This window comes from Oncorhynchus masou, chromosome 31, assembly GCF_036934945.1.
Source record: "Oncorhynchus masou masou isolate Uvic2021 chromosome 31, UVic_Omas_1.1, whole genome shotgun sequence".
Lineage (NCBI taxonomy): Eukaryota > Metazoa > Chordata > Actinopteri > Salmoniformes > Salmonidae > Oncorhynchus > Oncorhynchus masou.
This window is the reverse complement of record NC_088242.1, coordinates 40,322,397-40,394,485: the sequence shown is the minus strand read 5'-3', so window position 1 is coordinate 40,394,485 and position 72,089 is coordinate 40,322,397. Positions and strand designations below refer to the sequence as shown.

At 41.7% G+C, this 72,089-nt stretch overlaps 2 protein-coding genes across 2 annotated transcripts; one reads left to right on the top strand and one right to left on the bottom strand.

The window, feature by feature from the left end:
• The first annotated feature begins 16,736 nt into the window (after positions 1-16,736).
• On the top strand, positions 16,737-17,156 carry LOC135524948 (acid shock protein-like). Its single transcript, XM_064952778.1, has one exon. It carries the CDS (start codon positions 16,737-16,739, stop codon positions 17,154-17,156), a length of 420 nt encoding a protein of 139 aa, XP_064808850.1.
• Positions 17,157-18,795: 1,639 nt separating this feature from the next.
• cd37 (CD37 molecule) lies at positions 18,796-40,066 on the bottom strand. The gene is made up of 9 exons (XM_064952923.1): positions 40,028-40,066; positions 39,095-39,167; positions 38,812-38,875; positions 38,183-38,313; positions 29,127-29,201; positions 28,278-28,385; positions 27,138-27,302; positions 26,815-26,898; positions 18,796-20,328 (listed from the first exon to the last, which is right to left on the bottom strand). The coding sequence occupies exons 2-9, from the start codon at positions 39,158-39,160 to the stop codon at positions 20,251-20,253; spliced, it is 771 nt and encodes a 256-aa protein (XP_064808995.1). The 5' UTR covers positions 39,161-39,167; positions 40,028-40,066; the 3' UTR covers positions 18,796-20,250.
• Positions 40,067-72,089: the final 32,023 nt, after the last annotated feature.

Genomic DNA, 72,089 nt, shown 5'->3' with positions numbered 1-72,089 from the left:
GTGCTGAACATGCCGAGGGATGAGTTTGGATTGGTCTGCCATTCAGCACGCTTCTGTCTATAACATGAGCTGCTCAGTATGGGTAGATTATCCTTGCTACTGCAGCTTTTTTGTCAAATATAACATAAGCCCTAGAGAACTGCAAAAGTGTTGCTACGGCTCTCAACAACATTGCTCCCCTGAATTTAGCAGGCGCTATCGACAAAAATTGGTGGCAAAAAGTTGTGATTGACTACTTTCTGCACATGGTCAGTGTAAACTGGAGTGACTTGACACAACGGGCCAAACAAGCTGTAGCTATAATCAAAATGGAAAAGACACGCTGCCATAAAGCGTTCATCCATGTATACTGGTAAGAGTCTAGCTACATTTTCAGATAATATACGTTTCAAATATTGTCAGAAAGTTTTTTTCATTGTAAGTTAAAGCACACTGTTAGCTAGCTAGCTAACATTAGATTGCTGGCTCGCTAGATAACGTTACATGTATGATTTGTGTATTACAATTATTTGTATCTCAGAAAGCCATTTACATTGCTAGTTATAGCCTAATGTTAGCTAGCTAGCTAACATTGATCCTAGTTGGTTAGCTTCAGCTACCTGCCGATTCATACTACAGCATTAAATGCATGGTGGCTAGGTTTGACAATCTGTTTGTATTGTAGCTATGTGATTTTTTTATTTTGTGTTATTGACTGTACGTTTGTTTATTCCAAGCGTAACTCTGTGTTGTTGTTTGTGTTGCACTGCTTTATCTTGGCCAGGTCGCAGTTGTAAATGAGAACTTGTTCTTAACTGGTCTACCTTGTGAAATAAAAAATAAATTAAACAAATAATAGTTATAATCTTACAATGGTATGTACCCTATATCACTCCACTGAATCAATGCAGCCTCATCAGTCTCCTCTGGCCAACTTGGAGTAGGTTACACACTGAGAGCGTGCATAACTGTACACGCTGCACTGCTTTCAATATCTGGGAAATATCTACATCGGGCAGGAGGTGGGCAAATGTCGGCAAGGGGAGAAATGTCACCATGGACAATTTCTTAACCTAACTGTCATTAGCGCACAATTTGTTTGCAAAGACAAAAAGGAGGTCCCTCCTGTGCAAAATAAGGCACTTGCACAGTCATTACTGTACAATGTTGCCCAAGAATGACAAGACTACCCCATTTCCAACCTGTATTTCTACTGGTATACCTTACTGATAAGACCATGTCACTTTTTGTCTCCTTCCCATCTAGCATGCCTTGGATGAATGAGACCGAGAGAAAGCAACCCCCAGTACCACCTCATCTCACTGAAGAGTGATGCAGGCAAGACTGAGGAGTACAGCACCATGGTCTAAGAGAGAGGCAACATGAATGAGTAGTGTCCGGGGCAGGTGGGTCACGAGAGGAATCACATACATACACTTATACATGATCATATACAAACGTTTAATCCGGTTAAGAACTTGCTGTTTGCTCACTCCACAGCTAGCTTGAAATGTTGTGGATGGAGCCATCCAATTGGTACCTTTTGGGTGTTTCAGACTGTTGACATGTTGTCAATGAGGACAGTTGTTTGTTTGCAAGCAGAGGATCGCTGGTTTGTGCCCAGTGTGGGACGGGGACAGTGGAGGAAGATATACTGGTCTGTGCCCAGTGTGGGACAGTGGAGGAAGATATACTGGTTTGAGACCAGTGTGGGACAGGGACAGTGGAGGAAGAGATACTGGTTTGAGACCAGTGTGGGACAGTGGAGGAAGATATACTGGTTTGAGACCACTGTGGGACAGGGACAGTGGAGGAAGATATACTGGTTTGAGACCAGTGAGGTACAGGGACAGTGGAGGAAGATATACTGGTGTGAGAGCAGTGTGGGACAGTGGAGGAAGATATACTGGTTTGCATTAGCACTAGTTTAATCAGGTGTGTCAGCTGTGGCTGGGGAAAAAGTGTGACACCGATGAGGCCCCCGAGTACCACGATGGGGATGACCAAAAGTATGGAATCAACAGACTCGACTCAAGATCAAGCGTCATCTTATACAACATGTTTCCCAAACTCGATCCTGGCCAAAGAGTAACAAATACTGCGACAATCAAGGTAAGACATAGCCATAACGTTCTACTTATGCTTGATAAAACTGTCACGGCATTATACTGTTATGTCATTTCAGACAATTGTTTTAATTAGCTATTGTAGCTAACTAGCTAGCTATGTAAGGTGGAGAGGTTGGTTAGATTCAACAAATGTAATGTTTGTAGCTGATCTGAGCTCATGCCTGTTAGATAGTTCATTTGCCTTGAATGTAATTGTGACTATGGCTGAGATAATATAACAAAATAATTATGTCGAGGGTTAATGTTGTCAAGATACGATGAGTTAGCAAGCCAGCTAGTATACTTATGCCGTAAGTGGGCTATTCGGACGAGATGTGAACCTGGGAGCCTGGCTAGCAAGCTAGTTCGGTACCTAACCACTGACATTACAACATCAACTAACAAAACAGATGCAATTTCAATCATGCAAGCTATCTGGCTTGAATTCAATTTTGAATGTGGCTGAGAGCAAAAATATATTGAGCGTCAATGTTGTTGGGATATAAGTAAGTTTATCTAGATAAAAACTTGTGTAGCTAGCTACTGTTGCTCGGAGAGAGTGGCTAGGTGTCAGTTTTGCTTCACAGCTTGGTACATAGACCTTTTAGATTTCCAATGAAGGTACGCCTCATTTCTTAATTTGAATGAGACTGTATGATCTGTAATTCTAACTCTGTCTGTCTTTTTCTGTTTCTCCTTCAACAAAAATGAAGTATTAGCCTGTTAGCCCCAATGTAATTTAGTTAGCTTACCTTCATTCTTTGCTGTAAAAGATAACAGAAAAAAATATTGTTTTTAATTACATCAACAACACCTTTCTGAGATATTCAAAAGGAAGGCACTTCTGTTATGTAATCTTTTTCTGTCATTTGAGTGTCACTGTTGACAATTTAGTGGATTTTTAAAAATGTCATTGTAGAGATTTTCTACACATCCTTCAAGAAAGAAAATGAGAGAGTGGATCGCGGCACCATCAGCTTGCCGCGGAATTGAGCTCTCAACCGCTGTGCCACATTACGTTCCGTAATATGGAATATTGACTGAGAAATTATAAGGGCGAAAAACTCTTCAAAATGCATTGCTATAGTCACGTCTATAATAATACAATTGTTTAGCCAACATTTGATAAGACTTGCATCTTAAAAGAGATAAGGAGATGTCACATATTTTCCAATTGCAAATAGCCCTAAACATCATTTTTTGTGAAGATACATACATACATACATACATACATACATACATACATACATACATACATACATACATACATACAATACTTAACAGACATCAAAATTACAACATACATTTGATGGATTATGATAAGATAAAGTAGTATAACAAAGACATTCTTCAAAACATTTTAGCAATACTTAACAACATTTGATGGTATCAAACATTTTTCAAAAACATTTACTAAGTTTGAGAAAACTTTAAAGTACCTTCAATATTCTTAAATGTCAAGAAAAGTCCATAAAGGTTTTTATACAGAGGAAAGCCACATCTGACTACTTGAATGTATGGTTCAAAAGCAACCATCTCCTTCAAAATAGCAGGCATACTTAACAACACTCCATGGTGTTGTGCATGTGAAACAAGACTAAAAGTTCACATGCTGTATGTATAACATGTGTTATGTATGGGGCGGAAAAAACATTTACGGAATACGTGTATAAGTTTGAGAAAACTTTATAAGTATGTGTATATGTATCAATATTCTTAAATGTCAAGAAAAGTATGGGGCGGAATATGTGTATATGTATGAATATGTGTATATGTATGGGGGCGGAATAGTATATGTAAAGGGATGTACGGAATATGTGTATATGTATGGGGCTGAATATGTGTATATGTATGGGGCGGAATATGTGTATATGTATGGGGCGGAATACGTGTATATGTATCTGACTACTTGAATGTATGGTTCACGTGTAAAGCAACCGGAATACGTGTATATGTATGGGGCGGAATACGTGTATATGTATGGGGCGGAATATGTGTATATGTATCTCCTTGGGGCGGAATACGTGTATATGTATGGGGCATTTATATGTATGACATCTGGGGGCGGAGCCGGAATCACGTGTATATGTATGGGGCCCAGGCATCCGTTTCACGTGCCAATAGAATCGTATATGTATGGGGCTGAATATGTGTATAGATATTTGTATATTTGGGGCGGAATATGTGTATATGTATCCGTATATGTATCCATGGTGTTGTGCATGTGATTTAAAGCCACAATCTGGATTTTGTTTCAGCCTAATGACAATGTATGAGGTATGGTAGCGGAATATGTGTATATGTATGGGGGGCGGAATATGTGTATATGTATGGGGCGGAATATGTGTATATGTATGGGGCGGAATATGTGTATATGTATGGGGCGGACGTGTATACGCGGAATACGTGTATATGTATGGGGCTGAATACGTGTATATGTATGGGGCGGAATACGTGTATATGTATGGGGCGGAATACGTGTATATGTATGTGTATATGTATGGGGCGGAATACGTGTATATGTATATGTATATGTATGGGGCGGAATACGTGTATATGTATGGGGCGGAATACGTGTATATGGAATATATATGTGTATATGTATGTATGGGGCGGAATATGTGTATATGTATGGGGGGCGGAATATGTGTATATGTATGGGAATATGTGCGGAATATATGTGTATATGTATGGGGGGCGGAATACGTGTATATGTATGGGGGGCGTGATATGTATGGGGGAATACGTGTGTATATGTATGGTAAAGTATTTTTGGTATATGCTTTAGGAGACTATAAAACAGCTATTTTCTCACTCGAATTGTGTTAAACTCCCTCAAACAAACAAACCAAAACCCCCTCTCTCATCCAGTCAGTTTTTTCATGTGAAGTGGGACTTCTTGTTTGGTTTGACAGTAGTTTTTTTATTAATAGGTGCTTCTTTGCCACCTCACTATAAATATCATTTTTTTCAACAATTAACAATCAACAATGTTTATTAACAATCATTATCCATTTCTCTCAGCCCTGGGCTAATGGTACCATTCCTCAATCATTATCCATTTCTCTCAGACCTTGGCTAATGGTACCATTCCTCAATCATTATCCATTTCTCTCAGACCTGGGCTAATGGTACCATTCCTCAATCATTATCCATTTCTCTCAGACCTGGGCTAATGGTACCATTCCTCGAATATTGTGCATGTGATCCAACCTTCACATTATGTAGGGTCTTTGGCAGCCGGCTTTGTACACTTCTCATTTCTTGTTGGGTTGGTCACCTGTTGTTCTGCTTCTCCTGTTTACTTTCTCAATGTCGAAGAAGTGCTCCTGGCTAAAGTTGCATGACGTGGCTTCTTTGTCCTATTCTATTGTCTTAGTATTGTTACCAGATCTTTGAAGCTGTTGGCATCAGGGCCCCATCAGGGCGTTAGGTTCGGTGACCTACTTGTGATAAAAATAAATAAATAATAGTTCCTGTAAGTGACTCTCAAAGTACTAAACAGACTCCCCTCCAGTTTCTTACTTGTTGATAGCTTCTTCCCACACCAACATGTTTTGTGGTCCTGTTTGGACTGTGTTTTGGGGTGGCCTTGATTTCAATGTCTATAATTTAAAATATATATATATATACAGTACCAGTCAAAAGTTTGGACACACCTACTCATTACAGGGTTTTTCTTTATTTGTACTATTTTCTACATTGTACAATAATAGTGAAGACATCAAAACTATGAAATAACAGATATGGAATCATCTTGTAACCAGCAAAAGTGTTAAACAAATCAAAATATATGTTATATTTGAGATTCTTCAAAGTAGTCACCCTTTGCCTTGATGACAGCTTTGCACACTCTTGGAATTCTCTCAACCAGATTCATGAGGTAGTCACCAATGCATTTAAATTAACAGGTGTGCCTGGTTAAACGTTCATTTGTGGAATTTATTTCCTTCTTAATGCTTTTGAGCCAATCAGTTGTGTTGTGACAAGATAGGGGGTGGTATACAGTAGATAGCCCTATTTGGTAAAAGACCAAGTCCATATTATGGCAAGAACAGCTCAAATAAGCAAAGAGAAATGACAGTCCATCATTAGTTTAAGACATGAAGGTCAGGCAGTTGCAAAACCATCAAGTGCTATGATGAAACTGGCTCTCATGAGGACCGCCACAGGAAAGGAAGACCCAGAGTTACCTCTGCTGCAGAGGATAAGATCATTAGAGCTACCAGCCTCAGAAAGTGCAGCCCAAATAAATGCTTCACAAAGTTCAAGTGACAGACATCTCAAGATCAACTGTTCAGAGAAGAATGAATCAGGCCTTCATGGTTGAATTGTTGCAAAGAAACCACTACTAAAGGACACCAATAATGATAAGAGACTTTCATGGGCTAAGAAGCACAAGCAATGGACATTAGATTGGTGGAAACCTGTCCCTTAGTCTGATGAGTCCAAATTTGAGATTTTTGGTTCCAACCGCCATGCCTTTGTGAGACGCTGAGTAGGTGAACGGATGATCTCCGCATGTGTGGTTCCCACCGTGAAGCATGGAGGAGGAGGTGTGATGGTGAAACTATCATTTGTTTTTCAACAGGACAATAACAGGACAATGACCCAACACACCTCCAGACTGTGTAAGGGCTATTTGACCAAGAAGGAGAGTGATGGAGTGCTGCATCAGATTACCTGGCCTCCACAATCACCCAAACTCAACCCAATTGAGATGGTTTGTGATGAGTTGGACCACAGGATGAAGGAAACGAAGCCAACAATTGCTCATCATATGTGGAAACTACTTCAATACTGTTGGAAAAGCATTCCAGGTGGAACCGGTTGAGAGAGTGCAAGAGCGTGCAAAGCTGTCATCAAGGCAATAGGTGGCTACTTTGAAAAATATAATTTGATTTGTTTAACACTTTTTTGGTTACTACATGATGTGTTATTTCATTGTTTTATATATAGTGAGCACATCAAAACTATGTAGAAAATAATTGCTTTTAAAAAGAATGCTTTTTAAAATGTTTTAATTAATCTATATTTTAAATGCATTTATGAAATTAGTCTGCGTCAACCTATTTTATTTCCATGTCCCTATCTCCCTGTACGGTAATAGTGTTTGGCATGAGTCATACTGGGGCCAGTTGCACCAATTAAGCGTAACAAATGTTTAAATTAACCCATGTTTCTATAATCAGTTTATTGTTAGAAGGTGTGGCCTATTTTGGCCACTTGTTAGAGTAAATGTCATTCCTGTTCATCATGGTAAGTTTGTACACTGCAAATTAAAATGTTGGCATAGTATTTCTGTCGTGCTCCTTTCTTGACAATATGATTGTCTTGAAGACATATTTTCTGTAATAAGTTTTTTTTAGAAATGTAAAAAAAAATCCATGTCAAAGTCAGTTTGGCAAATTTCTACGCTGCTAGACCTGCCCCAGTTAACTGTAAGTGCTGTTATTGTGAAGTGGAAACCTCTAGGAGCAACAACGGCTCAGCCACAAAGTGGTAGACCACACAAGCTCACAGAACAGGACAGCCGAGGTATGAAGCGCGTAGCACATTAAAACCGTCTGTCATCGGTTGCAAGATCAGTGTGGAAGAACTTGACTCGCCTAGCCTGCACAGAGCCCTGACCTCAACTCCATCAAACATCTTTGGGATGAATTGGAACGCCGACTGTGAGCCAGGCCTAATCTCCCAACATCAGTGGCCGACCTCACTAATGCTCTTGTGGCTGAATGGAAGCAAGTCCATGCAGCAATGTTCCAACATCTAGTGGAAAGCCTTCCCAGACGACTGGAGGCTGTTAGGCCTACCACTGTTGTGTCGTCTGCAAACTTAATGGTGTTGGAGTCATGCCTGGCCTTGCAGTCGTGGGTGAACAGGGAGTACAGGCGGGGACTGGGGAGCTCCAGTGTTGAGGATTGCAACCCACCCTCACCACATGGGGGCGATCCGTCAGAAAGTCCAGGATCCAGTTACAGAGGGAGGTGTTTAGTCCCAGGATCCTTATCTTAGTGATGAGCTTTGAGGGTACTATGGTCTTGAATGCTGAGCTGTAGTCAATGAATAGCATTCTCACATAAGTGGAGAATGTGTCAGAAAGGAGGAATGCTTGGAGTTTGTTAAACAGGGCTGAATCTTTGCACGTTCTGAATTTTGACCAAAACTGTTCTTGCAACTGTGGGGTCTTGAAACTGGCTTCAAATGATTCCTGTGGCCCTGGGGCTTTCACCAGGAAGTTCAGGTCAGATGGCACAAAGCTCATACCTCTCTGGCGATTGGTGGCGCCGTCCTCTCCCCTTAAGGCCTGCAGTCCGTCGTCTCCTCCTTAGGCAGCTGGTACGTTGCTGGTTCTGGATGCTGGGGAGTTCCGAGGTGTCTGGGGGACTGAGGAGCCAGGTCGGGCAAGACAAGACACTGTTACCCTTGCATCTTTCCCAGTCCTTCAGGCCTTCTCTGCCCTTTTCACTGGACCAGAAAGGCACCGCCAGCATCTGTTAATTAAGTCACTGTTACTGTTGCTGCCTCCTGGTCCATTCAAAGAAAAGGATAGGAGAGAGAGAGAGTAGAGAAAAGGAAACAACCCTAGAAAATCTCCACCATACAGCTTTTAGGAAACTCACACTTCTGTAAGTGTCATTGAAGCTACCTAGACGTGATAACTATGCATCAGAACAGATGAATGGCTTAAAAGAACTAGCTGAATGCCACACCACAACTAAACCACACCTCCAGTCGTCTGGTCTGACCCGCTGGGTAATATCTCAATAACCCAGTACCAATAATCCAGCACCCAGCATCAATAACCCAGCAGTTTTTAAAGAAAACAACCCAACTAAGTGATCAAACACAGCAGTTGGGTCAACCAAACAACATAGCATTTTTTAGAGTGTATGAACACTGATCAGACCATTTTTCTAGAATGTTATGTAGCCTAAAACAACTGGATTATTTTGCTATTCACTCTAGCAATGGCAAGTTTGACTCTTTATACCGACTCAGATCTTTTTAACTTGTTCGGTCAAAATAATACATCTCTGTCATGCCTGCTCCCACTCCTCCTCCCTGGTGCTTGAGGGCACCAGGCTGCCCATCATTATGCACACCTGTCACTTTCGTTACGCGCATGACGCTACAAGCTTGGCACACCTGTATTTGGGGAGTTTCTCACATTCTTCTCCACAGATCCTCTGAAGCTCGGTCAGGTTGGATGGGGAGCGTCGCTGCATAGTTATTTTCAGGTCTCTCCAGAAATGTTCGTTTGGGTTCAAGTCCGGGCTCTATCTGGGCCACTCAAGGACATTGAGACTTGTCCCAAAACCACTCCTACGTTGTCTTGGCTGTGTGCTTAGGGTCGTTGTACTATTGGAAGGTGAACCTTCACCCCAGTCTGATGTCCTGAGCACTCTGGAGCAGGATTTCATCAAGGATCTCTCTGTACTTTGCTCCGTTCTTCTTTGCCTCGATCCTGACTAGTATCCCAGTCCTGAAAATAGCTGTGCAGCGATGCTCCCCATTCAACCTAACAGAGCTTGAGGGGATCTGCAGAGAAGAATGGGAGAAACTCCCCAAAATCATATGTGCCAAGCTTGTAGCATCATACCCAAGAAGACTCGAGGGTCTAACCGCTGCCAAAGGTGCTTCAACAAAGTACTGAGTAAAGGGTCTGAATACTGATGTAAATGTGATATTTCAGTGTTTTATTTTTAGTACATTTGCAACAATTCTAAAAAACTGTTTTTGCTTTGTCATTATAGGGTATGGTGTGTATATTGATGAGGGAAAAAAACGATTGAATCAATTTAAGAATAAGCCTGTAACGTAACAAAATTTGGAAAAAGTCAAGGGGTCTGAATACTTTCCGAATGCACTGTATACTTCCATAGATGTTTTCAACTGGTTGTGTGAGGCCTTGTGGGCATCCTAGAGCAGAACAACCGACATGTACGTGTTCGTGAGAGTCTCACCTGTGCACGGAGTGTATTAGTGTATTAGTGTGTACCCCAAACTATTCGGACGCTACAGACAGAAATTGGCAGATCGGCTGACTTTAGACGAGTCGGAGAGCAAAACGGAGAACTCCATCGTGTTCATGGGAGTCTCATCTTTCCATAGAGGGGTCATAACAGTTTGTAGGCCAAACCGTTTTGGACGCTACAGACAATTTTGTGATGTCTCATGGTCTGACAGGCACCTCTCTAGTTTGTCGCCATTCAACGCAGATGAGGAAGTGCGACGTAGGCAGATGCGCTGGATTGAGATGCATATCTCTAGCTTCATCTCACAGATTTTTATGGGGATTTTTGTGTTATGCTAAATAGATTTCCGTAGAGCCGCATACATCGACCTTAGGGGGTTAATATTATATAGTACATCAAGCATTACTGGCCGGTTGCCATACTAAAATGCGCTCGATGCTGGACCTAAGAATTTAACCCGTTGCACCACCTCGGCGAAAGCCTTCTATGAGCACACCTGGGTTTAAATTCTACGCCTAGTAGGGAGCAGGCGTAGGGTGTTAAATTTGGACTATCTTCATCATGATACCTGTAGAAAATAATAGCAATCTATATTTTCAAAAGCATGTGAGTCTGGTGATCATAATCAGCGGGCGTTTGGAGTTGCCTACGATGTGTTACAGATATCAAGCTGCTTGCTTAGCTCACACCGAGCCTCAAACCTGGGACCTCTGCCTTGCTAGCACACTTGACCGCCCTCTTTAACAACGTACCAACAGTTTGAGCTTTTGAAAAATCGAAAATTCGATAGCTCCATCGGCAACATTTCAAGCTAGCTGTGGAGTGAACTTTTGGTACATTCTTAACTCTTTTACATATCCGCGAGTCCATAGCAAAATAATAATCTTGATTTAGGCTACATTATGGCATGCTAAATGTTTCTGATCAGTGATAGATGAGCGGCCGACTAGATGAGCTACCACCTCCGCTTATTTGCCCATCCCGAGAAAAGTTAACCAACTATACAGATGGAGATTCAGTGAAACAAAATCACATGATCAGACAAGTCACAGGCTTTTGTTCAGGAATAGGCTACTATGTGAGTGAAGAAGTGATGTGCAGTTCCCTAACGATTCATTCTTTTTTAACTACTCTTTTTATTCTCGAGTTTCATGATTGTTTTTTCTGAGTGACTGCAATGAATTCTACAGCAGGATTAATACTCGCGCTCCTCCAGCTCAGTGGCTCTGGAGACGTGCTCAGTTCACCATCATGCTGCAGGCCAGTGGCAGTCGGTGAGGGAGGAAATGTTACATTTTTTATGAGCATAGTCTTATTTCTATGACAGCATATTGGATGATTGTCGTTCATATGCCCATTCACCCAGCTCAATGTAACATAGGTTTAGGCAACTACATGATACTCACATTTGCCCTATACCCCATCATGAGGTTGCTCCAACCTAGCCTATGAATGACAGTTTACAATGTAGGTGCACAGGTAGAGAGAAAATAATTGAGTAATCAAGGTGGCAGTGACACATTCAATACCACTTTGCACAGTCTTACCTGCATCCAGCCGATCTAGGTTGTAATCATTAGTCCAACAGTTGTAAACGAGAGTTTCTATTGGACAAATTCATGTATGTTTATCCCTGTTTCATTCCGTTTAGGATTTGTTTTTTAAACATAATGAATACACCCCTGATCACACGCAAACACAGTTCACTTTCATAGCAAGCACATAGAAACAGCATGATCACTTTGCTTGTTGTATAATTTTTCTAGAATCTACGCGTTCTCCCCCTTTCACTTTTTCCCTTCATGTGTGGACTTCAGCTGTCTGTGACCAGGTGAAAAAGCCTTTTCATATTATAACTGTTAAAAATAGTAGGCCAGGTTTATAAATCATTTTAGTGAATAATAGTTGCTTATGTTATATTTATTTTAGCATTATAGTTATACAGCACTGTTTAAGCTTAAACATGTGTTCCACATCTCCTGACAAAAGCTGTCCCACTTCTGAGAACTTGTTGCAACTAAAATGTCTGAGCTGGTAAATAGAATAGCTTGAGAAATACAAAGTAGAACAGTAAGATAAATGAAATAACAAGTCAGTATCGACACATCTTTGGAACAGATTCCAGGTCATGTATTGTCTGTCTAACAATAGTCTGCCCCTGGAGAGCCTCTTGACAGTCTTGACACAATAATGGACCTAGAAGGTTGAATAACGCTATTTCACTATTACATCGCCTTGTAAACCGAACGCTGAATGTCACTGTGAAGGAAGTAAATACTAGTCAACCGATCGTGATTTAGCATGTAGCCAGCAGCATGCAGCCAGCAGAAAGCAGCCAGCAGAAAGCAGCCAGCAGAAAGCAACATGCAGCCAGCAGAAAGCAGCCAGCAGAAAGCAGCCAGCAGAAAGCAGAATGCAGCAAACAGAAAGCTGCCAGCAGCATGCAGCCAGCAGAAAGCAGCATGCAGCCAGCAGCATGCAGCCAGCAGAAAGCAGCATGCAGCCAGCAGAGAGCAGCCAGCAGAAAGCTAAATGCAGCCAGCAGAAAGCAGCCAGCAGAAGGCAGCCATCATGCAGTCAGCAGAAAGCAGAAAGCAGCCAGCAGCCAGCAGAAAGCAGCATGCAGCCAGCAGAAAGAAGCCAGCAGCATGCAGCCAGCAGAAAGCAGCCAGCAGCATGCAGCCAGCAGAAAGCAGCCAGCAGAAAGCAGCCAGCAACATGCAGCCAGCAGAAAGCAGCCAGCAGCATGCAGCCAGCAGAAGCAGCCAGCAGCATGCAGCCCCAGAAAGCAGCCAGCAGAAAGCAGCCAGCAGCATGCAGCCAGCAGAAAGCAGCATTCAGCCAGCAGAAAGCAGCATTCAGCCAGCAGAAAGCAGCATGCAGCCAGCAGAAAGCAGCATGCAACATGCAGAAAGCAGCATGGAGCCAGCAGAATGCAGCATGCAGCCTGCAGAAAGCAGCATGCAGCATGCAGCCAGCAGGAAGCAGCTTGCAAAAAGCAGCATGCAGAAAGCAGCATGCAGCCAGCAGAAAGCAGCCAGCAGCATGCAGCCAGCAGAAAGCAGCATGCAGCCAGCAGGCAGCATGCAGCCAGCAGAAAGCAGCCAGCAGCATGCAGCCAGCAGAAAGCAGCATTCAGCCAGCAGAAAGCAGCATTCAGCCAGCAGAAAGCAGCATGCAGCCAGCAGAAAGCAGCATGCAGCATGCAGAAAGCAGCAGCCAGCAGCAAATGCAGCCTGCAGAAAAGCATGCAGCATGCCAGCAGAAAAGCAGCCCAGCAGCATGCAGCCAGCAGAAAGCAGCATGCAGCCAGCAGAAAAAGCCAGCAGCATGCAGCCAGCAGAAAGCAGCCAGCAGAAAGCAGCCAGCAGCATGCAGCATGCAGCCAGCAGAAAAGCCAGCAGCATCAGCAGCATGCAGCCCAGCAGCCAGCAGAAAGCAGCATGCAGCCAGCCAGCCAGCAGAACGCAGCATGCAGCCAGCAGAAAGCAGCCAGCAGATAGCAGCCAGCAGATGCAGCCAGCAGAGCAAGCAGCATGCAGCCAGCAGAAAGCAGCCAGCAGAAAGCAGCCAGCAGAAAGCAGAAAGCAGCATGCAGCCAGCAGAAAGCAGCATGCAGCCAGCAGAAAGCAGCCAGCAGCATGCAGCCAGCAGAAAGTGGCCAGCAGAAAGCAGCCAGCAGAAAACAGCATGCAGCCAGCAGAAAGCAGCCAGCAGCATGCAGCCAGCAGAAAGCAGCCAGCTGCATGCAGCCAGCAGAAAGCAGCCATCAGAAAGTAGACAGCAGCATGCAGCCAGCAGAAAGCAGCCAGCATGCAGCCAGCAGAAAAGCCAGCAGCATGCAGCCAGCAGAGGCAGCCAGCAGCATGAAGCCAACAGAAAGCAGCCAGCAGCATGCAGCCAGCATAAAGCAGCCAGCAGAAAGCAGCCAGCATGCAGTCAGCAGAAAGCAGCATGCAGCCAGCAGAAAGCAGCCAGCAGAAAGCAGACAGCAGCATGCAGCCAGCAGAAAGCAGCCATCAGAAAGCAGACAGCAGCATGCAGCCAGCAGAAAGCAGCCAGAAGAAAGCAGCCAGCAACATGCAGCCAGCAGAAAGCAACCAGCAGCATGCAGCCAGCAGACGCAGCCAGCAGCAGCCCCAGAAAGCAGACAGCAGCATGCAGCCAGCAGAAAGTAGCCAGCAGAAAGCAGCCAGAAGCATGCAGCCAGCAGAAAGCAGCCAGCAGAAAGCAGCCAGCAGAAAGCAGCATGCAGCCAGCAGAAAGCAGCCAGCAGAACGCAGCATGCAGCCAGCAGAAAGCAGCCAGCAGATAGCAGCCAGCAGATAGCAGCCAACGGTAAGCAGCCAGCAGACGGCAGCATGCAGCCAGCAGAAAGCAGCCAGCAGAAAGCAGCCAGCAGAAAGCAGTAAGCAGCATGCAGCCAGCAGAAAGCAGCATGCAGCCAGCAGAAAGCAGCCAGCAGCATGCAGCCAGCAGAAAGTGGCCAGCAGAAAGCAGCCAGCAGAAAACAGCATGCAGCCAGCAGAAAGCAGCCAGCAGCATGCAGCCAGCAGAAAGCAGCCAGCTGCATGCAGCCAGCAGAAAGCAGCCATCAGAAAGTAGACAGCAGCATGCAGCCAGCAGAAAGCAGCCAGCAGATAGCAGCCAGCAGATAGCAGCCAACGGTAAGCAGCCAGCAGACGGCAGCATGCAGCCAGCAGAAAGCAGCCAGCAGAAAGCAGCCAGCAGAAAGCAGCATGCAACATGCAGAAAGCAGCATGTAGCCAGCAGCATGCAGCATGCAGCCTGCAGAAAGCAGCATGCAGCATGCAGACAGCAGAAAGCAGCATGTAGCCAGCAGAAAGCAGCATGCAGCCAGCAGATAGCAGCCAGCAGAAAGCAGCATGCAGCCAGCAGAAAACAGCCAGCAGCATGCAGCCAGCAGAAAGCAGCCAGCAGAAAGCAGCCAGCAGCATGCAGACAGCAGAAAGCCAGCAGCATGCAGCCAGCAGAAAGCAGCCAGCAGAAAGCAGTCAGCAGCATGCAGCCAGCAGAAAGCAGCCAGCAGAAAGCAGCATGCAGCCAGCAGAAAGCAGCCAGCAGAACGCAGCATGCAGCCAGCAGAAAGCAGCCAGCAGATAGCAGCCAGCAGATAGCAGCCAACGGTAAGCAGCCAGCACGCAGCATGCAGCCAGCAGAAAGCAGCCAGCAGAAAGCAGCCAGCAGAAAGCAGTAAGCAGCATGCAGCCAGCAGAAAGCAGCATGCAGCCAGCAGAAAGCAGCCAGCAGCATGCAGCCAGCAGAAAGTGGCCAGCAGAAAGCAGCCAGCAGAAAACAGCATGCAGCCAGCAGAAAGCAGCCAGCAGCATGCAGCCAGCAGAAAGCAGCCAGCTGCATGCAGCCAGCAGAAAGCAGCCATCAGAAAGTAGACAGCAGCATGCAGCCAGCAGAAAGCAGCCAGCAACATGCAGCAGGCAGAAAGCAGCCAGCAGCATGCAGCCAGCAGAGGCAGCCAGCAGCATGAAGCCAACAGAAAGCAGCCAGCAGCATGCAGCCAGCATAAAGCAGCCAGCAGAAAGCAGCCAGCATGCAGTCAGCAGAAAGCAGCATGCAGCCAGCAGAAAGCAGCCAGCAGAAAGCAGACAGCAGCATGCAGCCAGCAGAAAGCAGCCATCAGAAAGCAGACAGCAGCATGCAGCCAGCAGAAAGCAGCCAGTAGAAAGCAGCCAGCAACATGCAGCCAGCAGAAAGCAACCAGCAGCATGCAGCCAGCAGACGCAGCCAGCAGCATGAAGCCCCAGAAAGCAGACAGCAGCATGCAGCCAGCAGAAAGTAGCCAGCAGAAAGCAGCCAGAAGCATGCAGCCAGCAGAAAGCAGCCAGCAGAAAGCAGCCAGCAGAAAGCAGCATGCAGCCAGCAGAAAGCAGCCAGCAGAAGCAGCATGCAGCCAGCAGAAAGCAGCCAGCAGATAGCAGCCAGCAGATAGCAGCCAACGGTAAGCAGCCAGCAGACGGCAGCATGCAGCCAGCAGAAAGCAGCCAGCAGAAAGCAGCCAGCAGAAAGCAGTAAGCAGCCAGCAGCCAGCAGAAAGCAGCATGCAGCCAGCAGAAAGCAGCCAGCAGCATGCAGCCAGCAGAAGCAGCCAGCAGAAAACAGCATGCAGCCAGCAGAAAGCAGCCAGCAGCATGCAGCCAGCAGAAAGCAGCCAGCTGCATGCAGCCAGCAGAAAGCAGACATCAGAAAGTAGACAGCAGCATGCAGCCAGCAGAAAGCAGCCAGCAGATAGCAGCCAGCAGCAGCCAAAAGCAGCCAGCAGAAGCATGCAGCCAGCAGAAAGCAGCCAGCAGAAAGCAGCCAGCAGAAAGCAGAGCAGCATGCAGCCAGCAGCAGCATGCAGCCAGCAGAAAGCAGCCAGCAGCATGCAGCCAGCAGAAAGTGGCCAGCAGAAAGCAGCCAGCAGAAAACAGCATGCAGCCAGCAGAAAGCAGCCAGCAGCATGCAGCCAGCAGAAAGCAGCCAGCTGCATGCAGCCAGCAGAAAGCAGCCAGCAGAAAGCAGTAAGCAGCATGCAGCCAGCAGAAAGCAGCATGCAGCCAGCAGAAAGCAGCCAGCAGCATGCAGCCAGCAGAAAGTGGCCAGCAGAAAGCAGCCAGCAGCAGCATGCAGCCAGCAGAAAGCAGCCAGCAGCATGCAGCCCAGCAGCCAGCTGCATGCAGCCAGCAGAAAGCAGCCATCAGAAAGTAGACAGCAGCATGCAGCCAGCAGAAAGCAGCCAGCAGAAAGCAGCCAGCAGAAAGCAGCCAGCAGCATGCAGCCAGCAGAGGCAGCCAGCAGCATGAAGCCAACAGAAAGCAGCCAGCAGCATGCAGCCAGCAGAAAGCAGCCAGCAGAAAGCAGCCAGCATGCAGTCAGCAGAAAGCAGCATGCAGCCAGCAGAAAGCAGCCAGCAGAAAGCAGCCAGCAGCATGCAGCCAGCAGAAAGCAGCCATCAGAAAGCAGACAGCAGCATGCAGCCAGCAGAAAGCAGCCAGCAGAAAGCAGCCAGCAACATGCAGCCAGCAGAAAGCAACCAGCAGCATGCAGCCAGCAGAAGCAGCCAGCAGCATGAAGCCCCAGAAAGCAGACAGCAGCATGCAGCCAGCAGAAAGCAGCCAGCAGAAAGCAGCCAGCAGCATGCAGCCAGCAGAAAGCAGCCAGCATGCATCAGCAGAACCAGCAGAAAGCAGCCAGCAGAAAGCAGCCAGCAGCAGCCAGCAGCCAGCAGAAGCATGCAGCCCAGAAGCCAGCAGCATGCAGCCAGCAAGCAGCCAGCAGAAAGCAGCAGCCATGCAGCCAGCAGAAAAGCCAGCCAGCCAGCAACATGCAGCCAGCCATGCAGCCAGCAGAGCCAAGAAAACAGCATGCAGCCAGCAGAAAGCAGCCCAGCAGCATGCAGCCAGCAGAAAGCAGCCAGCAGAAAGCAGCCAGCAGCATGCAGCCAGCAGAAGCAGCCAGCCAGCATCCAGAAAGCAGCCAGCAAGCATGCAGCCAGCAGAAAGCAACATGCAGCCAGCAGAAAGCAGCCAGCAGCATGCAGCCAGCAGAAGCAGCCAGCAGCATGCAGCCCCAGAAAGCAGCCAGCAGAAAGCAGCCAGCAGCATGCAGACAGCAGAAAGCAGCATGCAGCTAGCAGGAAGCAGCCAGCAGAAAGCAGCCAGCAGAAAGCAGCCAGCAGAAAGCAGCATGCAGCATGTGTGCAGTTTACAATCAGAGCAATAAAATTGGAACAATAGTTCAGCCACAGACGATTGGGGACAAAATGGTGGACTTTATTTATAGTGCATTTATCAGGCGTGCTTGCTGAACTTTGGAAATTGTTCATACTTTGTCTTCTTCTTATTCTCCTTCCACTGCTACCTGTAGCGCCAAAACCATAAAAGCTACCAACACCAAAACAACTTTAAAACACCAATACTGCCACTGATCAGGTTGATTGAATACAATTATTTGATACTACTTGTACTTTTCACACTACAACCATATTTGCATAAATCCCTATGCATTTCAATGACCATAGACATGAATGGTAAATATTCTGGTCATAACTAGTCTTCAATCATTTTATCTTTTACTGCAGTGGGTGTTAGAGGTTCACTGAGGGGTCAAATGTTTGATGTATTAGAATAATTGATTATGCTTATGTTGTATTAATAGAAGGGGAGGGGTTATAAGACCCTTCCCTCCTTACATTTATAGGGTCCTAGACAACAGATTAACAATATATATACATTATGAGGTTTAATATTGTTCCACAGTCCTTTTCTAGGCTCTCTGCCTCTTATAAAGAAACTGTCTGAGAAATGTGTGACTGTGAAGACAGAACTCTGCAGGGGAGTGTAAGAGATAGGAGACTAGTCAGACATTCCACTATAAATCAACTACTAAGATTTTAGATAACGCTAAAAGCCTTGTTTATATAGTTGTGAAGGCATGGTTTTGGTCTCATGAGTAGAAGGTAATGACGTAGGCAGTGACATCACTAGGGCTGGGCTTCGGGTTTAATAAAATAACATGGGACCTTTTCTTTGATACAGAACTTACTTGGAAACATGCGTAATGTTCCTGTTGTCAACTTGTGTCTGCAATTGCATTAATAAAGATTTTGAATGATTTCATGAAAGATATTGTCATAATGCTAATTTCACCAATGAGCCAATGATTGACAAGGAAACAAATCCCAACATGGGCTAAATCAGAGTCTTTCTTGGTAGTCTTAAACAACTTTACTTTGAAACAAAATTATACACCTCACAGGCATGGTTATTGGCTAAATAAAAAGAAGACACTTGTAACATGTCAGACAAAGTGTTGAAATGTTTTACATTTTTAGTTTGCATCCTAATATTAAACTTGATATACCTGACAGAACACTGAAATATAACAAAACGGTTTAACATAGAAACACCGGATTTTCTGCATCTTCAAAAAAACAATGTTTATTAATTATGAAATTATGAAAAATATAAATAACATTCCACCCATGAGGCCACTAGGTCATTTGACTGCATGAAAGGGCTTCACTAGAAACACCATTCAAACAGACCGGTTTATAATAGTGTGCTTGTATAAAGCTTTTTGATACCATTGATACTAGAACCATTTTAAATGTTCATGAAAGCTCCATAGGCTTGAATGGGAAGTATTTGGATTCGCTAATTCTCTTGAACAGTTACATCTACAAACACCAAACCAATGTTGGCATGTTCAAATTGACTCAACTTAGATTGCTTGTCAAAAGATTGTGATGCTATTTGTACTTTTGAAATATAACCATTTTAAACTAGCATAAACGCTCCATATACTTCTAAGGCAAAATGTGGATTCAACACTGCTCTTGATCCATTTCAGATACTAACACCAACCCAACGTTAACATGTGCAGACTAACTCAACTTACTATGTTTCTCAAACGATTTTTGATACGATTGTACTTTTTGAACGATAACCATATTAAATGTGTTTCAATCTCTATAGGCTTCAAAGCTACAAACACCAACCCAACGTTGAAATGTGGAGACTGATTAAACTAAAATTGATTCAACACAGCTTTTTGCTACCATTCATATTCCATAAACTATAAAGCTTGTTGTATCCCATACATTTTAATGGTGGAATGCAATCTTCAACATTCTAAACTGAAATCACTGCCACAAACATTCAGAATGTTCCAAATTTTGATAGCTTAAAAAACATTCTATGGCTTATGATGATTTAGTACTTACAAACCAGCCCAAAATAGGTCACTATAGCTAACACACAGCCTATGAAAACCCTATTAAATCCTATTTACTACTTCTACCATCACTACTGCCGTCAATACTACTACCACTGATGCATGATTTGAAGTTTCTATAATCTACGAAGAATTTAGCTATAAACTAGAAAAGGACATTTACCGAAGTAAATGTGCATACTTGCTTGTCTTGAAGCACTTATGGTTATGAAATAGTAGTAATAGACACAGCAATGTAATGTATCAATACAAAAAATAAAGTTATGAAGAAATGAGCAAGAATGAAGGAGTTATATCAAAGCAATCGATTAATTAAGTACACTCAATTTTTAACAATGAATAATGCAACTATCTATTTTTTATTTCGCTTTATAAACATAGAAACACAAATAATATCATTCACAGATGTTTATGTAGCACTCTGTCCTACTTTATGAGTGTTGCATCAGCATGCTGTAATCCAGGCTGGTCCATCTATACAGACACATCGAAAGGGTCATACCACATAGCTAGAGAGAGAGAGAGAGAGAGAGAGAGAATCATTAACATATACATGCATAACCTATTTGCACATGAGCATCATAGATGGGAGATCATTTGGGGGCCACTTTGGGGTTCAGAAATTCAACAGTGAGTCAAAACGTTTTCCCCCACCCCTGATCTATATACATATTTTTTGGTATTACAGTAGGTATTGTAAGTACTCATCCCCCTTGGATTTCTTCACATTTTATTGTGTTACAAAGTGGGATTTAAATAGATTTAATTGGACAGTTTATAAAATAATAATAATTAAACACTTCTAAAGTATATTCTAAAATATAATTTTCATTAGAAAGCAAATTACAGACTCCTCTTTCAATCTGTGTATTTCTCCAAAACTCAGTTGTCCTGAATATTGCAGAAGGACCTAAGATCAATGGAGACACTCAAGTTTTTTTAATTCTATATCTCCTTACACATTCACAAAAATAGTAATGGCCTCTGAACCTTCCAGCTGCCTACTGGACCCAATTCCAACTTAACTACCGAAAGAGCTACTTCCTGTGCTTGGCCCTCCTATGTTGAACATAATAAACAGCTCCCTATCCTCCGGATTTGTACCAGACCCACTAAAAGTGGCAGTAAAACGCCTCTCCTGAAAAAGTCAAACCTTGACCTGAAATTAAAAAAAAAACTAAAGACAACTGACATTTACTCCTGAGGTCCTGACCTGTTGCACCCTCTACAACCACTGTGATTATTATTTGACCCTGCTGGTCAGCTATGACCATTTGAACTTATTGAAGAACAATCTGGCCTAAATGGCCATGTACTCTTATAATCCCTACCTGGCCCAGCCAGAAGAGGACTGGCCACCCCTCAGAGCCTGGTTCCTCTCTAGGTTTCTTCCTAGGTTCCTGCCTTTCTAGTGAGTTTTCCCTAGCCACTGTGCTTCTACATCTGCATTGCTGTTGAGGCTGGGTTTCTGTACAAACACCTTGTGACATCTGCTGATTTAAAAAAGGGCTTTACAGTGCATTCGGAAAGTATTCAGAACAATTGACTTTTTCCACATTTTGTTAGGTTACAATCTAATTCTGAAATGGATTAAATAATGTTTTTCCATCATCGATCGACACACAATACCCCGTAATGACAAAAAACAGTTAAAAAAACAAAAACATTTTCAACTGAAATATCTTATTTACATAATTATTCAACCTCCTTGCTATGAGACTCGAAATTGAGCTCAGGTGCTTCATGTTTCCATTGATCATGCTTGAGATGTTTCTACAATGTTATTGGAGGCCACCTGTGGTAAATTCAATTGATTGGACATGATTTGGAAAGGCACACACCTCTCTATATAAGGTCTCACAATTGACAGTGTCAGAGCAAACACCAAGCCACGAGGTCGAAGGAATTGTCTGTAGATCTCCGAAACAAGATTTTGTTGAGGCACAGATCTGGGGAAGGGTACCAAAAAGTGTCTGCATCATTGAAGGTCCCCAAGAACACAGTGGCCTCCATCATTCCTAAATGGGAGAAGTTTGAAACCACCAAGACTCATCCTAGAGCTGGCAAACCGTCCAAACTGAACAATCGGAGGAGAAGGGCCTTGGTCAGGGAGGTGACAAAGAACCAGATAGTCACACCGACAGAGCTCCAGAGTTCCTCTGTGGAGATGGGAGAACCTTCCAGAAGGACAACCATCTCTGCAGCACTTAATCAGGCCTTTATGTTAGAGTGGTCAGACGGAAGCCTCTCCTCAGAAAAAAGCACATGACAGCCTGCTTGGAGTTTGCGAAAAAGGACCCTATAGGTCTCAGACCATGAGAAACAAGATTCTCTGATCTGATGAAACCAAGCTTGAACTCTTTGGCCTGAATGCCAAGCGTCACGTCTGAGGGAAACCTTGCACCATCCCTATCATCCACAGCATAATTGTTAACTTGGCCATGCTTAAAGAGATATGCAGTGTCTCATTTTTTCATTTTAACCATGTACCAATCACTGCCTTTCTTTGAGGCTTTCGAAAAGCTCCCTGGTCTTTGTAATTGAATCTGTAATTCAATACTTGACTGAATGACCTTACAGATGTTGTTCAATGGGGGACAGAGGAAGGAGTAGTCATTCAAAATTAATATCAACAATTATTTCACACAGATTGAGACCATGTAACTTATTATCTGTTACACCAAGTTTTATTTCTGAACTATTTTAGGCTTGCCTAAACAAAGGTGATGAATACTGATGCAACAACAATATTTTAGTCATTTAATTTGTGAAAATTAGTCATTTTCTTTTCACTTTGACATTATGGAGTATTATGTGTAGATCAATGACAAATCACAGTGAAATATTCTGTATTTCAATCCCACTTTGTAACTCAACTAAATGGGATGAGATCCAACGGGTGAATACGTACTTATGATACGCACTGAATATGTCTTACATTTTGTCACATATCATTCATTGGTCCAATGAATATCGAGACACTATTTTTTGTTGTTGAAGATACACATCTTTGCTCTGTCAGAAGAATATTGTAAATACCTGATCAAACATTTTTAATTAAAGGGCACTATTTTAACAAAACAGTTATTCAAAGCACACACTAAGATGACACTGCACCACGTTGAGGGACAAAGTGTTGTCATCATACCCTGCCATTTTGGACTCAGACATACTATCTAACTATTTGAAAATCAAATAAATGATTCTGTAAAACACAGGGCAGAAAAGGCCCTTGGGCAGGAACAATGCAATGCCACTTTGCTCTCAGTCTCTATAATGTAACATCAAACCATGAAAAATGAAAGCATTCAAAATATACCTTGCCAATATTCCATATAAATATCACTGGAGGGAGTTAAATGATTCAGAAAGATTATTAATTTTAAACATAATCTGAAATTCAACCATTACATACAGTGCCTAGTTTACACACCCTGGCACAATTTTCACATTTGGCTGCCTTAAATTTCAATCTTAAAAGGGATTCAACTGGGGTGTTCTTCCACTGATCTAAAAACTATAGAAATGTTCTGAAATGAATACAACAAAAAAGTGCTTTTTGAAAAGGTATTTCCCACCCATTGCTGTGGCACATCTAAATATGTTCAGGTGATAATATTTTCAGAAACAAAATGACACAATTTGTTGAATGAGGTCCATCTGTTTGCAGAAGTAGTAGTTGTCATGATTTAAGAATAACTCATACTGTACATACAACCTCAGAGCCACCAAAGAGCAATGCAAGTATGTATGGGATACATTTAGTTTGGAATAGATCAGGGGAGGTCAAATAAAATATCCCACTGAATATCCCTTTCATCTGTGGATGGTGTATCATATCACCCAGACACTGAAAAAATCTGGCCATCCTTCCTAACTGAGCTGCGGGAGAGAATGGAAACTGCACAGGGATATCACTATGATGCTCAAGATCATTTTACAACAGCCACAGAATGTAATGGCTGAGGTGAAAGAGCTGTGCATGGATCAACAACATTGCAATCACTCCACATTACTGGCCTATATGACAAAGTGAATCATCCATCCTGTTTGCAACAATGCCCATAATACTGCAAGACAACATGGCCAATAAATTCACTTTTTGGCCTAAATGGTAACTTCAGGTTGGGTCTAATCCATTACAACACATCAGAGTGAAACCCTCTGTGTTTTCAAGTATTGTGGTGGCAGCATCTTGTTATGGGTCTGCTTGTCACCAACAGGAAAAAATAAATATGGAAGGAACAAAGTCCAGGTAAAAACTTAGAGGGAAACTCCAGTCTTCTGAAGACCTGGGATAGAGTTTTGTGTAACAGCTGCACAGTTATGCAAATGTGACTGTACAACCTGCAGTATTAAAACAAGCTGTGTAAAACTACATGTGTTATTTCCTAACAGTAAAAAAGTGTGTCAGCGTCAACTCTAATAAAGTGTTAATTTAAGTCGGAATTTGCAACACCCATGGTGTTAGGGACCAACACTCTAGGGGTGTGAGTTTGTGAACACTGAAAGATTTTTGTTTAAAACTATTTCTGTGGGGCACTTAATTTCTAAGAAAGTGTTCAATTGAACAATGTGGGCGTTAAAATTCTGATCTCAAATTTGCTGTGTCAATCGAGTCATCTTTTACTTATTTTTAATTTTTTAATTTATAAAATGGTATTTAAGAATGTGGAGTAAGTTGTGTAGTTCAGTAGGATTTTGCTATACTTAATCCTTTTTTAAATTTTAATTTAAGGCAGCATTATGGGAGAACTGTGCAAAGTGTGTGTAAACTTTCATTAGGAATTATACAGCATATATAAATATGTACACTTCCATTCAAAGTGTGTGTAAACTTTCATTAGGAATTATACAGCATATATAAATATATACACCACCGTTCAAAGTGTGTGCAAACTTTCATTAGGAATTATACAGCATATATAAATATATACACTACCGTTCAAAGTGTGTGTAAACTTTCATTGCGAATTATACAGCATATATAAATATATATACACTACCGTTCAAAAGTTTGGGGTCACTTAGAAATGTTCTTGTTTTTGAAAGAAAGGCACATTCTTTGTCCATTAAAATAACATAAAATTGATCAGAAATACAGTGTAGACATTGTTAATTAATGTTGTAAATGACTATTGTAGCTGGAAACGGCTGATTTTTTTAATGGAATATCTACATAGGCATACAGAGGCCCATTATCAGCAACCATCACTCCTGTGTTCCAAGTTTATCTTTTTAAAAGGCGAATTGATCATTACAAAACCCTTTTGCAATTATGTTAGCACAGCTGGAAACTGTTGTGCTGATTAAAGAAACAATACAACTGGCCTTCTTTGGACTAGTTGAGTATCTGGAGCATCAGCATTTGTGGGTTCTCTTACAGGCTCAAAATGACAAACTTCTTCTGAAACTCGTCAATCTATTCTTGTTCTGAGAAATGAAGGCTAGATATTCCATTAAAAATAATCCGTTTCCAGCTACAACAGTCATTTACAATATTAACAGTGTCTGCACTGTACTTCTGATCCATTTTATGGTATTTTAATGGACAAAAAAAGTGCTTTTCTTTCAAATACAGTGACCTCAAACTTTTGAACGCTAGTCTATATATGTTGTTTTTTAAATGTTGTATTTTTTACTGCATCACCACTACACAAAAACATGACAGACCTGGAAAGTTGAAAGTGCCTGCCTTCAGTCTTTGAGGGATGACAACATGGACATGGAGTACAACTCAAACAACAAAGAACCAGGAGACACACCCATTGGAGACACTGGGAGGAGAACATGGAGACAAAGACACAAAGCGTGGACAACTCTTATTTATAAGGGTCACTACTGGTCTTCTCTTGGTGCATTTAAACAAAACTCTAACAATATGATTGCTCCGCCATAAGAGTGGTTACAGTACGTGGTGTGGTTGTTGAAGCTTCCCTAGTACACACTAAAAACAAATGGTTCTATAGAGTGCCAAATAAAGGTTAGTTTGCTTGTAACTACTGACTAAGTTAGTAAACCATTCACAACTGACCCAAAGCCATGCTTGGGTCTTTCACAATACACCTTCACTAGCGATAGTCATATATAACATGATTTAGCATAACACAACAGATTAACTCAACTGGAATGACTCTCACTCACGGTTGCACAAAAAAAAGTTGTGTCTAAACCATGCCACAAATGATTCTAATGAGCCACCACCACTACATTTAAATGATCACTAAAAGAGGAAAGAACCCTTTTCTGAACTGCAGAGAAGCATTGAAGGGCTCCAAGGGTTCTTTGGGTCAGCATGGTTCCACATAGAGCCATCACCCTTCCCAAACAACCCTTGTTTTGTGTGTACCTACTGTTTTGTGCAATACCACACAAGACATGCCACAAGTGGTCTCTTCACAGTCGCCAAGTCCAGAACAGACTATGGGAGGCACACAGTACTACATAGAGCCAAGACTACATGGAACTCTATTCCACATCAAGTAACTGAAGCAAGCCGTAAAAATAGATTTAAAAAACAAATAAAAATACACCTTATGGAACAGCGGGGACTGTGAAGCAACACAAACATAGGCACAGACACATGCATATACACACACATACGATAACATACACACTATACATACACATCGACTTAGTACTGTAGATATGTGGTAGTGGTGGAGTAGGGGCCTGAGGGCACACAGTGTGTTGTGAAATCTGTGAATGTATTGTAATGTTTTAAAATGGTATAAACTGCCTTAATTTTGCTGGACCCCAGGAAGAGTAGCTGCTGCTTTGGCAGCAGGTAGCGGGGATCCATAATAAATACAAATACTATGGGAACGAATATGTTGTGAGGATATACACATTCTCAGACCACCTATGGAGGGTCAATATGACCATTCACTGAAACAGAAAGATTACAACTAACTTTCCTGTGAGAATACTTTGGGTTTAGAATATTGTGATTTCTGACCCGGTTTGTCAAGTAGAGATGAGATTATCCAATTTACCTCCACCGCCATCACAGCAAGTAGCACGGCAAAAATAATGAGCATATTCTCGTCCAACCACTCTCTAATACTCTCTTTGCACCCCTGTAACAGAGAAGTTAAAGCAATCAGTAAAATACCAGGAAATATCAAACTTCTCAGTTAAGGTAGAGAATGTGCTTAACTCTAAATCATCTTCTTTAAACAAGTCAAAAGGGGTGCTTGGGACCAGAAATAGATCACATACAAATGAAAACAACATACAAGTTTGCTGGCCTTTAAAAAAATGTTGTTATATCAAATGTAACACATTTGAAGTAATGCCATGAGTCAGGACCACTTACTTTTTGATAGATGTCACACATTGTGTAATTTGTAAAAGGCCGGATGTCATTGCAGTCACACATTTCATAAGAATTGGAGGCATTCTGGGTGTTATTGATGGGGTGGTAACAGGAGCAGGGTGCCTCCACCCAGATCTTTGGTCCTGTCCATCCACAACAATGAATCTGCACGGTTGTAAGAGAAGGAGATAATGCTTAATCTAACACTCTTTCAAAGTCTAAGGCGGGATTCAAACCATGCAGACAACTGACCATCGTACTGCACTTGACACAATGCAATCCTGATTCGGACGTAACTTTCCATGGTGGAAATTGCCATTGGTTCGCGCATCAGCTAACCGTACCTGTTCTTAAATGATTTCTTAGATTACAAATGTGTTACATGCCAAATTCAAACATCGATGATCCAACTTCATTATATAAATCACTTCATTCACATGGGAATGAAATCATGCATCAAGTTAGAAGACACCTATGTTGAAGTGGGCTTTGTGGAGGTTTAATTACTGTTACTGTGGTTACACCACCTACACAGCATAAACATTCCACAAGTCAAGTGCAATAGCAATAATCTGTGTGGGTTTGAATCGCGGCCTACATTTAGTTGAACTAGATTCTATCATAGATGACCTCTCAAAATGAATACACACATATCAAGTGTCAGCAGCAACTCAGTTTAAAGTTAAGATTAGTTTGTTGTAGTTTTGATGATATTTAGAGCATGTATAAGGAACTATCCAAACAAACCATGACTCTTAAAGATTTAGGTTGATCCATTCCAATTGATAATCATAGTTAACTGACTGGATGTATTGAGTGTTATTCCAGATGCTCAAAGCACTTTACATTAACGTATGGTGGAAACTCATCTCATCCTTAACCAATGTTTAGCACCCACTACAGTGATGTCTCAGCAGCCATTTTAAGACAGAAAGTGTTAGCTTTCACAGTGGAGAGGTGATAAGGGATTTATGCCAATTAGGAATCAGGGGTTGATTTTGTGGCCATGACAATACGTGGTCAGGTTGGGAATTTAGCCAGGACATGGGGGTTAACACCCCTACTCTTCAATACCTCAGTTCAACATCTCATCCAAAGGACAAGTGACCAAGTGGCAGTGTATAGTACTGCATGTATTACCTCCTGCTGAACGTAGTTCAGAGTCTTCTCCAAGCTCAGATAGTTGGACTCATTCTTGCCAAATGATGCAATGAGATGAAGGACATGCTCTTCGACTTTGCTTTCAAACTAGAACAAAATGTGTGAGAAAGAAATGAGATGCCTTTCAAAAGTCACTCCAACTATTGTGTACTTAACATACCCACTGATATTGACTTACAAGGTCCCCTTTCAACCCATTCACCAGGTAACAAAAGAGGTTTTACTTTCGTGGCACACCCCGAGAAAAACTAGGCTATTGCATACACAGAATGTGACGCTGTGGAATTAGATATAATAGCAGTGTCCCTTTTAGGCAACAATATTATTTTCAAAATCTCCCTACATTGATGATTGTCACATCATTATGAAATGCATATGTATTTGACTTTCTCCTAGCAGTGGCTCAGTAGGTAGAGCAGGGCACTTCCATTGCCAGGGTTGTGGGTTCGTATTCCCACGGGGGATGTATGAGCTTCGGCTAAATTACTCAATTGCAAATGTAAAATGTGGCAAGCGGAGAAAACCGGAAACCTGGTCATAGGGAGACAAATGATTTACCATAGATATATAGCTAGTTCAGGAAGTCATCTTTATTGTCACACATCTTTGAATATCTTTGTAATTCATAAATAAGGGTGAACCAACACAATCTTGAGTGCCAGTCATGTTTTATTAGTTTAAATAGTGTCATTGTTGATTGTGATGTGTAACTATGGTCAAATAACACCAAGGATTGTGTGAATTTAAGCATTGCACATGGCTTGTGTGAAGATAAGTACATATAAGTAAGTGTAGTTACTCAGGTAATATCATAGGTAAATGTCTTACTGAAGTCCTCTGAGTGAAGAGCAGAACCGCTCCCACAATCTGAGCAGCAAGAAGGATGGAGAGCAGGAAGAAATACTGTAAAGATGAGCAATAGTTAGAGTAGATCAATCACTGCCATATTTGTATGTGCTGCTGAATGATTTATTTGTTTGTGTTTTAGGTGTGTGTAACCTACACAAGTTTGGACATACAGTGGGGCAAAAAAAGTATTTAATCAGCCACCAATTGTGCAAGTTCACTTAAAAAGATGAGAGAGGCCTGTCATTTTCATCATAGGTACACGTCAACTAAGACAAAATGAGTGAATAAAATCCAGAAAATCACATTGTAGGATTATTAATGAATTTATTTGCAAATGATGGTGGAAAATAAGTATTTGGTCACCTACAAACAAGCACGATTTCTGGCTCTCACAGACCTGTAACTTCTTATTTAAGAGGTTCCTCTGTTCTCCACTTGTTACCTGTATTAATGGCATCTGTTTGAACTTGTTATCAGTATAAAAGACACCTGCCCACAACCTCAAACAGTCACACTCCAAACTCCACTATGGCCAAGACAAAGAGCTGTCAAAGGACACCAGAAACAAAGTTGTAGACCTGCACCAGGCTGGGAAGACAATAGGTAAGCAGCTTGGTTTGAAGAAATCAACTGTGGGAGCAATTATTAGGAAATGGAAGACATACAAGATCATTGATAATCTCCCTCGATCTGGGGCTTGACGCAAGATCTCACCCCGTGGGGTCAAAATGATCACAAGAATGGTGAGCAAAAATCCCAGAACCACACGGGGGGACCTAGTGAATGACCTGCAGAGAGCTGGGACCAAAGTAACAAAGCCTACCATCAGTAACACACTACGCTGCCAGGGACTCAAATCCTGCAGTGCCAGACGTGTCCCCCTGCTTAAGCCAGTACATGTCCAGGCCCGTCTGAAGTTTGCTAGAGAGCATTTGGATGATCCAGAAGAAGATTGGGAGAATGTCATATGGTCAGATGAAACCAAAATATAACTTTTTGGTAAAAACTCAACTCGTCGTGTTTGGAGGACAAAGAATGCTGAGTTGTATCCAAAGAACACCATACCTACTGTGAAGCATGGGGGTGGAAACATCATGCTTTGGGGCTGTCTTTCTGCAAAGGGACCAGGACGACTGATCCGTGTAAATGAAAGAATGAATGGGGCCATGTATCATGAGATTTTGAGTGAAAACCTCCTTCCATCAGCAAGGGCATTGAAGATGAAATGTGGCTGGGTCTTTCAGTATGACAATGATCCCAAACACACCGCCCAGGCAATGAAGGAGTGGCTTCGTAAGAAGCATTTCAAGGTCCTGGAGTGGCCTAGCCAGTCTCCAGATCTCAACCCCATAGAAAATCTTTGGAGGGATTGAAAGTCTGTGTTGCCCAGCAACAGCCCCAAAACATCACTGCTCTAGAGGAGATCTGCATGGAGGAATGGGCCAAAATACCAGCAACAGTGTGTGAAAACCTTGTGAAGACTTACAGAAACGTTTGACCGCTGTCATTGCCAACAAAGGGTATATAACAAAGTACTGAGATAAACTTTTGTTATTGACCAAATACTTATTTTTCAACCATAATTTGCAAATAAATAAATAAAAAATCCTACAATGTGATTTTCTGGATATTTCTTCTCATTTTGTCTGTCATAGTTGAAGTGTACCTATGATGAAAATTACAGGCCTCTCTCATCTTTTTAAGTGGGAGAACTTGCACAATTGGTGGCTGACTAAATACTTATTTGCCCCACTGTATGTCTGTAAAAGCCCAGTGTATATTTTCTTAAATCACTGACCACAATGGGCGCTTATTGGAGCCAGGCGTCTATTTGAGCCAGCTGTTTATTTCCTTAATCCACACAGCTTTTGCTTATTTGTATAGTTTGTTTAATTCCAGCATTCACTTCCTGCATCTTAGTACATTTCTTCATTTCCTGCACTAATGTGTTATCCTTTACTCACAATGTTTTGTTTATTTTGTCTTAGTATGCCTCTATTTTGGATTAAAATTTACTTTTACTTCGCAGAATAATTATTCTCCTCTTTGACTGTCCAATTTTTTTCCAATTTCTGGGTGCATGTACTCCCAAACTTTTTTTGTGCTTCCCAGTTAGCTAGCATTTCTCTCCTGATTACAGCCAATGGCTAGCAGTTTCTTACTGGCAATAAAAACATATTTTTTTAGGCATTACTGAATTATTTAATATAACAAATCAAGAATTAACCATCATAAACAATTGATGGTAATTCATGGTAACCTCCTAAATAATTAATTTAGACCTGGTGTTTCTTTGAAACAGGCATTTTATTTGCTGAAATGTGTGCTATTACCCGGCTATTAAATGGGACAGGTGATACTTGAGACTCAGCGTTTAAGTTTTACATTAGCAGAACAATAAACCAGGTTCCAACCAACCTTTTTATGTGAGTAAAGTACATTTCGGATAAAAAATGTCACGACAGGCCTGATGGAAACAGACAATTTGTCAGTAAATTTCCAAATGTCTACAAAACGCTTTTATGGGCAAATATTGATATATCACATCATATGGAAGTAAACTTGGAGTCACATGATATGTTGTGTGGTCTTCCCACTACGACTCGGGAAACCATGAACATTATTAGGCTACAGATGAAATACGTTATGATGAACTTCACAGCGTGGTGAAGTACACGGTGATGAGCTTGATGCTCCTTTGCAATAAATATTGACAGTCTTATTCTGGTGACATGATAATCGATTCCGTTCTGTTTGACAAATACAAATAATTGTACTTTTTCGTCCATAAAAAAAGTGGGTTCCTCAAGGTTTCTCTAGGTAGGGCGGTGGTTCTATGTGGAACCATAACAACTCAAAGCACTCTTTGGGCTATTGAATGGTTCTTTACAGTTCAGAAAAAGGTTCTTTGCTCTTTTGGTAATGTTAAAAATTTAGGGGAGGTAGCTCATTAGAATATTTTGGAGCCTGGCTTGTGCACAGCTCTTTTGTGCAACCGTGAGTGAGTCATTTCAGTTTATCAAATGTGTTGTTTATGCCATTACATATTATATATGAATATTGCCAGTGACAATGTTTTGTAAAAGATTCCAGTAGGGCCTTGTATCCATTGACTAAATTAGTCAGTGGTTCTCCATTCTGTCCTTGGGGACCCCCAGCTGTTCCAGATGTAGCTCACTTGATTCAACTTGACAATTAACACAGATGACATTTCAACAATATAATAAGGTTGACCAGAAAAAAACCCTGTATGGTTTTTAAAGATGATCTACAAAGAACCTTTCAGATTGAGAACGGTTCTCTATAGAACCTTTATGATCCTGAGTGGGCACATTTCAAATCAAATTTGATTAGTTACATGCGCTGAATACAACAGGTGTAGCCCTTACATCAAAATGCTTACTTACGAGCCCCTAACCAACAGTGCAATCCCCCCTCACTCAAAAATATGGATAAGAATAAGAGATAAAAGTAACAAGTAATAAAAGAGCAGCAGTAAAAAATAACAATATATACATGGGGGTGCCGGTACAGAGTCAATGTGGGGGATTATGTTAGTGTGTTGGTGATGTGGATACCAAGGAACTTAAAGCTCTCAACCTGCTCCACTGCAGCCCAGTCGATGAGAATGGGGGCGTGCTCGGTCCTCTTTTTCCTGTAGTCCACAATCATCTGTTTTGTCTTGATCACGTTGAGGGAGAGGTTGTTGTCCTGGCACCACACAGCCAGTTCTCTGATCTCCTCCCTATAGACCGTCTCGTTGTTGTCGGTGATCAGGCCTAAAACTGTTGTGTCATCAGCAAATTTAACGATAGTGTTGGGGTCGTGCCTGCCAGGGATGAGCACGCACCCCTGAGGGGCCTCTGGGTTGAGGATCAGCTGGGCGAATGTGTGGTTACTTACCCTTACCTCCTGGGAACGGCCCGTCAGGAAGTCCAGGATCCAGTTGCAGAGGAAGGTGTTTAGTCCCAGGGTCCTTAGCCTATTGATGAGCTTTCAGGGCACTATGGTGTTGAACGCTGAGCAGTAGTCAATGAACATAATTCTCACATAGGTGTTCCTTTTGTCCAGGTGGGAAAGGGCAGAGTGGAGTGCAATAGAGATTGCATCCTCAGTGGATCTGTTGGGGCGGTATGCAAATTGGAGTGGGTCTTGCGTTTCTGGGATGATGGTGTTGATGTGAGCCATGGCCAGACTTTCAAAGCACTTCATGGCTACAGACGTGAGTGCTACGGGTCGGTAGTCATTTAGGCAGGTTACCTTAGTGTTGTTGGTTACATGCACTATGGTGGTCTGCTTAAAACATGTTGGTATTACAGACTCGGACAGGGAGAGTTTGAAAATGTCAGTGAAGACACTTGTCAGTTGGTCAGCGCATGCTCACAGTACACGTCCTGTTAATCGTCTGGCCCTGTGGCCTTGTGAACGTTGACCTGTCTAATGGTCTCACTCACATCGGCTGCAGAGAGCGTGATCACACTGTCTTCCGGTTCAGATGGTGTCTCATGCATGTTTCAGTGTTATTTGCCTCGAAGTGAGCTTAGTTTAGCTCATCTGGTAGGCTTGTGTCACTGGGTAGCTCTTGGCTGTGCTTCCCTTTGTGGTCTGTAATGGTTTGCAAGCCCTGCTACATCTGACGAGCGTCAGAGCCGGTGTAGTGCGACTTGATCTTAGTCCTGTATTGATGCTTTGCCTGTTTGATGGTTCATCGAAGGGCATAGCGGGATTTCTTATCAGCCTCTGGGTTAGAGTCCAGCTCCTTGAAAGCGGCAGTTCTAGCCTTTAGCTCAGTGCGGATGCTGCCTGTAATCCATGGCTTCTGGTTGGGGTACGTAAGTACGGTCACTGTGAGGACGACGTCATCGATGCACTTATTGATGAAGCCAATGACAGACGTGGTGTACTCCTCAATGCCATTGGAGGAATCCCAGAACATATTCCAGTCTGTGCTCGCAAAACAGTCCTGTAGCTTAGCATCTGCTTCATCTGACCACTTTTTAATTGATCTAATTACTGGTGCTTCCTGCTTTAATTTTTGCTTGTAAGCAGGAATCAGGAGGATGGAGTTATGGTCAGATTCTCCAAATGGAGAGTGAGGGAGAGCTTTGTATGCTTCTCTGTGTGTGGAGTATAGGTGGTCCAGAGTTTTTGGTTGCACATTTAACATGTTGATAGAAATTTTCTAAAACTGATTTAAGTGACCCTGCATTAAAGTCCCCGGCTACTAGGAGCGCCGCCTCTGGGTGAACGTTTTCTTGTTTTCTTATGGCGGAATTCAATGCTATCTTAGTGCCAACCTCTGACTGAGGTTTTATGTAAACACCTACGAAAAATACAGATGAGAACTCTCTCAGTAGGAAGTGTGGTTTACAGCTTATCATGATATACTCAACCTCAGGCAAGCAATAGCTAGAGACTTCCTTAGATATAATGCACCAGCTGTTATTTACAAAAATACTAGTCTGTCTCCCCTTGTCTTACCAGACACCACTGTTCTATCCTGGCGGTACATCGTATAACCAGCCAGCTGTGTGTTGATATTGTCGTTGTTCAGCCACAACTCCGTAAAGCATAAGATGTTACAGTTTTTAATGTCCCGTTGGTAGTTTAAGCTTCCCCGTAACTCGTTGATTTTATTGCCCAAAGATTGCATGTTTGTTAGCAGAATTGAGGGAAGTGGGGGTTTATTCGATCGCCTCCGACTTCTCAGAAGGCAGCCTGCTCTCCGGCCTCTCTTTCTCCACCTCCTCTTCACGCAGATTACGGGGGTTGGGGTCTGTTCCCTAGGGAGCCGTATATTCTCTGCCTCGGGCTCGTCAGAGTCGTGAAAGAAGAAAAAGGATTCTGATAGTCCGTGGTGAGGAATTGCAGTCCTGATGTCTAGAAATTATTTTCGGTCATAAGAGACGATAGCAGCAACATTATGTACAAAATTAGTAAATAAATAAGTTACAAACAACGCAAATAAACAAACAAAAAAATACAATCGATTGGGGGCATGTAAAAAGTCTGCCTTCTGCTCCGATGCCATCTTACATTTGCTATATAACGTTAAATGTTTTGTGACAAAACCATTAGTACAGTTGAAAATGCGAAGCAAACCCATATTTAACTTGCATTTTTTAGTTAAATTTAACCACAAAAGTTATTTTTACGTGCAAAACGTCCTCACGCACAGCCGTTTACCCACAACAAGTCAATTTGATGGAAACATCTCATAACACAACAAAAACTGGAAAAAGTCAAGGGATGTGAATCATTTCCGACGGTAGGAGTGAATGGATAGGGTTTATAAAAATCATTAGGGCAAGTGTTTCATCAGCATTCTGTAAAATGTCAATTCTACAAATGTCACGACAGGCCTGATGATAACAGCAAATATTGATGTACAGTGCTTTAAGAAATTATTCAGACCCCTTCCCTTTTCCACATTTTGTTACGTTACAGCCTTATTCTAGAATGGATTAAATACATTTTGCCTTCTCAATCTACCCACAATACCCGTAATTGTCACGAATCCTGACGAAGATGGTGCCTCTTCCTGTTCGGGTGGCGCTCGTCGTCGTCGGCCTACTAGCTGCCATCGATTCCCTTTCCTTTTGTTTCTGTTAGTTGAGTCTAATTGGTTACACCTGTTTTGAGTTTAGTTTTGTTTGTAGGCTATTTAAAGGCACTAGGCCCGCTGGGTATTGTGCGGGCTTGTTCTCTGTTTATTGGTGTTGGTTGATTAGTGTGATCTCTATTTTCCCGGGACAGTTTTAATCCTGTTTATTTGGACGGGTTGTTTCATGCGCCCTTGTGTTTTTGCATGTCTGTTTTTCTGCTGTCATTGGAAAAAAAGATCCACGTACGGAATTACCTGCTCTCTACCCTCGACTCCTCCACCCACCATTCATAGAAGTCATAACAGTAATGACAAAGTGGAAACAGGTTTTCAGATTTTTTTGTGTGCAAATGTATATATAAAAACAGAAATACCTAATTACATAAATATTCAGACTCTTTGCTATGAAATTGAGCTCAAGTGCATCCTGTTTCCATTGATCGTCCTTGAGATGTTTCTACAACTAGATTATAGTCCACCTGTGGTAAATTCAATTGATTGGAAATGATTTGGAAAGGCACACACCTGTCTATATAAGTTTCCACAGATGACAGTGCATGTCAGAACAACCAGCAAGCTATGAAGTCAAAGGAATTATCCATAAAGCACCAAGATATGATTGGGTTGAGGCTCAGATCTGGGGAAGTATACCAAAACATGTATGGAAAGTCCCCAAGAACAGTGGCCTCCATCATTCTTAAATGGAAGAAGTCTGGAACCACCAAGAGGAATCGGGGAAGAAGGGCCTCGATCAGGGAGGTGACCAAGAATCTGATGGTCACTCTGACAGTTCCTCTGTGGAGATGGGAGAACCTTCCAGAAGGACAAACATCTCTGCAGCCCTCCACCAATCAGGCCTTCATGGTAGAGTGGCCAAACAGAAGCCACTTTTCAGTAAAAGGCACATGACAACCTGCTTGGAGTTTTCAAAAAGTCTCCTAAAGGACTCAGACCATGAGACAGGATTCTCTGATCTAATGAAACCAAGATTGAACTCTTTGGCCTGAAACGTGGCACCATTCCTACGCATGGTGGGGGCAGCATAATGCTGTGGGTATATTTTTCAACAGAAGGGACTGGGAGACTAGTCAGGATCGAATGAAAGCTGAACAGAGAAAAGTACAGAGAGTTCCTGTTATGTACTTGAGTGAAGACCCAAAAGCGGTTTTAACAGAAAACAGAGTTCTTTAATGAAAAACAGGAATGGCATAAATCCTCTTCCAACGTTGACAATGGAACAAAAGAACGTAGTATAGTGCAGGATGCACCTGCCAGGCAGACTCCGACAGGATAGGACAAGGTGGAAGCAAACGAGACGACAGCTTGCTTCTGGCATCAAAAACACAAACAAGAATCAGACACTGAAAGTAGCAGGAACAGAGAGAGAAATAGAGACCTAATCAGAGGGGGAAGAGAGAACAGGTGTGAAAGAGTGAATGAGCTAGTTAGGGGAGATGTAGAACAGCTGAAGAATGAGAGACAGAGAAGGTAACCTAAAAAGACCAGCAGAGAGAGACAGAGTGAAGAGAAAGGACAGGAACAGACATAACAAGACATGACAGTTCCTTGATGAAAACATACTTCAGAGTGCTCAGGACTTTAGACTGGGTCAACGGTTCACCTTCCAACAAGACAACGAGCCTAAGCACACAGCCAAGATAAAACAGGAGTAACTTTGAGTCTTTGAATGTCCTTGAGTGGCCCAGCCAGAGCCCAGACTTGAACCCGATCAAACGTTTCTGGATAGACCTGAAAATAGCTGTGCAGCGACGCTCCCCATCCAACCTGACAGAGCTAAGGAGGATCTGCAGAGAAGAATGGGAGAAACTCCCCAAATACAGGTGTACCAAGCTTGTAGCGTCATACCCAAGAAGACTTGAGGCTGTAATCGCTGCCAAAGGTGCTTCAACAAAATACTGAGTAAAGGGTCTGAATACTTATGATATTTAAGTTTTTTATTTTTAGAGTTTTGCAAATATTTCTAAAAACCAGCTTTTGCTTGTCATTATGTGTAAGTTGATGCGGGGAAAACCAATTAAATCAATTTTAGAATAAGGTAACGTAACAAAAAGTGGAAAAAGTCAAGGGGTCTGAATACTTTCCAAATGCACTATAATAACCATCATATCGAAGTATGTTGTGTTGTCCTCGCACTACGACTCGGGAAAGCGTACAGTTTATTAGGCTACAAATGAAATAATTTATGATGAACTTCACAGGGTGGTGAAAGTACACGGTGATGATATTGATGCTCCTTTACAATAATTATTGATGGTTTTAGTTTGGTGACATGATAATCGATACTTGGCTGCCCTTTGACAAATGTAAAAAAATCTCACTCTTTCGTCCATAATAATCTTGTCATGTATACACAAAATTATTTTTTACAAATGAAATCAGAGCTTGTCAGCTGTTTTGAATGATTTCTTACCATTCCTAACATGCATTTCACCTCCTTCAATGCACCCAGACACCCAATGAAGCCCAACGACATCGTAGCACTTCCACCAATGACCAGAAAATAGGAGAAGACAGGAAAAGACATATAGGGAGGGGCAGGCACTGTAAAAAGAGGAAATAACATAATTTGAGATACTTGTTGCTCATACTGGTATGGGTTGCCAGCAGTAATAGCTGTACGGTGCACTCAACTTTGAAATAAGAATTGGACCAGTGTCGAACCAATGCATAATCATGTCTCAATTTGAAAACAAATCTGGAGTTAAAGTAGACCTATTATTTTACTAGTTTGTGAATATAATGTGTAGCAGGCTGTCTGTTTTGAATGAATAAACTCATCTTTCTTAATATAAATACCAAAAAAGCATGTTTTGGAGGGACATCAGGAATGAAACACTGTGATTTTGTTCATGAGATCCAAAAGTGAATCAGAAAGACAATTCCTAGTGTATGAAAAAGGACTATCTCAGGGAATGTTATTCCTATATTACTACAAATACATCATTGTATTTAAGGATATTTGTGTGTGGAAATATTACATTATGTAATATTCATATTGTCATTCATTGTAAGGAGTGGTTGATGAAAACAGAAACTCACTGAAGAAGCTTGTCTCAGCAAGGACTATCCATATCCCAAGTGACAGAAGGAGGGCGCCCACACACTGGTGGGAGGGTGATATCTTATTGCATTGCACAATAAATACATCTCTCAACTAAGAATTCATTTCACCTATCAATAGATATTTCGACAGACTTCAAGCAAGTTCAATCAACCTGCAAATATACAGAGTGTACTTTTATCAAGTGAATTTGGGCAACAGTTAGCACCATTCTTATGTCTAGCAGGAGAAACATTTAAATAAGTGAATGATCAAACTTACAGCAAAAAGGAGATTGAAAAGGAATAGGAAATATTTGATGAGATCAATACAGCCTTGGGATGCCATTCTGTTTCTGAAAAATAAGAAACACAATCACAGTCATTATGGAGTTGTTCACTGCTTTGTTATTTGAATGGTCGTTTGGACTGCGTTTCTGCTTCCGACACAGCCTTAACATTCTACAAGTCGAGTGCAGTGTAATGTTGGTCCTCTACGTTTGTTTGAATCCTTGCCAGTGTGGTTTCAAAGGTTGGTGGTCAATGGGTGGAAAATCAATGCTCTCTGTTATTAGTAATAGACCAGCGCGGGTGTGTGGCTGAGGGTTAACACCAACACCTCTGGACCACATGTTGTACTCGCTTCAGAGAGACATGGGTTTGCTTCTCGAGCCAACATTTCCATTCTGCCTCCATCTTTCTACCCCTCTCCTTCCTTCTGTCTAGATAAAATACGAAAGGGATTTTTTTTTTAAACCAGGGGTGTCATATACCCTTCTCCTAGGTGATACAACCCAACATATTATATTACCCTCAAAGGTGATTAATTATTTAGTCACCTTCATACAGCTCTCCAACACTAACTTAATGTCAATGTAGACAAGACGTTATTACTTTCATAATACGTTTATAAATAGCTGTTTTTAGCAATTGTTGTTTTCCTAAATATTTTCCAGCTTGCAATATTACACAACAATTAACCACATCTTTCTGTTTGAAGCTGAATACAAGTCCCATCTTCAGTGTGAAGCCTTTGTTGGTTTTGTCATTTGTCATTTGTAAGCTTCCATGATTAGTTTACCAAAGAATGTCTGCATATAAAGCATTTAAAATCCTACAGTATCACATATATCTTGATTTGCCCTCAAGATATCCATCTCTTTGATATTAAATTAACTGCTCATTTCTAAACTTGAAATACACATTCTTTTCTTACCTGTAATGAGAAGTAACAATGAACCGATAAAAGCAGAAATGGGTTTTGAGCGAGACGGTACAGGAAAAAATAGGGTGGTTACACAGATACAAATAGAACATGCAAATGAACTGTCACAGCTGAGCAAATATTACAAACCATATATTTTCACTTTCCTCCAAGATGTTTTTTCAGTTGGTTTTTAATATCCCATATTCAATAGGTTAAATTTGCCTTGAATTTTTGTTTGACCAGCGTAAGTACACTCGCTGTAACCAATCTACCTGCTTAATTAAAAATGAATGAAACCAGGAAGAGGAAAAAGGGTAGCTTATATTTTTTTGTCAACCACAATCTAAACTACTTCATATGACTTAACTAATTAGATATAATTAGTTATGACATTTCCCAGAGCACCGGTTTGGTCCTGTTGTAGCAACCTTTGAGAAAGTCCTTGTGGTAATTGTAGGCTTGATTTTCCTTAAATTCCTGAATCATTACTATTTAGAAGACTTTACAATGTGGTTAAAAACATTTCTGAGTATGAACAGTGTGCTGAAACAAACAATTAGGAACATTTTGCATTTTATTTGGGTACATTTAGTTAACAATAGTGTTCATGGTGAAAAATGTCTGAAGTGAATGTGCAGTCATTTTTACTAACAACTGATATGAGATGGTGTGGCTAACCAGGCAGTCAAAGCATTAATAACTCAAAATAACTTTGTATTCAGATCCAATCTGTTTTTACCACTCTCAGCATCAACCACTCTCAATGTTGAGAGCTATCAAATGAACTATGTTCAGGTTTAGCCTACACTACCGGTCCAAAGTTTCAGAAGTTTCACCTACTCATTCAAGGGGTTTTCTTTATTTGTACTATTGCCTATATTGTAGAATAATTGTGAAGACATCCAAACTATGAAATAACACATATGGAATCATGTAGTAACCACAAATGTGTTAAACAAATCCAAATATATTTTATATTTGAGATTCTTCAAATAGCCACCCTTTGCCTTGATGAAAGCTTTGCAGACTTTTGGGATTCTCTCAACCAGCTTCATGAGGTAGTCACCTGGAATGCATTTAAATTAACAGGTGTGCCTTCTTAAAAGTTAATTTGTGGAATTTATTTCCTTCTTAATGTGTATGAGCCAATCAGTTGTGTTGTGACAAGGTGTGTGTGTGTGTGGGGGGGGGCAAGAACAGGCAAGAACAGCTCAAATAAACAAAGAGAAACGACAGTCCATCATCATGTTAAGACATGAAGGTCAGTCAATCTGTAAAATTTCAAGAACTTATAAAGTTTCTACAAGTGCAGTCACAAAATCCATCAAGCGTTTATGATCAAACTGGCTCTCATGAGGACCGCCACAGAAATGGAAGACCCAGAGTTACCTCTGCTGAAGAGGATAACTTCATTAGAGTTATCAGCCTCAGAAATTGCAGCCCAAATAAATGCTTCAGAGTTCAAGTAACAGACACATCTCAACATCAACTGTTCAGGGGAGACTATGTGAATCAGGCCTTCATGGTTAAATTGCTGCAAAGAAACCACTACTAAAGGACACCAATAAAAAGAAGAGACTTGTTTGGGCTAAAAAACACAAGCAATGGACATTAGATTGTCTGTGATTTATTTAGAATTTAAGAGACACTTAACCAGCATGGCTACCACAGAATTCTGCAACATTCTGCAGCCATCCCATCTGGTTTGGGCTTAGTGGGACTATAATTTGTTTTTTAACAGGACAATAACCCAACACACCTCCAGGCTGTGTAAGGGCTATTTGACCAAAAAGGAGAGTGATGGAGTGCTGCATCAGATGACCTGGCTTCCACAATCCCCTGACCTCAACCAAATTGAAATGGTTTTGCATGAGTCGGACCGCAGAGTGAAGGAAAAGCAGCCAACAAGTGCTCAGTGTAAGTGGGAACTCCTTCAAGACTGTTGGAAAAGTATTCCAGGTGAAGCTGGTTGAGAGAATGCCAAGAGTGTGCAAAGCTGTCATCAAGGCAAAGGGTGGCTATTTAAAGAATCTCAAATGTAAAATATATTTTGATTTGTGTAACACTTTTTTGGTTACTACATGATTCCATATGTGTTATTTCATAGTTTTGATGTCTTCACTATTATTCTAGAATGTAGAAAATAGTACAAATAAAGAACCCCTTGAATGACTAGGTGTTCTAAAACGTTTAACCGGTAGTGTAAGTGAATAATTATCAATCTTAAACATTCACATGATTTTCCATTTGTGCCCTGGACTGTGTGCCTGAGACGGTTAAGTACAAATAGAGCAACACAGAACATTTTAGTGTCTCACTTACCCAGGTCAACTCCAAAGGCATAAGAGTGGGAGGAAGAGATTGGCTAAAGAAATACAATGCATTTAGTGTGGGCACAACTGGTGGCTTGGGTAAACCCTTTCTCTTAATCAAAGTTATGAATTCACTTCAGTCATTCACCTCTATCCGGTTTCAATCCGTTTTCAGTAGCAGGTCAAACTTGAAGCCCTTCAGCTTTGTTCTATTTCTGTGCAAGGTTTTTTTGTGTTTAGTTATTAGCCTAACTGATCTTAGTGGTCTGACGCTAATGGCTAGCAGGAGGTGGATGAAATTACACCATAATTATATCTAGGCCATTAGATACATCAACGGAGCAATGCTAATGGATTTTGTCCTGTTATGGAATATGTGGTGTTTAACAGAGTGGGGGCTTGCTTGTACAAGCTCTCAATTGCAAACGTAATAAACAGGGCTCTCTTCTAAAACGACTCCAGCTAGCCCTTGTTATTGCCTTATTGGCCAGTTTTGGTTCTCAAGACATTTTTTGAACGTTGATGCAGATGTTCGATTTCTGAAGAACATACACCTGAAAGTTATAGGTGTCCATAAAAATATAAACATATAAAGAGACATATAAAGAAACCTCAAGTTGGACAATTTTTGTGTGTTCTGAGAACGTGTTAATTAGGGTTTAATATTTCCCGGGGCCCAAATCCACAAAGCGTCTCAGAAAAGGTCCTAGGAATCCTGTTAAACTTTGTTTTCAGAGAAGAAGAAAAACTCAGCTGAGAGTAGGCTTTAGGATGATGTGAAGACACTGCTCAGTCAAACTGAGCCAGGACAAAAATCTTTATCTCAGCTGGTAATCAAGAGGTACCGCAAAGGAAAGATAGTGATGACGCTCATTACCGTTGTTTAAAATCTTGGAGAATAACTAGGGATGTGCCGAGAAGTCGGACAAAACCAGTAGGTAACGGATATGGTCTATTTTCCTGATACGATTATGCCTGTCTGTAAAGAGAAGGGTGGGCTGTACGTTGGTCCTGTTACTTTGACTGTTTAGAGCGAAGCCGTATTTCTCTGTCACCCTGGCTCTTTTTTTCTTCGCTTCGGCTTCGCTCTACTAGACCACTTCTCCTCCAATATTTGGGTCTGATCATTTAGATATGAAATATGCTTCTTCATTTTTTTTACACCAGTTCAATTTAAAGAGTACTCAGATCGGTTCTTTTAAAGAGGACTAAATGTGAGAACACCCGAAGTGACAAAAACACATGCCTCCGCACGCTGCTCATAATCTGCAGTTTTGTTTGGTCTATAAAAGTGCAGGGAGGTAGGTATTTCTCCAACTTCTACTTACTTATATAAAAACACTTCCGTGTTTTCCGATCATGAGTATTATCCGATCCGACTATCAACTGTCAATTTACGGATACAATAATGAATACGAGTATTGACAGGTCGGCATACCCCTAGGATTAACCAATCGTGATGCGACATCGCCTGCTGTGAAATCTGTAGCAGCTTCAGACCTCCACGGTGAATGCGACTGTACATCAAATGTTGCGATTGTAAAACATTTCATATCACTTTTCCCTGATACGGTCACTTTGCCTACTCTTAATTCTTGCCTAATGGCATTAATAACATTAGATTTTTTACCAATTCAGTAGCCTAGAGGTTTTATAATAGTACTCTTTTCTCAACACGTACACTACCGGTCATAAGTTTTAAAACACCTACTCATTCAAGGGTTTTCTTTATTTTTACTATTTTCTACATTGTAGAATAATAGTGAAGACATCAAAACTATGAAATAACACACATGGAATCATGTAGTAACCAGGAAAGTGTTACACAAATCGAAATATATTTTCGAAACTATGAAATAACACATATTTTGATTTGTCTAAAACTTTTGACCGGTAAAGTATGTCACTCCCGTTCAACAACTCTAAATCGCTTTGGCATGGTAGGCATCAGGTCACTTGCCAATAATGTTGCATAAAGCGTTTGAAAGGTCTATAATTTTCGTCGAACACAATCAAAGGACCTAAAGCAGGCCACATTCAGTCTTCCCCAAGGCCACACAACATTTGTATTATATTTCCCAGACACGGGGGGAGCAGAGGATAATATACACGTAGAGTAATGAGGGGATGTAAACCAGGTGTGCGGAAAAACAAGACAAAACAAATGGAAAATGAAAGGTGGAAAGGCGATGGCTAGATATCCGGTGACCGTCGACGCCGCCCGAACTAGGAGAGGGACCGACTTCGGCGGGAGCTGTGACACTAATGATCATCGAAACGAATGCTAGACAGTCAGGGAGCATCGGATATTCCAAAGCCATGGATATGGGACAATTGTTTTGCAATTTTGATGCTAGGAAATATAATACAAATGTTGTGTGGCCTTCCAGACCTTGGAGAAGACTGAATGTGGCCTTCCACTTCAGGAGGCTGAAGAAATTTTGCATGGCCCCTAAGATGCCCACACACTTTTATAGATACACAATTGAGAGCATCCTGTCAGGCTGTATCACCGCATGATATGGCAACTGCACCTCCTACAACCACAGGGCTCTCAAGTGGGTGGTGCGGTCTGCCCAACGGATCACCGGGGGCATACTGCCTGCACTCCAGGACACCTACAGCACTTGATGTCACAGGAAGGCCAAAAAGATAATCAAGGACATCAACCACCCGAGCCACGACCTGTTCATCCATCATCCAAGACTCTTCCTAGAGCTGGCCGCCCAGCTAAACTGAGCAATCGGGGGAGAAGGGCCTTGGTTAGGGGGTTGACCAAGAACCCGATGGTCACTCTGACAGAGCTTCAGAGTTCCTCTGTGGAGATGGAGAACCTTCCAGAAGGACAATTAGGCCTTAATAGTAGAGTGGCCAGACGGAAGCTACTCCTCAGTAAAAGGCACATGACAGCCTGCTTGGAGTTTTTTCTCTCCAAAAAGCACCTACAGGACAGTCAGACCATGGGAAACAAGATTATCTGGTCTGATGAAACCAAGATTGAACTCTTTGACCTGAATGCGAAGTGTCACGTCTGGAGGAAACCTGGCACCATCCCTATGGTGAAGCATTGTGGTGGCAGCATCATGCTGTAGGGATGTTTTTCAGCGGCAGGGACAGGGAGACTATCAGGATCTAGGGAAAGATAAACTGAGAAAAGTATAGAGAAATCCTTGATGAAAATCTGCTCTAGAACACTCATGACCTCAGAATGTGTTAAAGGTTCACCTTCGAAAAGGACAACAACCCTAAGAACACAAACAAGACTATGCAGGATTGGCTTCGGGACAAGTCTCTGAACGTCATTGAGTGGCCCAGCCAGAGCCCGGACTTCAACCTGAATGAACATCTCTGGAGAGTCCTGGGAATAGCTGTGCAGCGAGACTCCCCATCCAACCTGATAGAGGCTGTAGTTGCTGCCAAAGGTGCCTCAACAGAGTACTGTGTAAAGGGTATGAATATGAATTTTAGATGTAATATTTCAGTTTTTTAAATTTATTTGCAAAATGTATTTGTGTGTAGATTGATGAGAAGAAAAAAACAATTTAATCCATTTTAGAATAAGGCTGTAACGTAACAAAATGTGGAAAACTCAAAAGGTCTGAATACTTTCCGAAAGCACTGTATAAATACATTGAACAAATATATAAGATGCATCATACAACAATTTCTAAGATTTTACTGAGTTACAGTTCATATAAGGAAATCAGTCAATTGAAATGAATTCATCAGGCCCTAATCTATGGATTTCAAATGACTGTGAATATAGATATGCATCTGTCGATCACAGATACCTTAAAAATAAAGGTAGCGGTGTGGATCAGAAAACCAGTTAGTATCTGTTGTGACCACCATATCCCTCTGTCACGACTTGCGCAGAAGTCGGCTCCTCTCCTTGTTCGGGCAGCGTTCTGCGATCGTCTAGCCATCGCCGCTCCATTTCTCATATGTCCATTTGTTTTGTCTTGTTCCATACACACCTGGTTTTCATTCCATAATCACACTGCATGTATTTAGTCCTCTGTTCCCCTCCATGTCTTTGTGTGTAATTGTTTATTGTTATGTGGATATTCCGTGTTTTTGGCACGTTTATGTTTTTATTTGCTGTCGTGTTTGGACAGGAATTAAAGTGAGCCTGTTTACTACACTCTGATCTCCTGCACCCGACTTCGCCTCCGTACACACCCCTAACAGCCTCATGCAGCGTGACACATCGCCTACACATAGAGTTGGTCAGGCTTCTGATTTTGGCCTGTGAAATGCTATTCCACTGCTCTTCAATGGCTGTGCGAAGTTGCTGGATATTGGCAGGAACTGGAACACGCTGTCGAACATGTCAATCCAGAGTATCCCAAACATGCTCAATTGGTGACATGTCTTGTGAGTATGCAGGCCAGGGAAGAACTGGGATTTTTTCAGCTTCCTGGAATTGTGTACAGATCCTTGTGACATGGGTCCGTGCATTATCATGCTGAAATATGAGGTGAAGGCGGCAGATGAATGGCAGAACAATGGGCTTCAGAATCTCGTCACGGTATGTCTGTACATTCAAAATGCCATCGATAAAATGCAATTGTGTTCATTGTCTGCAAATTATGCATACCCATACCCTTATCCCACCTCCATTAAGGGGCACTTTGTTCACAGCGTTGACATCAGCAAACCACTCGCTCACACGACGGCAGACATGCTGTCTGCCATCTGCCTGGTACAGTTGAAACCAAGATTCATCTATTAAGAGCACACTTCTGCAGCGTGCCAGTGGCCATCGAATGTGAGCATTTGCACACTGAAGTCGATTACGACATCCAACTGCAGTCAGGTCAAGGCCCTGGTGAGGACGACGAGCAAGCAGATGAGCTTCCCTGAGACAGTTTCTGACAGTTTGTGCAGAAATTCTTTGGTTGTGCGAACCCACAGTTTCATCAGCTGTCTGGGTGGCTGGTCTCAGACCATCCCGCAGGTGAATAAGCCGGATGTGGAGGTCCTGGGCTGGCATGTTTACACGTGTTCTGTGGTTGTGAGGCCAGTTGGACGTGCTGCAAGATTCTCTAAAACAACGTTGTATGCTGCTTAAGGTAAAGGAAGGAACATTCAATTGTCTGGCAACAGCTCTGGTGGACATTTCTGCAGTCAGCATGCCAATTGCATGCTTCTTCAAAACTTGAGACATCTGTGGCATTGTGTTGTGTGACAAAAATGCATATTTTAGAGTGACCTTTTATTGTCCTCAGCACAAGGTGCACTTGTGTAATTATCAATCTATTTAATCAGCTTATTGATATGCCACACCTGTCAGATGACTTGGCAAATCTGTGCAGACAATTTGAGAGAAATAAGCTTTTTGTGCACATGGAACATTTTTGGGATCTTTTATTTCAGCTTATGAAACATACGACCAACACTTTACATGTTGCGTTTATATTTCACTGCACTTGCGATAAAATCTACAAAACGTGTATGTGACCACAATTGTATTTTATTTTATTTTTTATTTTATTTAATTTTGAATTCCAAAGGGATAACATGAAATAACATGATGTATGTTAATTAAATAATCAAATGAAAAATGTGTGATTATTTCATCTTCCAGAATTTTTGGGAGCATCTGAAGCGCACTTCCTGCATTTCTACACAATCCAACATGACTCATGGCTCTTCTAGCCGTCTCTATTTAGAACATAAAAAAAGTAAGCGAAAATGCTCCCCGTCATCAAGCTAGGTAAGAGATCACTGTTAAATATGTTTAACTGATTGATAAAACTGAACTAGATGAAAAGTAATTCAATAATCAACATTAGTTTGCACCTTTACCAATAGCCTAACAAATGAACAACTCTTAAAAAATAAAGTACAAAGACATTTGATTGTCTTTGTTGAGACATCCTCTATATCAAACCCGTCTGTATCCATTCATCATCATCAGCAGCAGCTTCTACCAGGTCTTCCTCACACTAGTTTAGTTTTGTTCTGTTAAGTTAAACAGCCATTATCTTGCCAGTGACATCAGTCAACTAAAGAGCGCAAGACATACACACTGACCACAGCTGCCTCTGTCCAACTCTCCCATAATGGTCCAGCCAGCCTTTCAGAAGATTTGCCTTTCACACAGCCAGTCCGCCTGCTCTGTGGTGTGTGAGCGGTCCTAAATCCAGTTGGGTGAAACATCCAAATAGCCTACCCAACCACTCTGAGTTGTCTGCAATGGTCTTCTTAGGGATAGGGGGCAGTATTCTGAAGTTTGAATGACTGAGGTGCCCAAAGTAAACTGCTTGTTACTCAGGCCCAGAAGCTAGGATATGCATATAATTGGTAGTATTGGATAGAAAACACTCTAGCATTTCCAAAACTGTTAAAGTAATGTAAGTAAGTAAAACAGAACTGATACAGCAGGCGAAGACCTGGAGGTGACTATTTAAAATGCCTGTCTATGGGAAAATCAATGTAATACCAACCAGATTGCAGTTCCTAGGTCTTCCAGTAGATGTCAGCAGTCTTTAGAAAGAGTTTCAGGCTTGTTATTTGAAAATGAGCTAGTATTTGTAGTTTTTCTAGGTGGCTCTCATTTTGACTATAGTCCTGTGGCGCGCGTGGATGATGCGGCGCACTTCCTTATTTATCTCCGGTAATGAACATACTATTCTCCGACTTAAATTTTGTTTATTTGTTTATTTACGTATTAGGGTTCCTGAGGATTGATTAGAAACTTTGTTTGACTTGTTTGGATGAGGTTTATTGGTAATTTTTAGGATTAATTTGTATGCATATTGAACGAGGGAAACCGGTGGATTACTGAGTCAAGCGGGCCAACTAAATATTATTGAACAAAATGACCATTTGTTATGTAGTTGGGACCCTTGGGATTGCAAACAGAGGAATATCTTCAAAGGTAAGTGATTCATTTTATCGCTCTTATTTTATCGCTATTGCTAGTTTGGAAAATGTTTGTAATGCTTTTGTATGCGGTGTGCTGTCCTCAGATAATCACATGGTGTGCTTTCGCCATAAAGCCGTTTTGACATTTGACAAAGTGGCTGGATTAACAAGAAGTTACCCTTTTAAACGATGTAAGACACTTTAATGTTCATCGTTTAATATTACAAATGTTGTATTTTGAATTTCATGCTCTGCAATTTCAATGTTGTTGAGGTGGGGTGCTGGCGGCACGCCTAGAGTCCGCTTTTGGTATCACAGTGAAAAGATAAAACTAGGAGGGGGTCAAAAATGCCATTTCAGAATGTGGGTGGGTAGGGGTGGGGGATCATGACCCCTCCATGCCCAGTGGTCATATAGAAATACCAAAACTTTAATTTAACAGCTCCAAAGCAATTGCCTGTCTATTGCGCAAGAACCACCGACTTTTTGACTTTTTTTTTTATTGTCAAGACACCTGCTGGTAACACTTAACTGGTTAGGACAGCTCATGAGGCCTACATTTCTGTCAACTAAGTGGGACTCACGACTAAAAAGGTGTTATGCATAATTTTAATTGTTATCTATAAGAGTAGTAGTGAAATGTTTCTATTCTCAGCACTTCCGACCAATTTTTCTACTCAAATCAAATCAAATGTTATTGGTCACATGGTTAGCAGATGTTATTGCGAGTGTAGCGAAATGCTTGTTGTTCTAGTTCCGACAGTGCAGCAATACCTAACAGGTAATCTAACAATTCCACAACAACTACCTAATACACACAAATCTAAGGAATGGAATAGGAAAATATACATATAATTATATGGTTGAACAATGACAGAGCGGCATAGGCGAGATTCAATAGATGGTATAAAATACAGTATATTCAGTTGAAGTCGGAGGTTTACATACACCTTAGCCAAATACATTTAAACTCACTTTTTCACAATTCCTGACATTTAATCCTAGTAATTCCCTGTCTTTGGTCAGTTAGGATCACCACTTTATTTTAAGAGTGTGAAATGTCAGAATAATAGTAGAGATAATTATTTATTTAAGCTTTTATTTCTTTCATCACATCCCCAATGGGTCATAACTTTACATACACCTAATTAGTATTTGCTAGCATTGGGTCAAACATTTTGGGTAGCCTTCCACAAGCTTCCCACAATAAATTGGGTGAATTTTGGCCCATTTCTCCTGACAGAGCTGGTGTAACTGAATCAGGTTTGTAGGCCTCCTTGCTTGCGCACACTTTCAGTTCTGGCCACAAATTTTCTATAGAATTAAGGTCAGGGATTTGTGATGGCCATTCCAATACCTTGACTTTGTTGTCCTTAAACCATTTTGCCACAACTTTGGAAGTATGCTTGGGGTCATTGTCCATTTGGAAGACCCATTTGTGACCAAGCTTGAACTTCCTGATTGATGTCTTGAGATGTTGCTTCAATATATCCACATAATTATCCACCCTCATGAAGCCATCTATTTTGTGAGGTGCACCAGTCCTCCTGCAGCAAAGCCCCCCCAGAACATGATGCTGCCACCCCCGTGCTTCACGGTTGGGATGATGTTCTTCAGCTTGCAATCATCCCCCCTTTTCCTCCAAACATAACGATGGTCATTATGGCCAAACAGTTCTATTTTTGTTTCATCAGACCAGAGGACATTTCTCCAAAAAGTACTATCTTTGTCCCCATGTGCAATTGCAAACCGTATTCTGGCTTTTATGACGGTTTTGTAGCAGTGGCTTCTTCCTTGCTGAGCGGCCTTTCAGGTTATGTCGATTATAGGACTCATTTTACTGTGGATATACATAACTTTGTACCTGTGTCCTCCAGCATCTTCACAAGGTCCTTTGCTGTTGTTCTGGGACTGATTTGCACTTTTCGCAACAAAGTAGGTTCTTCTCTAGGAGACAGAACGCGTCTCCTTCCTGAGTGGTATGATGCCTGCGTGGTCCCATGGTGTTTATACTTGGTACTACTGTTTGTACAGATGAACGTGGTACCTTCAGGTATTTGGAAATTGCTCCCAAGGATGAACCAGACTTGTGGAGGTCTACAATTGTTTTTCTGAGGTCTTGGCTGATTTCTTTTGATATTGCCATGATGTCAAGCAAAGAGGCACAGATTTTGAAGATAGGCCTTGAAATAGATCAACAGGTACACCTCCAATTGACTCAAATTATGTCAATCAATCAAAAGCTTCTAAAGCCATGCCATCATTTTCTGCAATTTTCCAAGCTGTTTAAAGGCACAGTCAACTAAGTGTGTGTAAACTTCTGACCCACTGGAATTGTGATAGTGAGTTATAAGTGAAATAATCTGTCTGTAAACAATTGTTGGAAAAATTACTTGTGTCATGCACAAAGTAGATGTCCTAACCGACTTGCCAAAACTATAGTTTGTTAAAACCTCTCTGGGATATGTGGGACGGTAGCGTCCCACTTGGCCAAAAGCCAGAGAAAATGCCTTACCTTTGATGAGCTTCTTCTGTTGGCACTCAAATATGTCCCATAAACATCACAAATGGTATTTTTGTTTGATTAATTCCGTCCATATATATCCAAAATTTCCATTTATTTGGCGCGTTTGATCCAGAAAAACACTTCCAACTTGCGCAACGTGACAACAAAATATCTCTAAAGCTACCTGTAAACGTTGCCAAAACATTTCAAACTACTTTTGTAACACAACTTTAGGTATTTTTTAAAGTAAATAATATTGAAGACGGGATGATCTGTATTAAATAAAGAAAGAAAACAAACTCAAGCATGCTTTCTGGTCATGCGCCTCTATCAAACAGTACACATGAGGTGACCCTTGTTCAAGATGACCGTACTTCTCCATTACACAAAGGAATAACCTCAACCAATTTCTAAAGACTGATGACATTCAGTGGAAGCGATAGGAACTGGAAGCAAGTCCCTTAGAAATATGGATTCCCAATGAAAACACATTGAAAAGAGTGTGACCTCAAAAAAAATCTGAATGGTTTGTCCTCGGTTTCGCCTGCTCCATAAGTTCTGTTATGCTCACAAACATGATTCAAACAGTTTTAGAAACTTCAGAGTGTTTTCTATCCAAATCTACTAATAATATGCATATTTTATCTTCTGGGGATGAGTAGTTCCAAATGCTGCACCCTATCCTAGAGAAGTTATCAAACAATTTGTGAAGTGGTTGAAAAACGAGTTTTAATGACTCCAACCTAAGTGTATGTAAACTTCCGACTTGAACTTTACATATGAGATGAGTAATGCGAGATATGTAAACAGTAAAGTGGCCTTATTAAAGTGACTGGTGAGCCATTTATTGAAGTGGCCAATAATTTCAAGTCTCTGTGTAGGCAGCAGCTTCTCTGTGTTAGTGATGGCTGTTTAATTAACAGTCTGATGACCTTGATATAAAAGCTGTTTTGCTGACACCACACTCCGAGTGCCCTCAATAGGGAGAGATTTAATATGTCCGCATGCTCTGAGTACGCGGCTAGGGATGCCGTCAGGGCCGGCAGCCTTGTGAGGGTTAACACGTGTTAATGTCTTACTTACATTGGCCACGGAGAAGGAGAGCTCATAGTTCTTGGTAGAGGGTCTCATTGGGGGCACTGTATTATCCTCAAAGCAGGCAAAGAAAGTGTTTACTTTGTCTGGAAGCAATACGTCGGTGTCCGTGACGTGGCTGTTTTTTTGTTGGTATTTTGTAGTCCATCATTGTCTGTGCTACATACGTCTCGTGTCTGAGCCGTTGAATTGCGACTCCACTTTGTTTCTGAACTGACATTTCGCTAGTTTGATTGCCTCGCGGAGGGAATAACTATACTGTTGGTATTTGGCCATTATCCCAGTCACCTTTCCATGGTTAAATGAGATGGTTTGCGCTTTCAGTTTTGTGCCGCCATCTATCCACGGTTTTGTTGGTTAGGGTAGGTTTTAATAGTCACAGTGGTACAAGATCTCCTCCGCACTTCCTTATACACTCACTCACCAAATCAGCATATACGTCAATATTATTCTCTGAGGCTACCTGGAACATGTCCCAGTCACAATCTTGATGATGCATGGATTCCGATTGGTCAGACCAGTGTTGAATAGTTCTTAACATGGGTACATCCTGTCTGAGTTTCTGCCTATAGGAAGGGAGGAGAAAAATGGAGTCATGGTCAGATTTGACAAAAGGGTGGAGGAGAGCCTTGTATGCATTGCGGAAGTTGATATCTCGAAATAAACATTTATAAAGATACAAAAATGGCCTGTTAGGGTGTGATGCCTGGCCTTGTATACTATGCAGGCTACCAGTATAGTATAGTATAGTATAGTATAGTATAGTATAGTATTGTATAGTATAGTATAGTATAGTAATCTTAAAGTACTATGCCTTCTGCTGACATTTTGATCAAGACATCTTTACACCAGTAAAAATCCACTTTTCCGAGCTGAAAGACAATGGCCAGAGCGTACCCATGATGTTGCACAATGATTTGTCAATAAGTCATTGTTTTAGTCAAAGTAAGATATATTTGGGCTTGAAGTGACAAATCTGAATTGCCCACTTCGTGCTAATCCGTGTGAATGCAGTGCTTTTCCTATGATATGATATACAAGTATTTTCAGCCTACGTTTAATTTCAGGGCTGGGTTTTATTAGAATGTTACCACCCACCAGCATGGCATTGTTTATTAATCAGAAACATCTGCAAAGTTGTTCCTCTTCGCAGCTGCGATTAGCCAAACAGCCTTGTTGTGTCCACTTGGCCGCCTGAGACATGGAGCAAATTAAATAGGGGATAATTTGTACATTTTCACTTATTTTTGAGCTAGTCTGTATTAAAACATATATATGACCAGTTTATAAATGGTATAATTGCGTGATATGATAGCATTTTACAAACACGGTGCCCCCGGTCGCCACCAAGATTAATGTCCACTAAAGTTTTGCTTCACTACATGCGTCATTGGTTTGATTGGTGTAAAGTCAAACCACAAGTGTCTATCCAGATAATGAAAAGGCACCCACAAAAGAAACAAAAGAAACATCAAACGACTTATAATTTTAGACATGCATGATCATGAGCAAAGTCGATGTAGCCTATCATTTCACTTCGCATGTGAGAACCATGAGCAGGGGCTGACTTGGCTTTGCTGTGCTGCAGCCGAAGTCTGCCATCAGCCTACCTACCAAAGGTTACAGTGTGTCCATTACAATGTAGAAAAATGCATATCAGCTATCTTTCAGTAGTTATCCATATTACCTGAGCTTCAATTTATTATTTCTAACTATTTTCATGGTGGATGCGCAGCTGCAAGTTATTAAATATGCCAAAACGTTGGAGACCAGTGGTTTCCATATGTGGCAAAGTTTTCCCGAAAATCAATGCTTATGACAAATCCAACTCCAGAACCAGCCATAGAGCCAGCTGGCTAATCTTTTGAATTTGGTGTAATAAAAAAAAGGTAAAATACAGAAAACATTATCTAGCTAGATAAGGTTAGCAAGATAGTTAGCTAGATAAGGTTAGCAAGATAGTTAGCTAAATTAGGGGTTAGCTTGCTGGCTAGCTACACTGACAACTGTCAGTGCCCTATGTTTATCCACTCCATGTGGAAATTCCCACACACATTTTGTGTACAAAACATTATGAACACCTTCCTAGTATTGAGTTGAACACCACCCCTTTGCCCTCAGAACAGCCTCAATTCATCAGAGCATTACTCTATGTGAAGGATTTACTTCAGACACCGGACAAGGCCCAAATCCCCGTCATTCACTTGAAGAAGAGACGGAGATATCGGGGAAATAGGTCGGGGCGCCTTGTAAGGATCCGACGCCTAGTGGGTAATCCGCCTCTACCATCAGTCATATTAGCCAACGTGCAATCATTGGATAATGAAATGGATGAGCTCCGATCAAGACTAACCTACAAACGGGATATTAAAAGCTGTAATACCTAATGTTTGACAGAGTCGTGGCTTAACAATGACATGGACAACATACAGCTGGCTGGGTTTTTCGTTCATCGGCAAGATAGAACAGCTGCCTCCGGTAAGACAAGGAGTGGCGGTCTGTGTCTAATGTAAATAACAGCTGGTGCACAAAATATAATATTAAGGAAGTCTCAAGGTTTTGCTCGCCTGAGGCAGAGTATCTCATGATAAGCTGTAGACCACACTATTTACAAAAAGAGTTTATCTATATTTTCCGTAGCTGTCTATTTACCACCACAAACCAACACCGGCACTAAGACTGCACTCACCGAGCTGTAAAAGGCCATAATCAAACAAAATAAATGCTCATCCAGAGGCGGCACTCCTAGTGGCCGGGGACTTTATTGCAGGGAAACTGAAATCCAATTTACCTAATTTCTACCAGCATGTTACATGTGCAACCAGAGGGAAAAAACTCTATACCACCTTTACTGCACACACAGAGACATGTACAAAGCTCTCCTCGCTCTCCATTTGGCAAATTTGACCATAACTTTATCCTCCTGATTCCTGCTTACAAGCAAAACCGAAAGCAGGAAGTACCAGTGACTCGCTCAATACGGAAGTGGCCAGATGGTGCCGATGCTAAGCTACAGGACTGTTTTGCTAGCACAGACTGGATTATGTTCCGAGATTCTTCTGATGGCATTGAGGAGTACACCACATCAGTCACTGGCTTCATCAATAAGTTCATCGATTACGTCGTTCCCACAGTGACTGTACGTACATACCCCAACCAGAAGCCATGGATTATAGCCAAAATCCGCACTGAGCTAAAGGGTAGAGCTGCCGCTTTCACGGAGTGGGACTATAACCTGGATGCTTATAATAAATCCTGCTATGCCCTCCGACAAACCATCAAACAGGCAAAGCGTCAATACAGGACTAAGAATGAATCGTACTACACCGGCTCCGTCGCTCGTCGGATGTGTCAGGGCTTGCAAACTATTACAGACTACAAAAGGGAAGCACAGCTGAGAGCTGCCCAGTGACACGAGCCTACAGTGGTTCCTCCTTTAAAAGTTGCGTCATACTGCAGCACACCCTGCATTCTGTGGCACGTTATTTAATTGTCAGCCATTTTTTACGTTAATTCAAGTTAGTGTTAGTTTGACCATTATAGGGCATCTTTGAGAAGCATTTGATAATCTCCCAAATTAGCATTACAAGAGAATTTTAAACCTTTTTTGTAATAGCATAGTACATGGGATTGATTTTAAGAAATTTGGCTTAATTTGATTAATATTATGGTGTTTCTATTCCGAGAAAAATGAAAAACAAAACCCCTCAGGATTTCCGTTAGGATTGAATGGAAAATATTGTGCTGTACAACATGACGTTCGGGAGTAGGCTAAAGCATAAGAGGATTGGAGGATTAGAAATTAATATCTAAGGGGCATAACACTTCCACACGCTAAATGTCGTGTAACCAATACTAATTTCGCCTATGGTAGGCATACAGTATATCTAAAAATATTATTTTCAATGATGTGACTCTCCGTCAATAATTACATTTAGAGGAGTGCAGGATTTTAAATTACTATCAAATGGGGATTTTCTGTTAGGATCTGTGAGAATATCTGAGAATATCTAAGGGGCTTTTATTTAATCCTAAATTAATTAATAATAATAATAATGATCGCTTTGTTTAAAAAGTAACATATTTTGGAGATTTTGTTTTCATTTAACCTCTTGGAACTCTAGGGGCAGTATTTCATTTTTGGATAAAAAGACGTGCCCGTTTTAAGCGCAATATTTTGTCACAAAAATATGCTCGACTATGCATATAATTGATAGCTTTGGAAAGAAAACACTCTGAAGTTTCCAGAACTGCAAAGATATATTGTCTGTGAGTGCCCCAGAACAGGAGCTACAGGCAAAACCCAGATGAAACTGCAACCAGGAAATGAGCAGGATTTTTGAGGCTCTGTTTTTCATTGTCTCCTTATATGGCTGTGAATGCGACAGGAATGAGCCTGCCCTATCTATCGTTTCCCCAAGGTGTCTGCAGCATTGTGACGTATTTGTAGGCATATCATTGGAAGATTGACCATAAGAGACTACATTTGCCAGATGTCCGCCCGGTGTCCTCCGTCGAAATTGGTGCGTCATTTTCAGCTGCTGGTATTTTTCCATGGGATTCTGAGACGAAAGCAGGCTTCCACGAACGGCATATCAATGAAGAGATATGTGAAAAAACACCTTGAGGATTGATTCTAAACAACGTTTGTCATGTTTCGGTTGATATTATGGTGTTAATTTGGAAAAAGTTTGACGTTTTGGTGACTGAATTTTCGGTTCGTTTCGGTAGCCAAATGTGATGTACAAAACGGAGCGATTTCTCCTACACAAAGAATCTTTCAGGGAAAAAAGGAACATTTGCTATGTAACTGAGAGTCTCCTGATTGAAAACATCCGAAGTTCTTCAAAGGTAAATGATTTTATTTATTTGGTTTTCTGGTTTTTGTGAAAATGTTGCATGCTAAATGATACGCTAAATGCTACGCTAGCTATCAATACTCTTACACAAATGCTTGATTTGCTATGGTTCAAAAGCATATTTTGAAAATCTGAGATGACAGTGTTGTTAAGAAAAGGCTAAGCTTGAGAGCAGGCATATTCATTTCATTTCATTTGCGATTTTCAGAAATCGTTAACGTTGCATTATGGTAATGACCCTGAGGCTGTATTCACGATCCCGGATCCGGGATGGGTAGTATCAAGAGGTTTTAACCTAGAGTGAGTGAGAAAAAGGCAATTATTGAACATGTGGTGAGACATTCTCAATAATTTGTAAATAAAGCCAGTTTGTTATTTATAATCATTTTTTTCTGGAGAAACCAAACTTGATTATTTAGCAGACATCACTTATAACACATATATCTTAAGAATATCATGGAATAAAATTGAACATTTTCGTTTCCGCATGCTTGTCTCAGAGAAACGCAAACTGATGCTGAAATAGACATTTCCCCAAAATTATGCTAATAGCCATAATGACGCTGTACAACGTGACCATGTGTGTTTGAAAGAGTATTTTCCAGTAAGCAACCATTTGTTTGCCTTCATTAGACAACTTTGTTCCAATATTTCTGTAATTCAGTGATATTTATTCCCATAGTTATTCATTATGGATCCATAACTAAATCAACATCTGCATTTTGAAAGACTATTTTTATAATTATTTTATTAAAATGGGAAAGTGCCTAATTACTTACCTAAGGGAGAGCAGGCCATGTCCAGACTTTCTCAGTGACCTCAAGTACTTTCAATAATGGCTGTTTCCAGAGAATGCGGGCATGTGGAAAACCATGGTTCAATTCCCCGACGGGGAGAAAGAATTAGGCTGTCTTTGTAAATAAGAATTTGTTTTTAACTGGTTCCATATGTGTTATTTCATAGTTGTGATGTCTTCACTATTATTCTACAATGTAGAAAATAGTCAAATAAAGAAAAATCCTGGAATGAGTAGGTGTGTCCAAACTTTTGACTGGTACTTGCTTAATTAACTTGCTTAATATTATCGTGTTTCTATTCCAAGAAAAAGCAAAGCCCTCTGGTTTTCTGTTAGGTTGGAATGGAAAATATTTAGCTAAAGAGGCAGGGCACACATGAGACTAAGAGCATACCATTTCACACTAAGAGCATACCATTTCTGTACCCTCATTTTTTATTATAGTCTAACCAATACCCAAACGGAGATTAAGGGAAAATAAAAATGTCATTGATTTATCAAGACCAGCCCCCATGTTTGTCTCAGAGCAGCGTGAAATGGCGCTAAAATAGTTGTAGGCATTTGCTTCAAATCCTATTCAATCAGTCAATCAAATTTATTTATAAAGCCCTTTTACATCAGCCGATGTCACAAAGTGCTGTACAGAAATCCAGCCTAAAACCCCAAACAGCAAGCCATGCAGATGTAGAAGCACGGTGGCTCGGAAAAACTCCCTGGAAAGGTTGGAACCTAGGAAGAAACCTAGAGAGGAGCCAGGCTCTGAGGGGTGACCAGTTCTCTCCTGGCTGTGCCGGGTGGAGATCATAACACTATTGCTTCTAACTTCAATATGCTCTTTAAATAAATAAGACCTACACCACTTTTAACAGCACATAAGCAACACTAGTGAGACTTGTGTTGCCTATGGTAGGTTTACAGTATATCAGAAAATATGATGTGACTCTATGCCAATAATTACATATAGAGGATTCTAAATGAAAGCCAAAAGCCGCCTCATGGGTCTCCCGGTGGAGGCCGGCATGGGTATCGAACCTGCATCAGCCAGTTAAGTTATTTTATATAGGCCTAGGCTCTGAAGAAATAGACTCCTCTTCCTCTTGTCCTCTTGTTGTTTGTAAAGTCTAATTAAAATTAATATTATTGTTGAAATTAATTGCTTGACTGGTGTAGGTTTTCTCCATCTGTTGGTGTGCAACACTTGCATAACAAGTTAGCTATTTTTTCAGCACCAGACACTGTTCACTTCCTATTGATTGTGCAGTGGTTGCTGCCAGTTGTTTTTTAAATTGAACCTTTAGGCAAGTCAGGTAAGAACAAATTTTATATTTACAATGATGGCCGACCCCGGCCAAACCCGGATGATGCTGGGCCAATTGTGCCCCACCCTATGGCACTCCAAATCACGGTTGGATGTGATACAGCCTGTATTCGATCCAGGGAAGGTAGTAATGACTCTTGCACTGAGATGCAGTGCCTTGGAATGGTAAAAAAAATGTATTGCAAGTTGGGGTGGGGGTTTTTCACACCTAGCTATTAGACAATTCTTTAGTAAAGGTTGAATAGACTATTCAGCTAATAGCCCATCCTATAAACGTTGTTTGCAGAATTCACAGCCTGCTACAGTACACTTGTGGAAAAACAAAATGCCTCCAGCTGTCGAAACCAAATTTCTAAGGGGCTTTTATATAATTAATGTGTGGGGTTAATAATAATAATACTTTTCCCCTTTCCACTTGTTAAACAGCCTGGATTGTTACTCCCATCTCGTTCCTCGCCCTCTTCCACGCGTCATTCTCCGTCTGAGTGGCTCGCTGGTGGGCATGCTGGCAGGACATGGCAGCACCTTCGGTTGTGCATCAAGAATTCAGCAAAGCAAGTTTGTATGTTTATTCACAGGCAAATAGTAATATGCTCTAAACCGCTCTGGTGACAACCACACTTTGCTGCCCAGTTTTCAATTGTCCACATGGCTGGGAGAACCTATTCAAGTAAGTCAATACATTTTGAAAATGTGAAAAAATCATGTATTATTTGCTACAGTAACTACAGTGGGGCAAAAAAGTATTTAGTCAGCCACCAATTGTGCAAGTTCTCCCACTTAAAAAGATGAGAGCGGCCTGTAACTTTCATCATAGGTACACTTTAACTATGACAGACAAAATGTGAAAAAAAATCCAGAAAATCACATTGTAGGATTATGAATGAATTTATTTGCAAATTATTTTATATGGGGATGAGGTAGGTAGGTGGTAGGTAGATGATCTGTAAACTGCTCTGACAGCTGGTGCTTAAAGCTAGTGAGGGAGAGTCTCCAGCTTCAGAGATTTTGCAATTGTTCCAGTCATTCCAGTCAGGGCAGCAGAGAACTGGAAGGAAAGACGACCAAAGGAGGAATTGGCTTTGGGGGTGACCAGTGAAATATACCGCTAGAGCACGTGTTACGAGTGGGTGTTGCTAGGGTGACTAGTGAGCTGAGATAAGGCAGAGATATACCTAGCAGAGAGTTATAGATGACCTGGAGCCAGTGGGTTTGGCAACGAATATGAAGCAAGGACCAGCCAACGAGTGCATACAGGTCGCAGTGGTGGGTAGTATATGTGGCTTTGGTGAAAAAACTAATGGCACTGTAATAGACTGCATCCAATTTGCTGAGTAGAGTGTTGGAGGCTAATTTGTAAATGACATCGCTGAAGTCAAGGATTGGTAGGATAGTCAGTTTTACGAGGGTAAGTTAGGCTGTGTTGCATAATAGGAAGCCAATTCTAGATTTAACTTTGGATTGGAGATGCTTAAGGTGAGTCTGGAAGGAGAGTTTACAGTCTAGTCAGACACCTATGTATTTATAGTTGTCCACATATTCTAAGTCATAACCGTCCAGAGTAGTGATGCTAGTCGGGTGGGCAGGTGCGGGCAGCGATCGGTTGAAGAGAATGTATTTCATTTGACTAGCATTTAAGAGCAATTGGAGGCCAGGGAAGGAGTGTTGTATGGCGTTGAAGCTCGTTTGGAGGTTTGTTAACACAGTATCCAAAGAAGGGACAGATATATACAGAATGTTATCGTCTGCGTAGAGGTGGATTAGAGATTCACCCGTTGCAAGAGCGACATCATTGATATATACAGAGAAGAGTGTCGGCCTGAGAATTGAACTCTGTCGCACCCCCATAGAGACTGCCAGAGGTCCGGACAACAGGCCCTCCAATTTGACACACTGAACTCTATCTGAGAAGTAGTTGGTGAACCAGGCGAGGCAGTCATTAGAGAAACCAAGGCTGTTGAGTCTGCCGATAAGAATACGGTGATTGACAGAGTCGAAGGCCTTGGCCAAGTCGATGAAGATGGCTGCACAGTACTGGCTTTTATCAATGGTGGTTATGATATCGTTTAGGACCTTGAGCTTGGCTGAGGTGCACCCGGGACCAGCTCGGAAACCAGTGGGATTCGAAATGGTCTTTGATCTGTTTGTTTGCTTGGCTTTCAAAGACTTTAGAAAGGCAGGGCAGGATGGATATAGGTCAAACAGTTTGGGTCTAGAGTCTCTCCCCTTTTGAATATGGGGATGACCGCGGCCACTTTCCAATCTTTAGGAATCTCAGATGATACAAAAGAGAGGTTGAACAGACTAGTAATAGGGGTTTCAACAACGGTAGCATATCATTTTAGGAAGGGAGGGTCCAGATTGTATAGCCCAGCTGATTTGTAGGGATCCAGATCTTGCAGCTCTTTCAGAACATCAGCTGTCTGGATTTGGGTGAAGGAGACGTTGGGAGGCTTGGGCTAGCTCCTGCGGGGTGTGCGGTGCTCTGGGGTTGGGGTATTCAGGTGGAAAGCATGGCCATCCGTAGAGAAATGTGTATTGAAATTCTCAATTTTCATGGTTATATCAGTGATGACATTGTTTCCTAGTCTCAGTGCAGTGGGCAGCTGGGAGGAGGAGCTCTTATTCTCCATGGACTTTACAGTCTCCCAAAACCTTTTGGAATTAGTGCTGTAGGATGCAAATTTATGTTTGAAAAAGCTAGCCTTTGTTTTCCTAACTGACTGTGTGTATTGGTTCCTGACTTCCCTGAAAAGTTTCATATCACTGGGACATTTCGATGCTAGTGCAGTACTCCACAGGGTGTTTTTGTGCTGGTCAAGGGCAGTCAAGTCTGGAGTCAACCAAGGGCTATATCTGTTCTTAGTTTAAAGTGGGCATGCTTTCTTAAAATGGTGAGGAAAGCACTTTTAAAGAATAACCAGGCACCCTCTACTTACGGGATGAGGTTAATATCCTTCCAGGATACTCGGGCCAGGTCGATTAGAAAGGCTAGCAGAAGTGTTTTAGGGAGCGTTTGACAGTGATGAGGGGTGGCTGTTTGATCGCGGACCCATAACGGACACAAGCAGCGATTGATGAGATCCTGGTTGAAAACATCAGAGGTGCATTTAGAGGGCAAGTTGGTCAGGATGATATCTATGAAGGTGCCCATGTTTATAGATTTGGGGATGTACCTGGTAGGCTCTTTCATAATTTGTGTGAGATTGAGAGCATCTACCTTAGATTGTAGGACGGCCGGGTGTTAATCCTAATTTAGGTCACCTAGCAGTACGAACTCTGACGATAGATGGGGTCAATCAATTCACATATGGTGTCCAGGGCACAGCTGGGAGCTGAGGGGGTCTATAACAAGTGGCAACAGTGACAGAAAGGTGGAACTTTAAAATTAGAAGCCTGAAGAGCTACAGTCTCTATCTCTACAGTAGATTGCAATCTGCCCCCTTTAGCAGTTCTGTCTTGACGAAAAATGTTGTAATTGGGGATGGAAATTTCAGGATTTTTGGTGGCCTTCCTAAGGCAGGATTCAGACACGGACATCAGGGTTGGCGGTGTGTGCTAAAGAAGTGAATAAAGCAAACTAAGGGAGGAGGCTTCTGATGTTAACATGCATGAACCCAAGGCTTTTACGGTTTCAGAAGTCAACAAATGAGAGCGCCTGGGGACACTCAGGGGCTGGGATAACCTCTACATCACCAGAGGAACAGAGTAGGAGTAGGAGTAGGAGTAGGATGAGGGTGCGGCTATAGGCTATAAGAAATGGTTGTGTTGTGCTTTGGGAACAGAGAATTGAAGGAGCAGATTTCTCATTATGGTAGGATAGTTTCAGGGCATAGTGTACAGACAAGGGTATGGTAGGGTGCGAGTACAATGGGGGCAAACCTAGGCATTGAGTGATGATGAGAGAGGTTGCATCTCTGGAGGCACCAGTTAACCTCTTACACCTATGGTGGCGCTATTTCATTTTTGGAAGAAAAACGTTCCCGTTTTAAACAAGATATTTTGTCACAAAAAGATGCTCGACTATGCATATAATTGCTACTGTTCGAAAGAAAACACTCTGACGTGTCCAGAAATACAAATATTTTCTCTATGCGTGCCCTTTAACGTGAGCTTCAGGCAAAACCAAGATGACATGGCATCCAGGAAATGACAAGGATTTTTGAGGCTCTGTCTTTCATGATCTCCTTATATGGCTGTGAATGCAAGAGGAATGAGTCTGCCCTTTCTGTCGTTTCCCCAAGGTGTCTGCAGCATTGTGACGTATTTGTAGGCAGATCATTGGAAGATTGACCATAAGAGACCACATTTACCACGTGTCCGCCCGGTGTCCTGCGCCGAAATTGGTGTGCAAAAGTCACCTGCCAGTATTTTTCCATGGGGCACAGAGAGAGAAGCAAGCTTCCACGAACTGCATGTCAATGAAGAGATATGTGAAAAAACACCTTGAGGATTGATTCCAAACAACGTTTGCCATGTTTCGGTCGATATTATGTAGTTAATCCGGAAAAAGTTTCACGTTGTAGGTGACTGCATTTTCGGTTCGTTTCGGTAGCCAGGCGCAATGTAGAAAACGGAACGATTTCTCCTACACACAGACGCTTTCAGGAAACACTGCGCATCTGGTATGTGGCTGGGAGTCTCTTCATTGAAAACATCAGAAGCTCTTCAAAGGTAAATGATTTTATTTATTTGGTTATCTGGCTTTTGTGAAAATGTTGCGTGCTACATGCTACACAAAATGCTATGCTAGCTTTGCATACTCTTACACAAATTAGTCAATTTCTATGGTTCAAAAGCATATTTTGAAAATCTGAGATGACAGTGTTGTTAAGAAAAGGCTAAGCTTGAGAGCAAACGCATTATTTTAATTTTATTTGCGATTTTCAGAAATCGTTAACGTTGCGTTATGCTAATGAGCCTGAGGCTTAGTCACAATCCCGGATCCGGGATGGGGAGTTTCAAGAGGGTATTAAGCTAGGTGCGGTCTCCGCATGTGTGAGGGTGGGACAAGGGGCTATCTGGGGCATGTTGAGCAGGACTAGTGTCTCCACAGTAAAATAAAACAATGAGAGCTGCCCTAAACAACAGTATACAAGGCATATTTTCATAAGGGAGAGGTATAAAGCAATCACAGGTGTTGATTAGGAGAGCTAAGACAACAATGGGTGAGACAACAACGGGTAAACAGCTAAGACAACAACAATGGGTAAATGGCGATAAATGGGAAAAGAGGGTCAGTTAGCTACACACAGGGCCTGATTTTGAGGCTAGGGCAACAGATAAACTAAATGAAGTATCATTTTTATGAACAGTCCAGCAGGCATCAGCTGTGTAGCTGAGTGATCATAGGGTCCAATGAGCAGCAATAGATTACACAGGGAGCCGTTCGGTAGCTGATTACTACCCTGGGCGAGCGGGAGACACAGTGTTAAGGAAGCTAGCGGGCCGGGGCTAGCATATGGATCGTCACCACATCCACAACGCAGAGGCCGGTTGAGAGCACACCGATCACATAATTCAGCCGAATTACGTCAGCAGATCAGCAGACCAGTCGTGATGGATCGGCGGGGCTCCGAGTTGACAAAGGGTCCAGGCCAAATTAGCAAGAGAGGTATTGTAGTTGGTGTACTTAATTTACTAGCCGGGAGATGGGCCTAGCACGAGGCTAGCTCGAGGCTAACTGGTGCATGATTCTGGACAAGGGCATTAGCCACAATAGCCACTCGGTAGCAGCTAGCCAGCTGCGAAGATCCGGTGTAATGGTCCAGAGCTTGTGACAGGAATCCGGTGATGTAGTGGAGAAAACATCAGTCCTCTATGATCAGGGCTGATATCGCGCTGTGAAAGACTGGCAGGTATTATCCGGGCTATCCGGGCTAAAGCGACAGGTGTCCGAGCTAAAGGTAAAGACGGCTAACAGTGGCTAACAATGACTAAATAACTAGCAGCTAATTAGCTGGCTAGCTTCTGATGGCTAGCTTCTGATGGAGGTTCCAGTTACAAGGTCTAAAGAAATATCATATCCGTACCGCATTGGGTGAGGTGGGTTGCAGGAAGGTATATTTAATTCAAAAATGGAATAAAGAGATTGAAATATAATGAAATGTAGACAAAAAACGAAAAGACTGAATATTTACATGGGACAAAAACAAATACGTCTTATTTAATTTGAAAATGGAAAAAAGAGATTGAAATGTAGACAAAAAAACGGAAAGACAATCTATACATGAGACAAAAACAAATACGTCTTACTGCTGCGCCATCTTGGGGAAAAAAATGGTGCGACCTCTTATTGCACTCCACACTGCCCTTCCACACCTGGACAAAAGGAACACCTTATGTGAGAATGCTATTCATTGACTCATTCAACACCATAGTGCCCTCAAAGCTCATCACTAAGCTAAGGACATTGGGACTAAACACCTCCCTCTGCAACTTGATCCTGGACTTCCTGACGGGGAGTCCCCAGATGGTAAGGGTAGGTCGCAGCGTTTGCTGTCATTAAATGTGAAGACTAATATTATCAAATCAATTCTCGATGTATTTATTCCGTAACTCAAAAAATCATGGAATAGTATTTAACTAGTAAGTTGGGGCACCATGGGAAAATGTTGTTTATAGAGTTTCATTTTCCTGAATATAATATATATAATATATAATATAATATATTTTATTATCTTATCGATTGCAGTCTTTTGTTAATGTATTGTTACCTCATCAGTATCATTTCTGAATGTCGTAAACCCTTGGACATCTGCACGAACCCTAACATAAATCATGAATCAGCGATATATAAATTGACTTAATTATTTATTTACTAACTAACTAACCAATCACATAAACATACAAACAATACATTGGTTACCAACATGATACAAATAAAACGTCCCTAGTGGACGAAACCAATATGATAGCTTTGTAGACAAAGGAAAGGGGTGGAGGCAGCTCAAGTGCGGGAAACTCATAGAAATTGCTCATACTTTGAACATGAACAACCACTCATTACAAAAAAATAGCAATTTACATATTTACGAGTCTATGCCTTTGTTGTCCCTCTCTGTGATCGCTGTCTGTATTCTGGATAACAGTAGTAGTCATTTCGATGTGGGGACCCCGTCCCAGCGTTATCTTGACTATATTTAAATCGCCAACCATTTCAAAATGTAGCGACAGCTCCATGTTTTCTGATCTAATATACATTTTGTTCGGACTGGGGACCTTCGTTGTGGGCCCCGGACTGGGGACCCTCATTGCGGGCCCTGGACTGGGAACCCTCGTTGTGGGCCCCGGACTGGGGACCCTCGCAGGAGGCTCTGGACTGGAGACCATCGCTGGAGGCTCCGGACTGGAGGTCGTCGCTGGGGGCTCCGGACTGGAGGCCGTCGTTGGAGGCGTCGTGCCATGGATCATCACTGGAGGCTTCATGCCATGGATCATCACTGGTGTGAGGAGACGTATGGGCAGCCTGGTGCGTGGAGCTGCCACAGGGCTCACCAGGCTGGGGAGACATACAGGAGGCCTGGTTCTGGGAGCAGGCACAGGACTCACCAGGCTGGGGAGACATACATGAGGCTTGTTTCTTGGCACAGGCACGATACACTGGACCGTGGAGGCACACTGGAGGTCTCGAGCGTAGAGCCTGCACAACCCGTCCTGGCTGGATGCAGGGCGCTGGCACAGGATGCACTGGGTTGTGCAGACGCACCGGAGACACAGTGCGTAGAGCCGGCACAGGATATCCTGGGCCGAAGAGATGCACTGGAGACCAGGCGCGCCGAGCTGGCACCATCTGCCCTGGCTGGATGCTCACCCTAACCCGGCAGATGCGGGGAGCTGGGATGTAGCACATCGGCTGTGAATGCGCACCGCATAACACGGTGCCTGACCAGTACCCAGCTTCTTCCCACAGTAAGCACGGGGAGTTGGCTCAGGTCTATAACCTGACTCCGCCAATCTCCCAGTGTGCCACCCCCCCAACAAAAACATTTTGGGGCTGCCTCTCGTGCCTGCTTCTTTGCCGTGACTCCTGGTATCGTTGTCATTCCTCCCTTGCTACTTCCGCCTGTTTCCATGGCAGGGTCTTGTCCCCTGCCATAACCTGCTCCTATGTCCAAGATGTCCTCCACTCTCTCTTCTCCCGGGCCCAGGATCCATGCTCCTCCTGGCCACGCTGCTTGGTCCTTTGTTTGTGGGAAGTTCTGTCACGGCCATCGTTCAAGGAAGACCAAAGCGCAGAGTGGTGAGCATACATTTTCTTTTATTTAAAATGTCGCCAACAAAACAAGAAGTAACAAATACGACCATGAAGCTTACAAGGGCTATAGTACCCCTAAAACAAAGACAACTTCCCACAATGACAAAAGGGAAAAGGCTGCCTAAGTATGATTCCCAATCAGAGACAACGATAGACAGCTGTCTCTGATTGAGAACCATACCCGGCCAAAACATACACAAAAACATAGAAAACAGAACATAGAATGCCCACCCAAATCACACCCTGACCAAACCAAATAGAGACATAAAAAGGCTTTCTATGGTCAGGACGTGACACAAATAAAGGCTAAATAAAATGTGTTATATGTATGTTGTCAAAAATGAACTATTTTTTATGATGGCCTCATCTTACTGACTACCTTTAATTTGGATATAGTTTACCAAATTGATGCAGCCATTGAGTGAATTTGCATGTGACCTAAAAGTGAGATTTCTGTGAAATATTATTTGAGAACATTTTGCCTCATCACTTTGCGCATGTCCTCTCATTATCGGTTTCAGTAACAGCAGCACCAATTACAATGAATAATGTTTAATTATGGAAAAAAGGCATTACTCAGGGGGACATTAAACTAACACACATCGGTCACACACTCAAAAATAAAGTGAGACCGAGGCTCTCATCCTTATTGATCATCACCATATAAGTCTAGTAGGGAGCACTGTCGATTGTATTTGTCGTTTCGTCTGAGAACTGACCAAATTAATTTCAACAAAAAAGGTATGTTATTTTGGATGCACATTTGTTTATACATGTGCTGATTATCTGAGGATTGCTTTAGTAATTTCCAGGGTCATTCTGCAGTTTTGTACTTTTTCTTCAATTGTCATGCATTCATTTGTGGTCCAATGTCTTTGTCATTATGAGTAGTGTTACAACATTTGACTAAGCACATTTGTTTACTCTCTGATATAATTGGATGGATTTTAATGTAAGGCGACATGAATGTTTCATCTCTGTCCATTTAGGACAAATGTAACATTTTGTTTTGTATTTTGTAGGTATGAGCTATATCCAACTCCAATTCTTGGTTGCTACTCTCAAGCACAAATCTGGACGAAGTTGACACAATTACATATATCATTTATCATGCTGAAATGATTCCAGGGTTAATATAAATGTGATGTCAGCTGTCTTTATCCTCTGTCTGTTGGATTCAGTTTGTTGATTATGTCCATGTCTGTGAATTATTGACAGATGTCTCAACAGTTTACACAATTTTATGTGCTTTGATGTTTAGGTTGCTGATATCCAATACCATATGAATAATACACATTTTGTCATTGAAAATGGTTGTTTTGTTAAACACTTAAGGTCACATTCGAATGCATTCAAAGTATTTTTGGCAGGTACTGGGGTGAGCTAACAATTCACAAACAGAATGAACCTGCATATCCTGATGTATGTTCCCAAGTGACTTTATTTATTAGAACAATGATTTTTCCCACAATGGAATTTTTGATCAGGGAGCATATACCTGTGTGCAGGATTTTTGTATTAAAACTAATCTCGGAAACTCAGAGGTAAAATCTTGCATAATTTGGTCAGATATTATGTAGGCTGCGCATATTTAAACTAATTAAGATATGGTCACATTGAGACCTGCTTAACAAACACAGAATGTGTGATGTGTTTTCTATCAACAGATGCAAAGACGTAATACCATTCTGTGTGCATTTCTTGTCCTCTTTGGACAACTGTCTGAATCCAGTGGAATTTCATTAATGGTAAGAGCAAATCTATGGAGTTATTGCTAAAGTTAAATTCTACTTTGCCACCTACATTTGTTTCAAATAAAAATATATATTCATCATGATTATGAGTGAAAACTTTAATTCACAATTTAAAATAATTCAAGGTATATTACGGATGTTGCTTGTTTGCTTAAAGATATTTCATTCATTTAAAGATTTTAACTCCAATCAACATTCAGAATGTTGTTGACATTCCATCATTGTGTTAATTCATTTCTGTATTAGGGTTCAGAAAAGAGAGGTTGGACACTGAATAGTGCAGGATACCTCCTTGGGCCATGTGAGTTCCCCTCATCTGTACTCCAAGTACATCTTAGAACATAATACACTGACCAACAGCATCGTTTTCATATTAAGCATTAGCACAGGTGAAACCTTTCACCCACCTATGCTAATGCTTAAAACGAAAACTGTGCTGTAGATCAGTGATGGCCAACTATAGTGGGGTGGGATAATGTTAGATCAATTAATATGTTGATAGGCTTTGTGGGTGTTGTATGTGAGTGATGTATGTCTGTGTATGTTGAAGAGGATGTGTGTATGTCCTTTTGTCTTGTTAACTTGTGACTGAATAAAGAAACAATATATTCATAAAGGGATGGCTAACCCTTCTCCTTTGGAGCTAATGGTTGTGCAGGATATTTCTAGGAGAAGGTTCAAACAGGTCCATGGAAACGGGGCAGAGGAAAACCAGTTTGAACCGGTCAGACCATGTCTGTCCTTCTCCTTACTCAGATGCACAACGGACGCTGACTGTGAGACATAGACCCCTACTGGGCAAAAGGAGTGTTTGGGAAGATGATGTGAAACCAATCCAATACAGTGAGTCTTTACGTTTCCAAGTGTTTGTAAACCTACAGCTTACAATATTTTAGATTAACTTAATAATATTACCACATTGACAAACATGGGCTACTATTTGATGTTACGGTTGTGATTTTTTTACATTGAAATTGCATGTTCTAGAGTCTGTCATCAATGACGCCTACGTTCAAGCTTTTCTGGACTTCATTACTTACTTACGTCTGAAAGGTGAACTCTCTCCTTGTTGAATAATTGGGTGTTGTACAATGAAAGAGTGTCTATGACTTGAATGTGTGTTTTAAATTGGCTAACTTCTCTGTTGAAATGTCACCTTTTCTCCTGTAGAGATTGGAGAGATGGAGGATTTGAGCACCCGTTATCTTGCAGAAACAAAGTCATAATAAGAAATCAGTACTCCTCTCCTATTGTCAAAACATAATTTTCCACCTCCACCTGTTCCTATGGTACTCAACTGCTTTTTCAATGATATGACAAAACGATGTAAATAAACTTACTTTCTATTATACATTTTTATTTATATAATTGTTCTCTATGTTCTTGTCTTTTTAAGGACACTTAGTAGACTAGGCCTAGGTTGGCAAAAAAATATCCTGACAGCTGACAGCGTTTTAGCAACATAAAATGGTCCAGGATGGTCCAGGACCCTATAAATGCAGTGGGGGAGTGTATTTTAGCCCTTCCCCTTCTATTAATACAACATAAACATAATCAATTATTATAATACATCAATCATTTGGTGCAGCTCCTATCATGACCCCAAGGTGACCCATCAACAACAACAAGATCAACAACTAATGCCAGGCAGAGCCAGATGAGATAAAATCTAATGAAGACAAACCCTAATTAGACAAACCCTCTCAAGCATTTTCAGCGAGTTGGCCAATCAAAATTGCACTGATAAATTATGGGGAATAGTAGCCTACTCGTCCATCTGATCTTGCCTGCAACCAAACACACAAGCTAACTGGATAAAATTGTCTAGCTTTCTAGCTAGCTACTTCTAGACACAAATGAGAGAACACCTCAGTCTGAACATTTAACTTGCCCCAGAAGAGCTGGTTAGCTAGGCTGTTTACATGTTACCTAGAGTGTTTGTGACTAACTATAACTGTTTATTTTTACATATATTTACTGACACCGGTCATATTCAGTGGGTGTTGCGCATTCATAAATGAATCAGTTATTCTAACATCAGGCACACTCAGACAAGAGTGCTCTGAAATCATAGAAAATAGCCAGAGTGAATTTGCGAACGCTAGAGTTATGCTAACTCAATAACAGTTGTTCAAGTTCTTGCTAGCCAACCAAATTCCACCTGCATCTCTAGCTGTGTATAGCCACTGAAAAACATGATATCCTCGAAGCAGCTAGCTCGCTAATATTAGGCTCTGTGTTTTTAGCTTGCTACATAAATGGATACGCTAGCCTATTAGCACCTGTACTGACTTCGCCTTC

Excerpts from the sequence above, each read along its gene's own strand:
- LOC135524948 (XM_064952778.1), top strand. The coding sequence starts at position 16,737 with ATGCAGCCCAGCAGCCAGCTGCATGCAGCCAGCAGAAAGCAGCCATCA.
- cd37 (XM_064952923.1), bottom strand. The coding sequence starts at position 39,160 with ATGGCATCCCAAGGCTGTATTGATCTCATCAAATATTTCCTATTCCTT. Across the intron at positions 28,386-29,126 it reads TCTTCACTCAGAGGACTTCA|TTTGAAAGCAAAGTCGAAGA; the intron begins GTAAGACATTTA and ends ATTTTGTTCTAG. Across the intron at positions 20,329-26,814 it reads TTGCTGTGATGGCGGTGGAG|CTATGTGGTATGACCCTTTC; the intron begins GTAAATTGGATA and ends CTCTCTCTCTAG.